This window comes from Megascapheus bottae, chromosome 6 (assembly GCF_031878675.1).
Source record: "Megascapheus bottae isolate mThoBot1 chromosome 6, mThoBot2.hap1, whole genome shotgun sequence".
In the NCBI taxonomy this organism is placed as follows: domain Eukaryota; kingdom Metazoa; phylum Chordata; class Mammalia; order Rodentia; family Geomyidae; genus Megascapheus; species Megascapheus bottae.
The window spans coordinates 78,870,169-78,940,792 of record NC_143514.1 but is presented as its reverse complement, the minus strand read 5'-3'; the positions used below and the strand labels follow the sequence as shown (position 1 = coordinate 78,940,792).

General features: G+C 47.0%; 2 protein-coding genes across 3 annotated transcripts in view; both read left to right on the top strand.

Moving 5' to 3' along the window:
* The first annotated feature begins 18,301 nt into the window (after positions 1-18,301).
* Slc25a33 (solute carrier family 25 member 33) lies at positions 18,302-52,366 on the top strand. Of its 2 annotated transcripts, none has more exons than XM_090335885.1 (7): positions 18,302-18,559; positions 31,419-31,598; positions 41,904-41,981; positions 42,774-42,874; positions 46,019-46,085; positions 51,133-51,413; positions 51,894-52,366. In XM_090335885.1, the coding sequence occupies exons 1-7, from the start codon at positions 18,504-18,506 to the stop codon at positions 52,094-52,096; spliced, it is 966 nt and encodes a 321-aa protein (XP_090192011.1). In that variant the 5' UTR covers positions 18,302-18,503; the 3' UTR covers positions 52,097-52,366. The 2 variants fall into 2 exon arrangements, with proteins under 2 accessions (XP_090192011.1, XP_090192012.1); XM_090335886.1 differs by lacking the exon at positions 18,302-18,559 and adding an exon at positions 30,824-30,861.
* Positions 52,367-58,472: 6,106 nt separating this feature from the next.
* Positions 58,473-70,624, top strand: part of Tmem201 (transmembrane protein 201) — a 24,188-nt gene continuing 12,036 nt past the window's right edge. Inside the window, exons 1-5 of the mRNA XM_090335884.1 lie at positions 58,473-58,667; positions 66,184-66,304; positions 66,934-67,128; positions 68,179-68,355; positions 70,135-70,487. Of these exons, the coding sequence (XP_090192010.1) occupies positions 58,555-58,667; positions 66,184-66,304; positions 66,934-67,128; positions 68,179-68,355; positions 70,135-70,487 (959 nt within the window). The 5' untranslated portion in view covers positions 58,473-58,554. The remainder of the gene's footprint in view (positions 58,668-66,183; positions 66,305-66,933; positions 67,129-68,178; positions 68,356-70,134; positions 70,488-70,624) is intronic.

Below are 70,624 nucleotides of genomic sequence, written 5' to 3'. Positions count from 1 at the left end.
CCTTCCAGAACTTTCCAGTGACTTGCTATTGCCCTTGAGGTAAAGTGCCAATCCTCAGCCTTTCTGGTCCAACCAGGCCCTCCTCTCTCCCCTTCCTCCTTTCACACACTACAGCCCTAAAGGCCGTGGTTCCTGCCAGCCTTTCTTTCCTGGCTCCAGGCCTGGACTCCTCCACTCCTCCTCCCTTAACCATTCCCCTCACCATTTGTTCATTCGTTCTTTCTTTCCTTCCTTCTTTCTTTTTCGTTTTTGCAAAAGTTTATTAAAAAAAAAAGTTAACTATAAAAATGTACATGACCAAATTTTATACAGTAAAGTAGTCCCTTTGGAAAGGTGATGCAGATTTCTGATGAGCTCTCAGTATTAAACTCGTTCCAAGGCATCTAACATGATACCATTTCCTCATGTAACCACCCCCCCATGTTGTTCTCTTGCCCCCCCATGTTGTTCTCTTGCCCACAGTAGCCGTCTCCACACATTTATCTACTACTAGATTCATAAATGGATCAAATCCACGCAACATTCCTTGGGCATGTCTGCCACCATTTAGTTTCAATGATAGCTTCTTGTCCATATTTCTTATTTTTTAACTCAGGAGGATAAGTTTTGCTCGTGGTTTCTACTCAGCAGGCTTAGAGATACTTTGGAACAGAACTTGCTGGCTCCTTTATGCACCTGAAGAAGAAAGAACCCTCCTTTGTTTTTCTTTTTTTTTTTTTGCCAGACCTGGGGCTTGAACTCAAGGCCTGAACACTGTTCTTGGGCTTCCTTCAAGGCTAGCGCTCTACCACTGGAGCCACAGCACCATTTCCAGCTTTTCTATACATGTGGATACCAAGTAATCAAACCCAGGTCTTCATTCATGCTAGGCAAGAACTCTACCACTAGGCCAAACTCCTGCCCCCCTTCCCACCACCTTTTTTTTTTGCCAGTCCTGGGCTTGAGCTCAGGGACTGAGCACTGTCCTTGGACTTTCTCAAGGCTAGAGCTCTACCACTTGAGCCTCAGCACTACTTCCGGCTTTTTCTATATATGTGGTACCAAGGAATCAAACCCGGGTCTTCGTGCATGCTAGGCAAGCACTTTAACCACTAGGCCAAATTCCCGGCCCATCCCACCACCTTTTTTTAGCTTGGTTTATTCCTAGTTGATCTTCAGGCTCTGCCTCCCCTAGACAGGTGCAGGGGCTCTCTGGCTCCCCAGCCTGTGAGGGATTTTGTATTTTCTTCTTCACAAAAGACTCCTGGTATGGGGCTGGGAGTTTGGCCTAGTGGTAGAGTGCTCGCCTAGCATGCACAAAGACCTGGGTTCAATTCCTTGGTACCACATATATAGAAAAAGCCAGAAATGGTGCCGTGCCTCAAGTGGTAGAGCTCTAGACTTGGGAAAGCCCAAGGACAGAGCTCAGGCCCTGAGTTCAAGCTCCAGGACTGGGAAGAAAAAAAAACAACCTTAGTATGGGAACTCCATGCCCAGTCAAACTGACAACAGAGGTCAGGGGCAAAAGAGAGCATTTGCTGCAGGAACAGATGGATGGATGGATGGGTGGATGGATGGATGAGTAAATGAAGGAATGAATGAAGAGTGCGATCTGTTCTGTTTCTCTCTCCTAGTGGTGCAAAGTTTCCATGTAGCCAGATATCTCTGTGTCATGCTTGTCATCCCAGCTACTTAAGGAGGCTGAGATCTGAGGATTGTAGTTCAAAGCCGGCCCAGGCAGGAAAGACTATGAGATATATGTAAGTGGCTGCTTTCTCTGGATCCCATATAAGTAGTTTATATACTCCTCCTCTTCACCCTGGAAGGCACATGGTGTTATCCACCTCACCCCTGCACAGCTGGGGCCAGAGAGCCCGAGAGCTTCCATGGCTGGCCTGGGTTCCCAGTTCTCCAGTGGGTCGCATACCCTCCCACCCTAGCACTCACATTCTGCAGGCAAGGAGAGCTGGGTTCAAATCGTGACACTGAGCATATAACTTAACCTCTTGGGAGCTCAGTTTGCTCATCTGTGAAATGGGAACACTCCATGGCAGTTTAGGAGGCTCACAGGAGTCAATCTCCTGGAAGTGCTCGTGTACTGTCCAGACTGGAGGAGCTCTGGCTGGTATATTATAACCACTGATGTCATTCAGGGACAGGCCAGGCCTGACAAGATCTACTTCCAGGATGGTGGGAAGGATGGAGGGAAATCCACAACCTTTCCTCTACAACTGAATTTGAAGTCCTGGAAACTGAAGGTCAATGCTGCTGGCAACAGGACCTGACCTGATTTGACCTTGTTTGCTGGCAAACCTTGACCTTACCTGACCTTACCAGACCGTGAAGCTGTGTACAGTCCTCTGCATGGTACTCAGTGCTGGAGTGACGCTCAGACCCGGAAAGTCCTCTCCAGACTTGTAAAAACGTATCCAGGGTTTTGAATAAGAGATTGTGCATTGCTCAATGGCTGGTAGACAGCAGGTACTTGTTGTAGTATTGCATGTGACTGCTATACAGCACATGCTTGATAATGAGTGGTCTCTTCTTTATTATTTTTTTGGTTGGTTATGGGGCTTGACATCGGTGCTTGAGCTCTTTCACTCAAGACTAGTGTCAAGAGAGGGGGAGAAAGGGAGAGATGGAGATGGAGATGGGAGGGAAGGAGAGAGAGAGAGAGAGAGAGAGAGAGAGAGAGAGAGAGAGAGAGAGAGAGAGAGAGAGAGAGAGAAAGCGTGCGCTCAGGGAAATGTTCTGAATCCAAGCTCTACAAACAACAATAAAAGATACATAATCTTCATTTTGTGTTCTCTAACCCAGCCCACTCTTCTGTGTTAGAAGCGTTGTTATGCCTTTCATTGGATGTAAGTAGATGCTGGTTAAAATCCTGGCATAAATACTGTGCGTTCAGAACTTGCCACAGGAAGGACTCAAAACCCTTGATCTGATGATCTACATTACCTACTACGTGAGACACTAGCCAGAGAATCAACCGTGTGTACCCCATAGAAGCTGTCCCTACAAATCCAAGCTCCCCCATTTACTAGCTGCTTCTGCTGTCTGACTTGCCATAGTAAATGGGGCCCAATCATAGCTCTAACTTAAACTATCCACAGAAGCTGAGCATGGTGGTACATGCCTGGTACCCCACTACTTGGGAGACAGAGACAAGTGGACCAAAAGTTTGAGGCCAATCTCAACCATATGGCAAGACCTTTTCTAAAAAGAGAACAACATTCTGTGTATGTGGTACCAAAGAATCAGAGCCGGGTCTTTGTGCATGGTAAGCAAACACTTTACTATTAGGCAACACTCCTGGCCTGAGTCCTGAGATTCTTGTCCCCAATTAACCAACAAAGAACCAGAAGCAGAGCTGAGGTTCAAGTGGTGGAGAGCCAACCTCGAGATGAAAAACTCAGGGATAGCACCCAGGCCTTGAGTTCAAGCTCCAATATTGGCACGCACACACACATACACGGCTCAGCGACAGAGCCCAGGCCCTGAATTCAACCCCAGGACTGGTACACACATGCACATATACGTGCGCACACACACAAAGCTGGGTGCGTAGGCTCATGCCTGTAATCCTATCTACTCCGGAGGCTGAGGTCTGAGGATCCCAGCTTGAAGCCAGCCCTGGCAGGAAAATCCATGAGACTTTTGAACTCAAGACCTGAGCACTGTCTTTGGGCTTTCTCAAGGCTAGAGCTCTTCCACTTGAGCCACAGTACCAGTTCCAGCTTTTTCTGTGTATGTGGTACCAAGGAATCGATCCCAGGTCTTTGTGCATGCTAGACAAGCACTCTACCACTATGCCAAAATCCCCGCCCGCCATGAGACTTTCATCTCCAATCAACTACTCAGAAAAAGGCAAAAGTGGTGCTGTGGCTCAAGTGAAAGAGTGTTAATTTGAGCATGAAGAAGGTCAGAGATTGTTGGGGACCGACTGTGGGATCAATGACCTTGGACCTGACCTTGGACCTACACAACGGTATACACAAGGAAGTAACTCTTATCAGGATGACTTTAAGCAATGTCAATCAGTTCTTATCATGATGACTTTAAGCAATGTCAATCTGTTCTTATCATGATGACTTTAAGCAATGTTAATCCTTTCTCAATTATCCTATATGTGATTTGTTTACTATTTTGTATGAATGTAGCCTCTGGCAGTTCCCTAGTTTTAAGAAGAGTATTTAAGGTCGGAACTTAAAATAAACGACACAGTCTTAGGCAGCAGTCTGGAGCTCACAGACTTCTTGGACTGCTGACTTGGGCTGTAGTCCTCCCGAACTCCATCTGTTTGTCTCTCTTCTATTTTTTCCTAGTCCTTGCCCCTATTTCAGGAATCCCAATCCACGAACCCTGGTTTGCTGCCGGCTGGCTCCGGCAACTGGCGCCCGAACAGGGACACTGAAAATCTGGGACGAAGGCGGAGGACCCCGCTGTGGTGAGTAACACATCGTAGGACTTTTAAGAGAGTGAGAGAGCGGGAGGCTGTATTATCCAGAGTAAAAATTATGGCTCAAGTTAATAGCTATACGTCATATTTACCGATCTTAACAGGCCTACTTGAAGCCCACGGAACGTGGGTGGAAGAAGGGATGCTTCAGAGCTTCCTACAGTTTCTCGAGGAGGCATGCCCGAGGTCTATAGAGGAGGAATTCCAAAAAACCTGGCAGCGGATAGGAAAAAGAATTCAAGATTATTATAATGTATATGGCCCCGAAAAGACCCCAGAAGAGGTTATTGATGTATGGAATTTAGTAAGTGAATGCATAGATCCTCAACATGAGAATGCTGAACTTAATCTTGAATTAAGGGAACTTTATGAATTAAAGGACCCTTCTAAAAAACCTGAGGCTGAGCCATATGCCGCAGCCCAAGAGAGTCTAAGTGAGATCTTGAAAATGGAACAACAACCAGTAGATATTGAGTATCAGAATTCAAATTTGAATATGAGGGAGGAAAGTTATGATGAGCCGATGGAGGACCGGATAGCTACGATAGAAAAGAGGTTAGAAGAAATCCTACATCTACTATCTAAAATGGGGAAAGAGCAGAGAGCCCCCCCAGAAGTAGGAAGGAGATATGACCCTCAGGCCACTATGGTTTCTGATTCTAAATCCTACCTCTCACACCCACCGCCTCAGGCTGCAGCCTTACGGCCCCAATCGCTTTTTCAACCTTTCAAGCCTAAAAGCCCTAGCAACAAATCCCTTTTAACAGGCACTACAACCAGGCACAGTGCATCACAATTAAACCTGGCTCAGGCTGCTAGAGAGAGGGAAGATATTTCAGAGCCTCGATGCTTCCCTAGTTTAGTTGATCAGGATGAACAAGTATACCATCAACCTGTTACTGTTAAACTATTGCAGGATTTAAAGAGTGCCTGCTCCCAATATGGGCCAACTGCCCCTTTTACTCAAGTAATATTAGAGGCCGCGGCTTGCCAGAGCATGCCTTAGTGCGGGAGAGTACTTATTATGGGAGACAGAGTTCACTGCACAGTGTCGGGCTAAAATTGAAACAAATAGGTCTAAGAACCTGCCTTACACTTTTGATCAGTTGTTAGGAGAGGGAATCTATAAAAACATCGAAGATCAATTGGGTTATGCAAAGGAAGCCTATTTACAAATAAATGCTGCGGCGAAAGAGGCTTGGAAAAGGTTACGTAATTCCAATCGTACAAAAAATTTAGTAGAAGTTAAACAGGGACCGAATGAACCTTATCTAGAATTTTTGTCTCGATTAATGGAGACTGCAGACCACCTAGTACAAGATGAGAATGCAAGGAAGATTATAGTTAGACACATAGCCTATGAAAATGCCAACGCCGCCTGTCAGGCGGCTATCAGACCCCATAGGAATAAGGGAGGAATCACGGACTTTATTTCACTATGTGCTGATATTGGACCCTCCCATGTACAAGGCCTTACTTTAGCCGCCGCTCCTCAAGGAAAGACTGCTACTGAATTTCTAAAATATAGAGGCCAGAGGCCAGAGGCCCGGGCTGCTAGACCCCCAGGGCGTTGCTTCTCTTGTGGACAAATAGGACATTGGATGACGCAATGCCCACGCCAGGCCAGGTTAAAGAGAGAAAAATTACCTGGCACATGTCCACGCTGTGGTAAAGGGAAGCACTGGGCTAAAGATTGCAGGTTAAGAACAGATCGCAATGGCCGCCCGTTTTCGGGAAACTGGAGAAGGGGCCAGCCCTTGGCCCCGCAAAACCATGGGGCAGTCCCTCCCTCTTCTCGGCCACAAGTAAATCTTCTAACAACCCCCCAAAATCAGTCTCCAGCCTCTTCCGTGCCACCCCAGGCAGCGCAGGATTGGACCTCTGTTCCTCCACCTGCTCAGTATTGACCCCAGAGATGGGGACACAAGCTCTCCCCACAGGGGTCTTCGGTCCCCTTCCCCCGGGAGTGGCTGGATTGCTGTTAGGGCGAAGTAGCTCAGCCCTTAAAGGGATACAGATTACACCTGGCAAAATTGACCAGGATTTCACTGGAGAAATCAAAGTTATGGCCTCTGCCCCGAAACACGTAGTATCAATCCCAGCCGGTCAAAATTTAGCACAACTAATACTTGTCCCTTTATCTCATGGGGAGACTGCTAATTCTTCTGCCCCATGCAGACAGAGAGGATTTGGATCCTCTGATATCTATTGGGTACAAAGCATAAAACAAGAGAGGCCTGAGATGACTATATTTATACAAGAAAAACCCTTTAAAGGAATATTAGACACAGGAGCGGATGTGTCTGTAATATCTAAAAAGCATTGGCCAGCCCAATGGCCCCTGACAACCTCTATGACTTCCCTACAGGGGATTGGGCAAGCAACTGACCCACAGCAGAGCAGTGCGATCCTTGTTTGGAGAGATGAGGAAGGGCACTCTGGTCATTTTCAGCCATTTGTCTTGGATCATCTGCCAATTAATTTATGGGGTCGTGATATCATGGAAAAAATGGGAGTGTATATGTTTAGTCCTAGTGCTGCGGTCACTAAGCAGTTACTTGATCAAGGCCTCCTCCCCTTTAGGGGACTAGGCCGAGCAGCACAGGGGGAGCTAGAGCCACTCCAACCCCAGTCTCACCCCCCGAGGCAAGGATTAGGGTATTCTTTAACGGGGGCTGTTGTTTGTCCTGCCCCTCATGCTGATCCCATAAATTGGCTCTCGGAAGAACCAGTATGGGTCGAACAGTGGCCTCTTTCTCTAGAAAAGATCATTGCAGTTCAGCAGCTGGTACAGGAACAACTAGACTTGGGACATGTGGCCCCTTCTAACTCTCCATGGAATTCTCCAATTTTTGTTATAAAGAAAAAGTCAGGTAAATGGAGGCTGTTACAGGATCTGAGAAAGGTAAATGCAACTATGGAACTTATGGGAGCCTTACAGCCCGGCTTGCCTTCACCCATGGCAATCCCAAAGGATACTTACAAGATTATTATAGATTTGAAGGATTGTTTCTATACTATACCCCTGGCACCTCAGGACTGTAAGCGCTTTGCCTTCAGCGTCCCCTCTGTTAATTTTAAAGAACCCATGAAGCGATATCACTGGCTTGTGCTCCCACAGGGCATGGCAAATAGCCCAACTTTATGTCAAAGTTTTGTAGCCGGAGCCATTTCTTCCACCCGTGAAAAATTTTCTTCTGTTTATATTGTTCATTATATGGACGACATCTTGTTGGCTTGTTCTGACCCTATCGTCGTACGACAAGCCTTTGGACAACTAAAGCAAGATCTGAGCCTCTTTGGCCTTATAATAGCAGCTGAAAAGGTTCAGGAACACCCCCCTTTTACGTATTTAGGCCATATATTAGGCCCACACTATTTTAAAAGCCAAAAAATACAATTAAAAACTTCACACTTAAGAACCCTTCATGATTTTCAGCAATTCTTAGGAGATATAAATTGGCTTCGGCCTTATCTAAAGCTGTCCACAGGAGAGTTAAAACCCCTCTTTGATCTCTTAAAAGGAGATACCAACCCTACATCCTTGCGCAATTTAAATCCTGACGCCAGGAGGGCCATCCAAATCGTAGAAAAGGCAATTTCACAGCAACAAGTGACCTATTGTGACTACTCTAAACCATGGGGAGTTTACATTTTAGCTACTTCTCACTCCCCAACTGCTGTATTGTGGCAGGATGGCCCACTTTTATGGCTTTATCTACCATCAACACCCGGCAAAGTGCTGACCCCCTACTACGAATTGGTAGCTAATCTGCTACATATGTGCCGAGTGGATTCCCGTAAATATTTAGGTCAGGAACCTCATTTTATCTGTGTCCCATATAATTTACAACAACAAGATTGGCTATTCGCCCATTGCGATTCTTGGGCCATTGCTTGGGCCAATTATACGGGAAAAATTTTGCATCACTACCCGTCTAACAAACTCCTCCAATTTGCTGCATGTCATACGTTCCTATTTCCTTCCATAGTACAGGCCTCGCCTTTATCTTCTGCCGCTTTAGTATTTACAGATGGATCCTCTAATGGAACGGCTGCTTTGACCATTAATGGGAAAACTCAATCTTGGGTTACGGGTTTTTCCTCCGCCCAAGAGGTAGAGTTAGAGGCTGTTTTACAAGCACTCGTCCTGTTACAAGACGAGCCCTTTAACTTATACTCAGACAGCCAATATGTAATTCGTGCTCTTCAAGTCATAGAAACTGTTCCCTTTATTGGAACTACTAACTCCAATATCCAGACCCAATTTCGCCAAGTACAAACTTTGCTTTGTTCTCGCAACCACCCCTGTTTTTTTGGCTTCATTCGAGCTCACACTAATCTTCCTGGCCCTTTAAGTGAGGGTAACGCAGTTACTGATTCTGCCACCAGAGTTTATTTAACTCAAGTCGAACTTGCTAAGCAGTCACATGCCATCCATCATCAAAACAGCCGAGCCTTGCGCCGACAGTTTAAATTATCTAGAGAAGCGGCACGTCAAATAGTTAAAACTTGCTCCAACTGTGTGCCCTTCTCACCAGCTCCTCATTTAGGTATAAATCCATGAGGACTGCTTTCTAATCACATTTGGCAGATGGATGTCACACATGTTCCATCATTTGGCTGATTAAAATATGTTCATGTTACTGTAGATACTTATTCTAATTTTATCCTAGCCACCCCCCTTGCTGGGGAAGCTACTAAACATTGTATTTCTCACTGCATTCGATGTTTTGCTGTGATGGGGATTCCCTCGCAAATAAAAACAGATAATGGCCCTGGCTATGCAGGCCAAGCATTTCAGTCCTTCTGCCATTCTTATAATATCACTCATATTACAGGCATTCCTTACAATCCTCAAGGTCAAGGCATCGTGGAGAGAGCTAATGGATGATTAAAACATCAAATTGCTAAAATACAGAAAGGAGAGTCGTATCCCGCTACCCCTGTGAATATACTTAATCATGCTTTATTTGTTTTAAATTTTTTGAATCTGGATTCAAATAATTTATCTGCTGCTCAGCGATTCTGGGAAAAAAGAGAGCAGCGTGCTTTTGCCTTAGTAAAATGGAAGGATCCCCTAACTGGTGCTTGGCACGGACCAGATCCTGTTCTAACCTGGGGTAGAGGGCATGTATGTGTTTTCTCACAGGAAGAAAATGATGCCCGCTGGCTGCCCGAACGCTATGTTCGGATTGTGGAGAGTGACAGTGGTCATCCAAGCAGCGACCCACTGGACCTTCACCCCCAACCCTCCAGTAATGCATCCAGTAATGCGGAAAAGACCTGAATTCATGTTTTTGTGTTAAGTGTAAAAGTCTCTGTTTCTTTGTCTTGTTCATGTTACATATTTTTTCTTGTCCAGTTTTGTCTTTGAAATTGGTACCAGTTTTAAATATGGATCCTTATGTTTTTTCTAAAGTTTTGTTTTGAACCTGGTTCTCACCTGCAAGAGTAAAATTGGCAAAGCTCTCTTGACACAAACTTCCGGAAAATGAATGGCCAATATTAATTTTGTGCACTTTAAAATCTTTGAGTATGAATGTGTGTGAATGAGTGAGTGAACATGTTCAAGGTTTAATCAAGAAAATCATTTAGGTTTGAATTATTGCATTGTTTTAAAGAGGGGGGAGAATGGAATGTTAGATCAAAAAAAAAATGAACTTGATGCTTGTATGACAGCTCTTAAGTCCCATTTAGAAGGTCGAATCAGTAGATTGGAGAGAGAACCCCGAGAGCATCAAGGGAGGCACTTAGAGCCGAAAAAAGAGCCTCAAGAACCTACTAGTAAGGTCCCAGAACAGCAGAGACAGATCACGTTGAAAACGACTGCAGCTTCTGAAGAATGAGGAATTGCCAGCACTTCAGATCCACCAACAGCCAATATCAAGCCAACTGCTGTTGTTTCTACTCCAAGTAAAGTGACAACTGAAGCTATGGTTGGGAACAAATCAACACCTATGGCCAGTAGCCGTCCAATGGTCACATCTGCAACAGTCACCAATCGAACAACTCCGCAGATCTAAGCCCCAGATGGATGAATTCCCCCCCGAGAGGAATCGCAGTCAAGGATGGGATAAGAGGGGATGCTCTCTGACCAACCTAAGACAGGGCCTTCAGCTTGATCTGAAGAAGTTCCCCATGACGGGTAAGGCAGAGTCAGCGATCCACCCAACCTAAGACAATCAAGTCCACATCTTTTAAAAGAAAGACGGGGGAGATGTTGGGGACCGACTGTGGGATCAATGACCTTGGACCTGACCTTGGACCTACACAACGGTATACACAAGGAAGTAACTCTTATCAGGATGACTTTAAGCAATGTCAATCAGTTCTTATCATGATGACTTTAAGCAATGTCAATCTGTTCTTATCATGATGACTTTAAGCAATGTTAATCCTTTCTCAATTATCCTATATGTGATTTGTTTACTATTTTGTATGAATGTAGCCTCTGGCAGTTCCCTAGTTTTAAGAAGAGTATTTAAGGTCAGAACTTAAAATAAATGACACAGTCTTAGGCAGCAGTCTGGAGCTCACAGACTTCTTGGACTGCTGACTTGGGCTGTAGTCCTCCCGAACTCCATCTGTTTGTCTCTCTTCTATTTTTTCCTAGTCCTTGCCCCTATTTCAGGAATCCCAATCCACGAACCCTGCCGTGGCTGCCCGGCTGGCTCCGGCAAGAGATAGCACCCAGGCCCTGAGTTCAAGTCCCAAACTGGCAAAAAAAAAAAAGAAGAAGAAAGAAAGAAGAACAAATAAAAGACCTTAAAAACAACTTGGAACAGTGTTTGGTACAAGTTGCTTCATATGTGACCTGACAGAAGCTGGGTCAAAGTAAATAGGAAGAGGCAGAAAGGACATTGTCCACTTAGCAGTCACTGCCCACCAGCCAGTCCACTGAGAGAGGTCACTGGTTCACTCTCAGTGCCTACCAAGTTCCTAGCATTACAAGTTCATAGTTGTTTGAGACTTGACTTGAATCCACAACTGGCATCCTTCTAAGAAGTGATGAGGGACACCTGTGGCAGGGACAAAGCACCTCAGAGTGTCTGGAGAAACAGGTTCCAGGCTGGCAGACCCAGACTGCCACATGATAGTTTTTCCTTGCAGCAGCCTGAACAACACCAGCCTTTCATGAACAAGGCTTGGCTTGCAAAATCAACACCGGTGGCTGGAAACTTGGCTCAGTCTGGACCAACTACAGGGAAAGGAAAAGAGGCAGCAGAGTGGCCTGCTGGGCATCTGTCCTCTTCCCTCTCCCCCCTCCGCGCCCTCCCACTTGATACCTGGACAGAATCAATTCCTACCTCTGCCTCTCATTCCATCCTAAAATCTACCCTACCCCAGCATTTGGTTCTTAGCAAAACTGAAATGTGCTAGGTGCTGGAGCTACTCAGGTCCTGGCTACTCAGGAGGCCGAGATCTGAGGATTGAGATTTGAAACCAGCCCAGGCAAGAAAGTCTGCTGAGCTCTTACCTCCAACTAACACAAAAAAACTGGAAGTGGAACTGTCCACTGGTATTCTTTTTTCTTTCTTTTTTTTTTTTTTTTTTTTTGTGGGTCATGGGGCTTGAACTCAGCCTGGGCGCTGCCCCTGAGCTCTTCAGCTCAAGGCTAACACCCTACCCTCGAGCCAAGCCCCACTTTGCATTTTCTTTTTTTTTTTTTTTTTGCCAGTCCTGGGCTTGGGCTCAGGGTTTGAGCACTGTCCTTGGACTTTCTCAAGGCTAGCATTCTACCACTTGAGCCTCAGCACCACTTCCAGCTTTTTGTTATGTATGTGGGGTACGGAGGAATTGAACCTGGGTCTTCGTGCATGCTAGGCAAGCACGCTACCACTAGGCCAAACTCTCGGCCCCTCCACTTTGCATTTTCTAGAGGTTAATTGGAGATTAAAGTATCAGATCCTTTTGTACCAGAGCTGGCTTTGAACCTTGATCCTCATATCTTAGCTTTCTGAGTAGCTAGGATCACAGATGTGAGCCACCGCACCCGTTTTTTTTGTTTGTTTGTTTGTTTTTGTTTTTGTTTGCCAGTCCTGGGGCTTAAACTCAAGGCTTGAGCACTGTCCTTGAGCTTTCTCATGGCTCAAGATCTACCACTTGAACCACAGCACCATTTCTGACTTTTTCTACGTATGTGCTATAAGTACTCAGACCTAGGTTTTAGTGCATTTAGGCGAGCACTCTACCACTAGGCCAAACTCTCAGTCTCTAGAGTGGTATTCTTATTTATTTTTGTCAGTCATGGGGCTTGTACTCAGAGCTTGGGCTCTGTCCTGGGCTCTTTCACTCAAGTCTATAGCTCTACTACTTCAGCCATGGCTCCACTTGTGGTTTTCTGGTGGTCAATTGGAAGTAAGAGTCTCATAGACTCTCTTGCCTGGTCTGGCTTTGAACCATGATTCTCAGATCTCAGCCTCCTGAACAGCTAGAATTACAAGCTTGAGCCACTAGTGCCCACTGATCAAAAATGCTAAAGGACAGTATTCAGGCCCTCTTCAAGCCCCAGTACTCATTCTTCTCTCTGCCTCTAACACACACACACACACACACACACACACACACACACACACACACAAATAATACAATAAAAACTGAAATCATGCAGAGCAAAGAAACCTCAAATCCTGAAAGCCAGAGGGATATTTCTGCCACAGTCAGCAACTCTTGCAGGAAAACAAAGATTAAAGAAGCAATTAGAGGGTTGAGAGCCCACAGAGTGACGAGAGATTAAGAATGAACCAGCAACAGGTCAGCAAGAAGTCACAGGCCTTCAGAACTAGAGGAGACAGGCTGAGGTGCAGAGCAGTGATACAGCACTTGTCCCGTGTGTGCCAGGCCCTGCTTTCACCCTCATACCCAGACAAGATTCTTCTCCACCCAACAAAGATGGGGACCCAGGGATAGCTAACTGGATTCCCTATTTCCTCACCCCTGAACTATACTATATATAGATATCATATATACGTTAAAAATTTTTGTTTTGGTTTAGTAGTGGTGGCTCATGCTTGTAATCCTGGCTACTCAGAAGGCTGACTTCTGAAAATCACTGTTCAAAGCCAGCCTAGGAGGAAAGTCCACAAGATTCTTATTTCAATTAACTAGTAAAAAAGCCGGAAGTGGAGCTGTTGCTCAAATGGTAGAGCAACAGTCTTGCACAGAAAAAGTGAAGCGCTCAAGCTCTGAATTCAAGCCTCAGTACTCACTGTGGACCCCGCCCCTCCCACACATGATTGGTGTTTCTCGGCATTCAACAAAATGCACATAAACTAAACTGTTAATGAGTTTTATACTTCAAGTACCCACTCATTTGCATTTTTCTGGAATACCATAGAAATGAAATTGAGTACTGTACTCTGTTTCCTTTCTTTTTCTTTTTGAATATTATCATATAGTAGGATTTACAGTATTTTCATATTAAGATTATTTTCATTAGTCAAAAAAATTTTTGTCGAGAACCACGTGTGGTGGCTCATGCCTGAAATCCTGCCTCCCCAGAAGCTGAGATTGGGAGGCTCACAAATCAAGGCCAGCCTAGGCAAAAAAACATGGCAACTTCATATTAACCAACCCCTGTCATTCCAGTTCTATAGCATCATAAATAGAAAGACTGTAGTCCAGTCTCACAAGTCAATCAGACAAGAAGTTTTGAGACTTTATTTTAAACACACACACACACACACACACACACACACGAGTTGGGATATTGCTCAAGTAGCAGAGTGCCTGTTTTACAAGTGCAAGACCTTGAGTTCAAATTCCATATTATTAAAAAAATTGGTATGCTGAGTTTATTTCTTGGGGTATTGCTAAACCCAGGTTAGGAATTGCTTGCATTTCCCAAAAGCTTACTTAAGTCAAACAATCTGGTGTTTTGATGATAATCAGAGGTGATAATCAACTAAACAAAGCCTGACTTCATCTTGAGCTGTAGAAAGCAGATTGAAAGCAAGAGCCTAGGAGATGAGAAAGAAAACAGGAAGGGAGCAAGATAGAGACACCTTAGACAACAGCCTTTACAACTTCTTTTTTCTTGTTTTATTACATGGACTAGCAACTCTAATGCCTAATGAACAGGTTGTAATAGCAAACAACTCTGTTGGTTACCTATCAACTAGAATTTACCATTAAATACAATGTTAACTCTAGGCAGTGGTAGGTAGAATTCCCTCCTGTTCCCAATTTGCAGAGCTCTTTCTTCATGACTGGTGCACAGACTTGTTAAATGCGTTTCTGCCTCTATGAATGGAATCATCATTGGTTTTTCCAATCAATATAATGTGTGACATCATATTCTTCCTGGGTTCTAACTCATTTGCTCATGATTTTTTGTTGTTGTTCGATTTTTGCTGGTACTAGAGTTTGAACCCAGGGTCTGGATCCTGTCCCCTAGCCTTTTATACGCAAGGCGGGTGTTCTGCTCCTTCAACTACAGCTTCACATCTAGATTTTTTTGCTGAAGATAAGACACAAGCTTAGACCACAAGCTAGGCCCTAGTGGATCATACCTGTAGTCCTAGCTACTCAGAAGGCTGAGATCTGAGGATCATTGTTGAAAGCCAGCCTCAGCAAGAAAGTCTGACTTTTTTTGGGGGGGGGTGAGTCATGGAGCTTGAACTCAGCCTGGGTGCTGTCCCTGAGCTCTTCAGCTCAAGGCTAACACCCTAGCCTTGACCCAAGCCCCACTTCCCATTTTCTAGGGGTTAATTGGAGATTAAAGTTTCAGGTCCTTTTGTGCCGGGGCTGGCTTTGAACCTGGATCCTCAGATCTCAACCTTCTGAGTAGCTAGGATAACAGGTGTGAGTCACTGCGCTGCTAGTCTAAGAGACTCTTATCTTTAGTTAACTACCCAAAAGCCAGGAGTAAGCTGTGGCTCAAGTGAGATTCTTGTGCACAAAAGGTTAGGGTCAGCATCCTGGCCCTGAGTTTAAGCCCTAGGACAACAACAAAAAGAATCTTGTGAACTTTTCTGTCAGGGTTCACTTGAACTACAAGCCTCAGATCTTGAGTAGCTAAGATTATGGGTCTGAAACATCAGAGCCCAGGTGATATTTTTTCTCTGTTGCTAGGTTTGATTGTATGTTTTGTAAAGAACTTTATCCATAAACAAGAATATATATTGAATGAATGAATGAATCTAATGGCTTCTTTGATGTGGGATTGCTGGGCCCATGTGAATGGATTTGCCTGTTTTCCTAGACAGTTCCAGACCTTCACTGTGAAAATGTTGTTCCAGTCTTCATTCCCACCAATGTACCCTCCAGGGAACACATGCTTGTACTGTTCATTCATTGCTGCCCAGGGCAGGGACGAGGTACAGTAGCCACAACCACAAAGCTTGCACTCAGCATTGGGGGAACCAGAGGCAGAGAAAAGCATTCCATTTTCCCAGGCAAGCACAGAGAGGATTTAGAGAAGTTAATCCTGTGCTGGCTTGCTACAATTATAGCACAAAGCAGTCAGAAGAGGTCTGTAAGGTCCACTATGAATCTGGCCAGCAGAGGATATGGGGCATCGGAGTGAACAAAAACCACATGTTCAAAGGCCCAGAGACTTGACATGTTCTTCTACCAGTTAACTGTGTGACCTTGGGAAGAATCTGTTCTGCTTAACCACAGAAGGATAACAGGAAGAAGGGAAGCTCATTTAGGTGTGTGGCGCAGCATTTGACTGACAATCCTTTGGAAAAGAAGGAAATCAGAGATGTCATGGAGTTAAGAGCCTCAGCCCCAGCCTCAAACAGCAGCAAAGAAAAAGGCCCTGCTCAGAATCCTAATTAGACAGCATGGCAATATCCTTGCTTAAGCTTCCCTGTGTCTTATCAGTCATCTTCAGCTAAGCTAAATATCAACTTGCCAACTAAACCACGGGATCTAGTAGAACCTAAAGCATGTAGAGACTCACCCTTTTCTTTCCTTCCTTTTTTTTCCCCCCATTTGTCTGGAGCAATACTATCACCAAGCCATATGTTCAGACCTGGAGCAAGTCTGTGCATTCTCTTTCTACACTTGGTTTTACTGTAGAGCAATGGCTGTATTTGTGTTTTGGATGACTGCATCCAGGAGTTGTTTCCAAAGAGTCCTCACAATCAAATACAGATCAGCTGGCTAGCACCCGTGTTTGCTCACACTTCCCCTCCTACTCTAGCCCTCTGTGTTTACACACAGGACATCTAGCAGGTTGGCCTGTCAAGGTGCAGCTTGTAGCAGGTCTGGGAGTCAGGAGACAGATGAGTTCTTGTGTTCTGACCTGGCTCCTCCACAGTGGGACAGAAGTGGCCACGGAGCAGACTAAGGGGCAAAGGGGTGACCTGTGGAAACAGGAAGAAGATTCTTGCTACAATATAGGCCAGACACACAATCTCTAGCAGCAGTGAAGGGAGCACAGGAAAAAGGGGTGGGCGGGCTGGAGAATTTCAAAGGGACTGGCAGGGGGGATGAGAGGAGAGAGCTGGTGTCAGTGGCTGATGCTTGCCATCCTAGCTACTCAGAAAAGGAGGCTGAGATCTGAGGATCCACGTTTGAAGATAGCCAGGAAAGGAACATCTGTGAAACTCCAGTTATTCTCCAAGAAGCAGGGAGGTAGAGGCATGGTTCAAATGATAGAGCCTGGAGAGGAACAAGCTAAGGGAGGGCTCTAGGCTCAGGAATCAAGCTCCAGAATGAGTACCAAAAAAAGAAAGAGAAAATGAAGGAAGAAGGAGAGAGAAAAAAGAGGAGGAAAGAAAGAAAAATGAGAGAAGAGAGAGTCTCAGGAAGTAAGTTTGTGGGCTTGGTGTCTGTACATATACTGTCAGAACCAGGACGGAGTATAGGAGAGGCTGAGGTTTGGGGGAGGGGAAGTTTAATTCCAGACATTCATTCATCCGTTTTTGATCAATACTAGTGGACAGGAACCGTGTCAAGAACAACCTGTGAGGAACAGCCAGGAACCCAACACATTCCAGAGGAGGAAGGACAATTGAAACCAACGAAGTAGCCTCAGAGGCCCAAGCGAGAAACTTCCCCGGTGCCATGGGGTAGAGTTTCCTGCCGACCTCCCTCCACCCCAAAGCCGGGCCTGGAGGTAAGATGCTGACTTGGGGTAAGAAGAGGCTGATTTCCAGGCTGTGTTTGTCGGTGACTCAGGACGTACAAGTGGAGGAGATTGGATCACTCAATCCCGGCTAGAAATCATCAGGAAAGACACCGCGCAAAGAACATGACACAATATACAGTGAACCTAATACCCCTTATCAAAAGATTTAACACATACATAAAGTGACACGGGGGCTGGGAGCGTGGTAGAGTGGTGGTAGAGTGCTAGCCTAGCGTGCACGAAGACCCGGGTTCGAGTCCTCCGTACCGCGCGCACACGCACACGCATGCGCGCGCGCACACACACACACACACACACACACACACACACACACACACACACACGAAAAGCCGGAAGTGGCGCTATGGCTCAAGTGGCGGTTGTTAGCCTTGAGAAAGCTCAAGGACAGTGCTCGGTCCCTGAGTTCAAGCCCCAAAACTGGCAAAAAAAAAAAAAAAAGATACTGGAGCTTAGGCTGTTTATTAGATTAGGAAGCTTGTTTAGTTTTAAGCTGGCGGTGAGGCCACAGGTGGGGGATATAACATGTAATTTGCAGGCTTCTGTCAGTTTCGACTCCATCCACTCGCCGGTCTAGACCGGCTCCACCCAACCAACCGCCCCGGACGGACCCCGCCCCTGCTCTAGCTGTCGCCACGCCCACATCCGCCTGCTGCCCAATAGGCGCACGGGATCTGAGCCCACACCCCTGCCGAGTCCCGCCTCCAGCCGGCGCCGGCGCGTGACGTCACGGCCCGGCCCCCGCCACGTGACTCCGGCGCGCTGGGCTTCGGCTGGCTACGCCGAGCTGGGGCCGCGGAGGTCTGAGAGCGGCGGGCGGCTACGCCGAGCCCGGCGCGGGCGTCTCTGCCCTTGAGCGTGCATGGAGGCATCGCCGGCCGCCTGAGGGCTGCTGGGCGAGCCGACCCGACCTCGTGCATCCCTCGAGCAGAGGCGGCGGCGGGCCGCGGAGTCGGCGCGGCCATGGCGACCGACACTCAGCAGAACAAGAACACCCTGCTTCACCTCTTCGCCGGCGGGTGAGTCTCCGGGCCCGGCCGCGCACCGCCCCGCACCGCCCCGCGTCCCCCCGCGTCCCCGCCAGATCCTCTCCCGGCGAGGCGCCGGTTACCCGCGGGCTCGGCTGCGAGGGGGAGGCGGGCTGGCGGTGGCCCGGGGGTCGAGGCCTCCTCCCGCGCCCAGCCCCCGCCGCGGCCTCCGGGGCCTCGTCTCCCTCTGGGGTGACTGTCCCCAGGACCGGCCTGCCTGGCCTCTGTGGCTCGAGCCGCTCGCTCCCTCCCCGGCCACACCGTCCACCCGGACTCCCCGTGGTTCCGTCCCCGAGACCTACGTCCCCGGGCCCGGGGCCCCCTGGCTGATGGGCCGGGCTGCGTCCACCAGGAATGGCCAGTGGCGATGCGGACGCCTGAGGGAGGCACGAGGTGGCCGCCAGCGAGGCCCCGGACAGAGCTGGGGAACCGCGCTGCCGGCCGCCTGGCCCGCGGCACGTGCGAGGCGCAAATGCGGGGCCTTGGGGGCTGGAGGGCTGGGTGCCGCGGCGGAGGCGCTCGGCGGAGGGGAAGTTGAGTGACGGGAGCGGAAGCCCCTCCCCCAAATGCAAATTAAAATCATCTTCTTGACGCGTCGGTACCGGGGCTTGAAACCAAGGCCTTAGCTTTTTCGCTCACGGCTAGTGCTCTACCATTTGAGCCACGGTTCCACTTCCCCCGTGTTGGTGGCTAATTGTAGATTTGTTGTTTTGTTTTGTTTTTTTCTGCTTGGGCTATTTTTGAACCACGATCCTCAAATCTCAGCCCCCCCCTGGGTAGCTAGAATTACAATGAGTCACCAATGCCCGGTTTGATTTCTTAAATATTAATATTTTCTTTTGTCCCAGTCGGTGGCATCAGATCCTTTTGGCCTTCCAGCTGTTTGGAGAGTTATTTACTGGGGGTGGGGATTGTTGGGCTCCTTTGAGAAGATTGCTTTAATTTGAAGATCTCATGTGCCTGGCATTGCAGTTTTCAAAGGTCAGATGTTTACAGAAAATAGAATTTATTCTGGATTATTATCTTGAGTATTTCAGTTGCAGGTGTACTTTTGAACTGGTGGCTCTAGTTAACTAGTTAGACTTCATTTTCTAATTGTATCCTTTCCTAAGTGTCTATTGGTATTTTTTTTTTCTTTTGCCAGTCCTGAGGCTTGACCTCAGGGCCTGAGCACTGTCCTTGGGCTTTCCTGAAGGCTAGAGCTCTACCACGTGAGCCACAGCACCACTTCTGGCTTTTCTACCTATGTGATATGGAGAAATAGAACCCTGGTCTTCAATGCATGCTAATCAAGCACTGCCACTAGGCCAAACTTCCAGCCCCAAGTGTAGCACTCTTAAGACTGTAGGTTTGTCATTCTTAGGAATTTTAAGCAATCTGCACATATTTTTAATGTCTCACCTCTCTAGTACTAAGAGAGGGTTTTTTTTTTTTTTAATAAATTTGTGTTCGGTGATTTTTTTTTTTTTTTTTTTTTTGCCAGTCCTGACCTTTGACTTCAGGGTCTGGGCACTGTCCTTGGACACTTTTTGCTCAAGGCCAGCGCTCTGCCACTTGGGCCACAGAACCACTTCTGGCTTTTTCTGTTTATGTGGTTATGGGGAAGCGAACCTAGGGTTTTGTGTACGCTAGGCAAGCACTCTACCACACTCTACCACTAGGCTACGCTCCCAGTCCCTGTTCGGTGATTTTTGACTTAAAACAATTCTAAGAAAAGTAGGTTTTTGCTATTCTAAGAAAAGTAGGTTTTTACATTCTCCCCAATATTCTACTCACCTGCTGCTCTGCAGCATCCTGTGTTGCGGCTAGCTTTAATTAATGACCCTGTCTTGAGAAGTCTCCCCTTGAGCCTTGCACAGCGCCCTCTGGCACTTGGGTTCAGGCCTTTCATCTTGTGATGGAGGACAACTGATGTGGGCACCTCTCTTGGAGCCAGACTGCCTGGACTGATTAAGACTGATTAGGGCAGTGCCTGATTAAGTCTTAGGTAGTTCATTAGGGCAAGGCCTGAAGCCCTGGTGTTTAGCAAGCTTTTTCCTGCCTTCATTAGTAGCAGTTGGAATAACTGTTTCATTTGCTATTTTCAGAAAGGATGTTTTCTGATTGGATGTTTAATAATTGGATTATGACCCTTTCATAGCCTGACATTTTGTTTCTCCTGGGGTGGAGCATGAAAAAATAGACAGAATGTACTTAGTAAACAGCAAACCAGTGTCTTATGTAGGGCAGTGGAAGATGTGTTTCTTCTTTGCTCTCAATTTGTGTGTGTGTGTGTGTGTGTGTGTGTCAGTGTCAGTGCTGGAGCTTGAATTCAATGCCTGAGCACTGTCCATTAGCTCTTTTCACTCAAGGCTGGCATTTTATATCACTTGAGCCACAGCTCCAAATTCTGGCTTTTTTATGGTGGTTTAATTGGAGTAAAGAGTCTCATGGATTTTCCTACCAAGGCAGACTTCAGGCTTCCATCCTGGGATCTCAGCCCCCCTGAGTGCTGGCTTAAGGAACATGAGCCACCAACACTTGGCTACTGGCTTAAGTAACCAGTTCTCATGGCTGTTAAATGGATATTGGTCCAGGGTGCTAAATTCAATTCTTTTGAGAATCCTTTTTAAAAAGAAGTTAACTTCCTGTTTTTAAAGTCTGTCACTGTCACAATTCTTTTGTTTATTCAATATCCATGGGAAGATACTATATCAAAATTAACTTTATTTAGGGCCTAGAAAATTAAAACTAAATCAAAATAATTTATAGTACATGTTAGTCAAGCATTGTACCACTGAGCTACATCCTTCCCTTTTTAGTTTGTGTGTGTGTGTGTGTGTGTGTGTGTGTGTGTGTGTGTGTGTTGGTAATGGGGCTTGAGCTCAGGGCCGTGAGCTTTTGTGCTTAAGGCTGGCACTCTACCACTTGAGGCCCAACTCCACTGCTGGCTTTTATAGTGTTTAAAGAGTTTCACGGACTTCCTGGGCTGCCTTCAAATTTCAGTCCTCAGACCTCAGCCCGAGTAGTTAAGATGATAGGTGTGAGTCACTGGAACCCAGCTGTTGTTGCCTTTTAAGCAAAGGACAGGAAAGCTGGCAATGGTGGCTCAAGTCTATAATCCTAGGTTCTTGGGAGGCAGAAATGGTATTCACAGTTCCAGACTAGCCAAGGCATAAAAGTTGGAGAGATCCAGGCGCCCATGGCTCATGCCTGCAATCCAAGCTACTCAAGAGGCTGAGATCTGAGGACTGAGGTTCAAAGCCAATCCAGGCACTAAAGTCACTGAGAATCTTACTTCTAATTAACTACCAGAAAACCAAAAGTGGCTCTGTGGCTCAAGTGGTAGAGCACTAGAGCCTTGAGTTGAAGAGCTCAGGAACAGCACCCAGGCCTAGAGTTCAAGCCTCAAGATCCACCAAAAAAAAAAGTTTAAGAGACTCCCAACTCAACAGGCCTGTCATCCCAGTAACAAAATGAATGGAAAGGCCAGGAGTTTGGCTTAGTGGTAAGAGTGCTTACTTAGCATGCACGAAGACCCGGTTGATTCCTCGGTACCACATACACAGAAAGAACCGGAAGTGGTGTTGTGGCTCAAGTAGTATATCACTAGCCTTGAGTTCAAGCCCCAGGACTGGCAAAAAAAGAAAAAGAAAAAAACAAGAATGGGAAGATGGATGTCCAGGTTTACAGAGGCATAAAGTATGAAATGAGATCCTCATTTCATAAATAAAATATCTACCATAGAAAGAGACTGGAGTAGAGTAAGTATAAAGCCCTCCGTTCAAACTGCAGTAGCTGCCATGAAGAAAAATCAACAGCTAAAAATAAGCACTTTAGAAAAGATTTTGTTCAGGCCTGGGAGCATAGCCTAGTGGTAGAGGGCTGGCTTAGCAGGCATGAAGCCCTAGGTTCGATTCCTCTGTACCACATACTCAGAAAAGGCTGGAAGAGGTAAAGATTTTTGTGCTTGGTTGTATATGTATACCAAATGTAATTTCGTATTCATTTAAAAATTAGACTTGGAGATGGGGGGGAGGGAAATGGGTACCAAGACATGTGAAAGGGTATCAATGTATGTGAATTAATGCACCTTCCGTCTAGCAAATATGTAACCCTTTTACTAATTACAATAAAAAAATAAAAAAACAAATAAAAAAATTAGACTTGTTCTTTCAATTGCTTTTTTCCTAAGTTTATATTAACTTTTAGTATTATGGAGGCAAGTTATTTCTTTTTTTTTTTTTTTTTTGCCAGTCCTGGGCTTGAGCTCAGGGCCTGAGCACTAACCTTGGACTTTCTCAAGGCTAGAGCTCTACCACTTGAGCCTCAGCACCACTTCCGGCTTTTTTCTATGTATGTGGTACCGAGGAATCAAACCCGGGTCTTCATGCATGCTAGGCAAGCACTTTAACCACTAGGCCAAACTCTTGGCCAAGGCAAGTTAATCTACTTTTTAGTGCCAGAGAGAGCAATAAGGCAGGCGAATTAAGTTTCTAAGCCCAGTGGTTGGAGTTTGTTCTAGTAATTAATTCATTAATTAGTTTTTGTCGGTCATGGATGGGTCTTGAACTCAGGGCCTGGTATTGTTCCTGAGCTCTGTTTGATCAAGGCCACTTTCCAGAGGTAAGAGTCTTACTTTTCTGCCCATGCTGGCTTTGAACTGTGATCCTCAGATCTCAGCCTTCTCAGTAGCTTCTGTCATTGCTACTTTTTGCCATCATAAATAATTGGATACCCTTATATATACCCATGCTTATGGGTTTGTTTTAGGTGTTGTGCTGGTGCTGTGGCTTAAACTCAAGGCATGGATGCTATCCCTAGGTTTTTTGATGAAGGCTGGCCCCTCTAACTTTTGAGCCACAGCTCCACTTCTAGCTTTTTTTCTTTTTTTATTGGCCAGTTCTGGGCTTGGGCTCGGCCTGAGCACTGTCCTTGGACTTTGTCAAAGCCAGAGCTCTACCACTTGAGCCACAGCACCACTTTTGGCTCTTTCCTATGTATGTGGTTCTGAGGAATCAAACCCGGGTCTTCGTGCTTGCTAGGCAAGCACTAGGCTAAACTCCCAGCCCCCACTTCTAGCTTTTTACTGGTTATTGAAACTAAGTCTCCAGTAGGATTACAGGTGACTGTTGCCATCTTTGTATTTATTGATTTGTTTGCATACGTCAGCAGATCTGCCTTTGTTAATTCAAAACATTAAATTTTTTTTTGTCAGTCCTGGGGCTTGAACTCGGGGCCTGGGCACTGCCCTTGGGCTTTCTCAAGGCTAGTGCACTGCCACTTGAACCACAGCACCACTTTTGGCTTTTTCTGTGTATGTGGTTCTGAGGAATGGAACCCAGAGCTTCATGCGTGCTAGGCAAGCACTCTACCACTACACTATGCTCCCAGCCCCAATTCAAAACATTTTCAAGGCTTTTCACCTGGCCCATCTTTCTTCCATAGCTGTGAAATAATAGTCTTGCCCAAACAAGAATCACGCCCATGTATTATTTTTGCCTAATTGATCAAGCCAACTGGATTGTTTTTGCATAACTAATCAAACCAACCATTCCTTTTCTGCCGTTCGATTGATCTAGGTGGCCCTTGTTCGTGTGGGTCCAGTTTGCTTTCACAGGCCCTGAGATGGGAGCCTGCTTCCGAGATTGACAAGCAATACTAGATGCTTTGGGTCTTATTTTTTTTTTTTTTTTTTTGCCAGTCCTGGGCTTGAGCTCAGGGCCTGAGCACTGTCCTTGGACTTTCTCAAGGCTAGAGCTCTACCACTTGAGCCTTAGCAACACTTCTGGCTTTTTTCTATACATGTGGTACCAAGGAATCGAACCCGGGTCTTCGTGCATGCTAGGCAAGCACTCTACCACTAGGCCAAACTCCCAGCCCCTGGGTCTTATTTTTGTGCCCTGTTTTTGTCCTACTTACACTTAGTTTTTAATTTTTTTAATTTTTATTGTTGCTGGTCCTGGGACTTAAACTCACGGCTGAGCACTGTCCCTAAACCCTTTTTGTTTTGTTCAAAACTAGCACCATACCAATTGAGCCATAGTTCCACCACCATACATTTTCTTGTTGCTTAAGTATGTGTATGTGAATGCGCATAGATTCTGGGGCTTGAACTCAGAACTTTCTGCTGCTCTCCCTTAGCTTTTTCTACCTAAAGGTAATATCCTATCACTTCAACCATAGCTCCATTTGTGGCATTTTGCTGGTTAATTGGAGAGAATAATCTCATGGATTTTTCCTGCCTAGGCTGGCTTTGAACCCAGTCTTCAGATCTTAGCCTTCTTCATAGTTAGGATTATAAGCATGAGCCACTGGCACCCATCTGTAAATTGACTTTAATGTATTCATATATATGACAAGTAGTTTTAATTTTTTCGTGGTATTTAGATGGAAAATTCCCAGTAGGGTGGATGTTTCAGCAGGTTGCAGCCAGTGGTGGCTTTCCCCAGATCATCTCAAGCCACACAGGCTCAGTATTTGAGTGAATCTTACATAAGGGTGTGGATTGCTGTGACCTATGTTGTCCCTAATAAAGAGAAGCAGTTACAAATTTGGTTCCATGTTGAGATGTGCTGAAACTATAGTGGAATGAGGTAATGTTTGAGTTTGCCTATTTGTAAAAGATATGATTCTCTTCCAGTTCAGACAGTGCTAGAATTTTTATTCATTTGGGGTGTTATTTAAAATTTTCTTTTCAAGTATATATACAGTGAAAGAGTAGAAACCAGTCTACTTCCAGCTGGGTAGAGATTCTTAAAATAAATAACATATTGGTTTTGGTGGCTAGTGTGATAACTATATGCACAGAAAACAGGTTCCTGTTGAAAACAAAATTAAAACTTTTTTCTTGGTTATTTGAAATTCAGACATGAAATGTACAAATCTTATATGCATAACTAAAAATTTTGTGTAGCTTTGTGATCATATAAAAATGGTAGGAAAATCTAGGCTCTATTTAGTAGTGTTACAAAACTGGAGGAGAGGTGCTTAAGTCGGGGGAAGGGTATGGGGGGGAGGGTGTGTGCGGGGGAGGGCGGAATGGAGGAAGTGCCATGTGAATCTAAAATGATAAAAGATTACCAGTGCCTTGTGTAATCACCACAAGACTCCAGTTCTGGAAAGGAAGAATGAGAAAGGGGAGGGGTATATTTTTATGCATCAGGGAACTAGTAACAAAGGCAAACATTGAAGAATCTCCATTATAGATTATTTAGAAAATTAGGTAAAGAGACCAAAGCAAAACTGTCCCCTGCCACTGCTCCTAGCCGTATAATTTATCTGTTCTCATGGCCATTCTATTACTGTTGTCAAGTCTTTCTGATGTTCACTCTAAACAGAATGTCCCTAGACAAATTTCCCTGGGCTTTGGCATCCATTATTAGAGCAGTGTTGTCCTGGGAATGAAAGGAAATTAATATCCATAAGTTTCTTCATAGCTACTAGAAATAGAAAACTGCAAATTGTGTGGGAAAATATGATAAAACTCACTAAACACTTTCTTAGGATTTAGGTATATATTTTTTCCTTTTTTGACAGTCCTGAGGCTTGAACTCAGGGCCTGGGCATTGTCCCAAACTTCTTTTGCTCAAGGCTAGTACTTTACCACTTGAGCCGCAGAACAGATCCCCTTCCAGCATGGACCCAAGCTTTTTTTTTTTTTTTTTTTTTTGTGAGTCACGGGGCTTGAACTCCATGAGCGCTGTCCCTGAGCTCTTCAGCTCAAGGCTAGCCCTTGAGTCACAGCCCCATTTCTGGTTTTCTAGTGGTTAACTGGAGATAAGTCAGGGACTTTTTGTTTTATTTTATTATTACCTTTTGCCAGTCCTGGGCTTGAGCTCAGGGCCTGAGCACTGTCCTTGGACTTTCTCAAGGCTAGAGCTCTACATTTGGTACTGAGGAATTGAACCCAGGTCTTTGTGCATGCTAGGCAAGCACTCTACCATTAGGCCAAATTCTCGGCCCAAGAGTCAGGGACCTGGGCTGGCTTTGAACTTCGATCCTCAGATCTGAGCCTCCTAAGTATGTAGGTTTACAGAGTCACCGCACCCGGCTTCCTTGAGCCTTTTTGTGCTCAAGGCTTTACCTCCACCATTTTGCCACAGCTCCACTTGTAGCTTTCCAGTAGTTAACTGGAAATAAGCGTCTCAGAAACTTTCTTGCCCAGGCTGCTTTTGAACTGTGATCCTCAGATTTCAGCCTCCTGAGTAGCTAGGATTACAAGCTCCAGGACAGAGCTATTGGAACAGCTGTGTAGTGTCTCTGTGGATTCCATCTGCAAATACTCTACCTCCCAGTACTGGTCCCTCCTTGACTTGGGATGGTTTCCAGCAGTCATCTTGTGTCAACCCTCCCCACCCCCTCACCTTCACACTCACACACACACACACGCACGCACACTGAATACACCTAGAGTCACCATCACTGATGAATCTGGACACGCACTAATCTCCAGTCATTGCTTCCAAGGGAAGTATGCTGAGTGTTGTCAGATCACAATGCCCTAGAATTATGTTGGCTAGAATTACGTTGATGGGGTTAAGTGACTGAGTTAAAATAAAGAATGGCTTGCTCCGTTCATGCTGTGTGGACTAAGGAGGGAGAAGAGATGCATGCTGGGAGGTGGCCAGCTGTGCCGCCTCTTTGATGCTTCCAGATATTTTGTTCATTGGATTGGTCTGGAGAAGCAGCTTAATTGTGTCCAGGCCTCTCCCCTCCCTGTCCCAGGCCCAGAGAATCCCAAAGGGAAGGGTAGAAAAAAAGACAGAACAGACCAAGTTCCCTCAAGCCACATATTTGGCTGGGAATAGTAGAGGAGAATTTTGAAGCAGATTTGAGTTTGAAGTTTTCAGTGGGTCTGCCCTTGATGTATTAACAGGAAGGAAGGATTCAAAAGGGCAAAACTAGAAGACAGTGATGGGTGGGATGCTGACAACATAACCAGTGTATTACCTTTTTGAACTGAGACATGAAAAGAGGTAGACACAGCACAGTCCTGTGGTTGAACCACTTTATCTTGGCAAACTAACCAAGGTTAGGAAGTAGGTGGCGGTCATATTAGAATATTAGGGGGTGTCCAGAACAGTTTCATTCCTGTAGAGAATGTAATGTACAATTTTCAGTGCTCTGGAACTAAATATATTCAGAAAAACTTTAATATATATATATATATTTTTTTTTTTTTTTTTGCCAGTCCAAGAGCTTGGACTCTTGACCTGGTTGCTGTCCTTTTTGTTCACAGCTAGCTCCCTACCACTTGAGCCACAGAGCCACTTCTGGCTTTTCCTGTTTATGTGGTACTAGACAAACATTCTACTAAGTCACATTCCCAGCCCCGAATTTTTTTTTTTGTCAGTCATGAGGCTTGAACTCTAGGCCTAGGTGCTGTCCTTGAGCTCTTTTCAGCTCAAGGCTAGCACTCTACCACTGGAGCCACAGAGCCACTTTTTTTCTGTTCGTTAGTTGGAAATGAGAGTCTCACAGACTTTTGTACCTAGGCTGGTTTTGAACAGTGATCCTCAGATCTCTCCTGAGTAGCTAGGATTACCCAGCTCTGGTTAATTTTTTTATGCAGGGGTCAAATTCCTGATGTCAAGCGTGCTTAAGCATGTGCCACATTACCACCTTTTTTTTTTTCCCAGTCCTGGGCTTGAGCTCAGGGCCTTAGCACTGTCCTTGGACTTTCTCAAGGCTAGAGTTCTACCACTTGAGCCTCAGCACCACTTCCAGCTTTTTTCTATGTATGTGGTACCAAGGAATTGAACCCAGCTCTTCATGCATGCTAGGCAAGCACTCTACCACTAGGCTAAACTCCCGACCCACATTACCACCTTTTATGATGAAATATGTTTAGAGGCCAATCTAGACAAGTCAATATTTTATATTTGCAGTTCCTTCTCAACTAATGGCATCCTTGTCCAGTTTGGTTGGTTCATAAAGAAGGAAAATGGAGTTCAGCTGAAAGATACTTTGGAAGTTTTATAGTGCACCTTGTTTTCTTTTGATGACCGTGGTAGATTTGTGTCTTATGCAGCTTAAGACCAGAACATCCTTTGAATAGTTCTCTTTGGGGAAGGGGCTTGCCTAATGATTAGTCATGTAGTCTTAATAATAGCAGCCTGTAGTATTGTGAGGTCTGCTGTGACACACTGATGTGGCACTCTCTTTACCTTGTGTGAAGAACACCCCAGTCTGGGATTGCCCAGCTCATGCACTAGGAAGGGTTTGGAAGTGCAGACCTTGAGTGCCCTCCCTTCCCTTCTGCCGGAAGTCACAGTGCAGAGCCTGGAAAGGAAAACATGAGGGAGGGAGGCAGAGAAGGACGCCACCGCCCACAGTTCTCAAAGAGCTCTCTGCTGGGAGGGCAGCTTTGGTTGGACTGGTGCTCCTTCCCTAACTGCCTTCACATGCCGCCAAAGTAATGAGTACACTTGACAGGGACAAATCCAAGGTGGTTGACCTGTGTCCTCTCTGGACTTGGTGCTTTCTGATGAAATAATTTACCCTGGATTTGTTTTGATGATTTGGAGTTATTTTATTGACCATCAAAAGATTTCAAATAATTTTTTCTTTGCAGCAGATAGTGTTTTCAATTTTATTTGTTGTTATTATTATTATTATTATTATTATTAGGTAAATTCTGGGCTTTAGCTCAGGGCCTGAGCACTGTCCTTGGACTTTCTCAAGGCTAGAGCTCTACCACTTGAGTCTTAGCATCACTTCTGGCTTTTTTTCTATGTACGTGGTACCGAGGAATTGAACCCTGGTCTTCATGCATGCGAGGCAAGCACTCTACCACTAGGCCAAACCTCCGGCCCTTGTTTCCAATATTTTTGAATGTTACAGTTTTTCAGAATGTGGTTACTAACTGTAATGTGTACAAAGAAGCAGGATAAAATTCTATTTTGCATCTTTTTTTTTTTTTTTTTACCAGTCCTAGGGCTTGAACTCAGGGCGTGACCATTGTTCTTGGGCTTTTCCTCAAGGCTAGTGCTCTACCACTTGAGCCACAGCATCATTTCTGGATTTTCTGTGTATGTGGTACTGAGAAATCCAAACCCCGGGTCTTCGTGCATGCTAGGCAAGCACTCTACCACTAGACCAAACTCCTGGCCCTCTTTTTTGTGTGTGTGTGATGCATTCTCGCTATATACTGTTCTTTATACATTCTGGTGCTTAAATGACACTTTTTTTCATGATGAAAAATACATTAAGCCCAAAAGCTATAAGAAGACACAGGTTTTAGAGACAGAGGGCTCTCCATATGTATTTTGGCTTAAATACTAGTCACTGAGATCTGGGTCTCGGTGTAGTCTCAGGACCATCAGTTTCCACTGTATAAAACATGGGTTCTTTGCTGCCGTCCCTTCTTTCAGTCTGTATCAGAATCCAGTAAACCATTTTTGTGATTGATGTAATGAGTAATAACTTCATTTTAATAACAAAAAAAATCCCTGCTACTCAGGAGGTTGGAAGCAGAAAAGATCATGAATTTGAGGCCTGCCCTCCCAAGGTTAATGAGATCTTATTTCAAAACACAAAATTAAAAGGGCTAGCATCATACATATGTCAAGGGTGTCTAGTAGGCACCTAGCCTGAAGTTCAGTCCCTAGTCCCTGATACCTCAAAAAGAAATATTTAAGAGGTCAAGTAAAGAGTATTTCATAATTCAGATAATTTCTCCGTGAATATGTTGTGAAAGTACTGGAGTGAATTTGTGAAAGACAGAGTAATGGAATATAGCATTTGATCATTTGGTCAGTTGTAAATGAGGGAACCACAAAGACTTCATCCTAGAGAGGAAAAGTTGGGACTAGGAGTTTGGCCTAGTGCTAGAGTGCCTGCCTAGCCTGCACAAAGACCTGGGTTGACTCCTTAGCACCACATGTTCAGAAAAAGCCAAAAGTGGTGCTGTGGCTCAAGTGGTAGCTCACTAGCCTTGAGACAGTGCTCAGGCCCTGAGTGCAAGCCCCAAGATAGGCCAAAAGGATAAAAAAGAGTTGGTTTTCTTTTTCTGGTGGGCAGATGTGATAGTGGGATTTTTTACATTGGTTATTTTCAGGATTGGGTCTTGCTTTATACCCAGGCCAGTCTGGACTTTGATCCTCCTGTTTGTGCTCTTTCCCCATAGCTCAGGATGCCACATGAAAGTCATGTGTCATTGACACATAGCTCAGCCATTGATTTGGCGTTGAATCTTTATCCCTCCCCACGTCATCTCCATCTCTCAGATACACAAGATTCTAGGCTTCAGCCACATCCCCATCTGTACGCTCTAATTTTCAGAGGGATCCAAATTAGCTTTTCATATAAGGGTCTGTATCTGATAAATATGGATGTTCAAAATAGCGATATTACTTGAATACTTGTCTTGGGTGTGCAAAGATGCATTTTCTAGAACATTCAGAACAGTGTAGCTCAGATTAGAAATGACAGGTGTCCAATGCTGCTATAGCAGGATGGTACAGTGAAGTAGCTGTCTATGCTGACTGTCTATGCTGACAGAATTTCAACTGATTTTTTTTTGGGGGGGGTCAATTCTAGGGCTTGAACTCAGGGCCTGAGCACTGTACCTGGGCTTTCCTTAAAGCTAGCACTCTACCACTTGAGCCGCAGCATCACGTCCAGCTTTTTCGGTATATGTGGTACCGAGGAATCAAACCCAGGGCTTCGAGCATGATAGGCAAACACTGTATCACTAGGCCATGCTCCTGGCCCTCAACTGCTTTTTAACCTGGCTTGTATTACAATTCTTCACTGAATGGGCACATACTCTTTTTTTTGGAGAGAGAAACAATCTTGGATTCATCTTGTACTGGCGTGGAGGGAGGGTCCAGTCACCTTCTGATCACACTGTGATGTCTTCTTACAGGTGCGGGGGCACAGTTGGTGCTATTTTCACTTGTCCACTGGAAGTCATTAAGACTAGGTTGCAGTCTTCGAGACTAGCCCTCCGGACAGTCTATTATCCTCAGGTTCATCTGGGGACCATTAGTGGAGCTGGGATGGTGAGACCAACATCTGTGACCCCAGGACTCTTGCAAGTTCTGAAGTAAGTCAGCCCTCATTTACCCAGCCCCTTTCCTTCCTGCCACCACCTCCCCACTGCCAATCCAGAATGGCTCTCAAAGCCCAACAGGGAATGGGCACTATTTGCATAGTCTTGTTCTCAGTTTGAGAAAGGGTTCTTTGAATCCTGCCCTTGCCTCCTGGGGGAAGGGGGTCTGCTGTGTCATCAGGGCCAGTGACTAGACTGCAACTGCAAGGCCACTGAAACCTGTATTTAAACCTGCATTGAATCAAATTGTTGCTGATGCTCACATCTTTAAGGGTGAAAAAGAGGGTAGCAGAGAAAAATTGTACGTGTCAGATGTGGGTTGTATTTTAAAGATGAATATAGACATGAGGATTTTTTGTTGTTGTTTGTTTGTTTGTTTGGTGCCACTCCTGGGGCTTGAACTTAGGACCTGGGAGCTGTTCCTGAGCTTTTGTGCACAAGGCTAGCACTCTCACTTGAGCCACAGCTCTACTTCCGGCTTTTGTTTTTTTTTTTGCCAGTCCTGGGGCGTGAACTCAGAGCCTGAGTACTGTCCTTAGGCTTTCCCAAGGCTAGAGCTCTACCACTTGAGCCACAGCACTGCTTCTGACTGTTTCTATATATTTGGTACAAAGGGATCAAACCCGGTCTTCGGGTATGCTAGGCAAGCACTCTGCCACTAGGCCAAACTCCCAGCCTTTTATTTTTTTTTGGCTCTTAATTGAAGATAAGAATCTCATAGACTTTCCTGCCCTGGTTGTCTTTGAACCATAATCCTCAGATTTCAACCTCCAGAGTAGCTAGGATTATAGGTGTGAACCATTGGTGCCCAGCTGTTCGTTCTAACCTGAAAATAATAGAAAAGGCTTTGTTTTTCATCTAAGATACCTATTCGGTTTTTTTGTTTGTTTGGTTTTTGTTTTGTTTTTTGTTTTGTTTATAGTCATAGAACTTGAACTCTGGACCTGGGTGCTGTCCCTAAGTTCTTCACCTTAAGGCTAGTACTCTGCTACTTTAAGCCCTAGCACCACTTCCAGTTTTCTGGTGGTTAGTTGGAGATAAGAGTCTCATGTGCCTGGCTGGCTTTGAACTGTGATCTTCAAATCTCAGGCTCCTGAGTAACTAGGATTATAGGCATAGCCACTGACGCCTGGCCCTACTCATTTTTACTGCAGAAAAATCTGGTTTATCAGGCTCTAAGCTTAAGGAAAAATTAATTGAGAAGAACGTTTTTACCTGATGTTTAGCTTACAAACTGTGCTTATACTTGTCTTCTTTCTTCTTTTTTGCAGACAAGGCCTTACTATGTAGCCCAAGCTGGCCTCTTAACTGGATATTCTGCTTCTGTCTCCCAGGTGCTGGGATTATAGGCGGTACCAGGATTCCTAGCAGGGCATATACTTTTTGTTGTTGGTGGTGGTGGTGGTCATGGGGCTTGAACTCAGCCTGGGCACTGTCCCTGAGCTCTTCAGCTCTTCAGCTCGAGGCTGCCACCCACCCTTGAGCCAAGCCTCATTTCCGTTTTTTTTTCTAGAGTAGTTTGGAGATAGGAGTCTCAGGTCCTTTTGTGGGTGGGCTGACTTTAAGCCTTGATCCTCAGATCTCAGTCTCCTGAGTAGTTAGTATTACAGGCGTGAGCCACCAAGAGCCACCACACCCTGGCAGGGCATATGCTTTTTTAAAGAGATAATAAATGACAGTTACTCATTGTGATACTTGGGCCTCTGAAAGTGATCTTGGGCAAAAGATGGGTTTAAGAGAGACATCACCAGCCAGGAGCTGGTGGCCCATACATGTAATCCTAGCTACTCAGGAAGCTAAAATCTGAGGATCACGGTTCAAAGTCAGCCAGGTCAGAAAAGTTGGTGAGATTTTTTTTTTTTTTTTTTTGGTCGTGGGACATGAACTCTGGGCCTGGGCATTGTCCCTGATCTCTTCAGCTCAAGGCTACTGCCCTACCCCTTGAGCCATAGATAGCACCACTTTGCACCACTTCCGGTTTTCTAGTGGTTAATTGGAGATAGTCTCACAGACTTTAGTGCCCAGTCTGGCTTTGAACCATGATCCTCAGATCTCAGCCTCCTCAGTAGCTAGGATTACAGGCATGGTGGCCCATGCCTGGCTAAATCAGTGAGATTCTTATTTTCAATTAGCCAACAGAAAACTGGAAGTAGAACTTTGGCTCTAAGTGGTAGAGTGCTAGCCTTGAACAAAAATACTCAAGGATGGCACCCAGGCCCTGACTGACAAAAGACATCGCTGTTGATCTACATAGACATTTAGTTTGGAAATGTTAGAAAAAGAGAAAATAGTGGAGATGCTGAGCAACCGCACTCTCAGCACCTTGGGCAGAGCTCAGGCATTGCCACAAGCCACATGTCTCTGAGAAGGCATCTAGCTTTCTGAGCAGAACTGGATGCCACTACCAGCTGCTGAGACCAGGCTCCAAATGAGTCAGAAACTCACTAGGGAAAAGGAGGCTTTATCTCCAGAAGAGCCCAGGAGATTCCCTCTGAGACGGAAGTGGGTGGAACTAACTCCAAAGGGCCGTGGGAGACAGGCAGATGTTTGTTCATTCTGGTTGTGTGTGTGTGTGTCTCCACTGCCAATGAGGCTAACTTTATTACAGTGTAAACCACACGAGAGGGGGAAAAAACAGTCCATCTTTTAAAATGTGGGGAAAACTTCCACACCACACAAAATACTTCCATTGTCCACAATAGCATTCATTAGTTTGTCCAGCCAGATCTACAAAATAATGAGATTTACTTATACTTTTTAAATCCATTCACACGCATTCATATCAAAATATAAAGACAGAATTAGGTAAAATGTTGGTTATAATGATGCTATAGTAGAAAACTGTCTGTGACCAGGTGCTACACCTATGGCCCTAGCTACTCAGGAGGCTGAGATCTAAGGATGGAGGTTCTAAGGCTACACAAACAGGAAAGTTTATGAGATTCTTATTTTAATTTACCACCAAAAGGGGTTGGGGGGTGGAGTTTTGGCCCAGGTAGTAGAATAAAAAAGCTAAGGGACAAGCTGGGAGCATGGCTTAGTACTTGCTTTAGCATGCATGAAGCCCTGGTTCGGTTCTTCAGTACCACACAGAAAAGGCCAGAGTAGGGTTGTGGTTCAAGTAGTAGAGCGCTAGCCTTGAGCAAAAGAAGTTCAGGAATATCGCCCTGGCCCTGAGTTCAAACCCCAGGACTGGCAAATAACAAAGAAAAAAGCTTGGCCAGAGGCAGTGACTCATGCCTGTAATCCTAGCTACTCAGGAGGTTGAGATCTGAGGATCGTGGTTCAAGGTCAGCCTGGGCACTACAAAGCCTGTGAGACTCTTATTTCCAATTAATTACCAGAAAACTGGAAGTGGTGCTATGATTCCAGGGGTAGGGCCTTAGCCTTGAGCTGAAGAGCTCAGGGACAATGCTCAGGCCCAGAGTTCAAGCCCCATGACCAAACAAAAAAGGGGGGGGGGGGTAAGGGACAGCACTCGGGCCTAGGATTCAAGCCCTAGTGAGGTATCTGAAGTGACATTTTTCACCTGAGAGCTCTTTCTTCCCATAAGCTTTACTTCTTCAGCCTGGCTGACATAATTTGAGGGGTTCCCCAGCTCAGCTTCCATTTGGGGTTCTAAAAACAATTTGGAGCAGCTGAGAAAGTAACAACAACAACCCCGATGGAAGCCAAGTTCCTTCATCTTTCAGTCTCACCTGGAGATGTGAGGACAAGACCTTAGCTGCCTTCTTGTCCACTGTTCCTGCTTCCTTGGCTATGTCTGCTGGGGGAGGGTCCCAGGCTCACAGCCTGGCTCACTCTGGTGACATTCATTCCCTCTGTGGTCACATTTAGTGTTCTGGCTGCAAATAGCATCTGTGAGTAACAGGTTTAGGTTTCCCACAGTGCAGAACATCATGAACCCAACGCCACACCGCCTGGCCCCTGCTGCTCCCTGAGTTACCTGGGTCTTGCTAGGACGTAGCCTTATTTGTGTGGCTCCACAATCCTGGGCGTTATGAGTGTTGGCCCCACAGCAAATCCTCTCAACTCTGCCTTCAAAATATATAAAGGACTGGCCTGTTGATCACTTCCTGCAGGACTTGCCCTGCTAGAGGCCACCTTGTCACCCCTGTGCCTGTGCGTGAACGTCTTAACTGCCCTGGCCCCATACTCAGCCATCCATGATTCTCAGCTGAGCTGCTAGGGAATCTTGTGCGGACACCCCAAGGGGTCCCAGTGTCTTCCAAGCACTAGCCACGGCCCTCGGCCATCCCTGCAGCCATTGGCCGGCCAGGCTCTGTCCTTGCCAGTTTCCCCATGACTTTTTGAGTTCATTTCCTGTTGCCCTGGAAGCCTCCTTGTTTATCTAGAAGGCCAAGGACATTCTCTACCCCCAGGTCCTTGTGCTGGATGTTGTGGTTGAGCTTTGTCACCTTTGCAGATAGGCCTTGCAGTAACCTGTTGTTTAAAGCCCAACCCTCCCCCACCGCCATCCCCCCTTCCAGCTTCATCCCCAGCTCTGTCCCCATCCATCCAGCAGTGGAGTTTAACTTCTTTACATGATCTTTTATCTCCCACCCCTTGGCCTGTCCCTGGAGATAGGACATGTGTTGTTTTGCTTACTGAAGGGACTTCAAGTCCTAAAACAGTGCATGTGGCCAAAGCAAAATTCAGTGCCCACAATAAGCCACTTTGGGCAAGTCTGTAGCTATTGCGCAAAGGACTTAACACTCCTGCCATGCAAATAAATATTCATCACTATCATATATAGTATTTCCAGTCCTGGGGCATGAACTCAGGATCTGGGTTCTGTCCTTGAGCCACAGCACCACTTCCAGTTTTTTTTCCTGAACAATTTATTGGATATTAGATTCTTATGAACTTTGCTGTCTCAGCTGGCCTTGAACCACGATCCTCAGATCTCAACTTCCTGAGTACCTGGGATTACAGATGTGAGCCACTGGTACCCAGCTAGTACGTGGTTTTCTGTGCCCCCCCCCCCCCGCCTCCTCTGTGGGTCATGGGGCTTGAACTCAGCCTGGGTACTGCCCCTAAGCTCTTCAGCTCAACACTACCTACCCTACCTTTGAGCCAAGCCCCACTTCACATTTTCTGGAGATTAATTGGAGATAAGAGTCTCAGGTCCTTTTGTGCCCGGGCTGGTTTTGAACCTTGATCCTCAGATCTCAATCTCCTGAGTAGCTAGGATTACAGGTGTGAGCCACCACACTGCACCGACCTTTCTTTGCTTTTCAAATATAAGATTTCTAATTGCTTTATTGGTGGCCAAGGTAAAAATGGGAATATATATTGCCTCATTCTCCTTTGCAGAATGCATGCCAGACCCTCAGGGGCAGTATGTGCTCTCCCTCTGGGCTGTTACAGAGAATAGTCCATAGTCTACACGGGACAGCATGGTCACAGAGTTTGACAGTTTTCGCCCCCACCCTGCTAGAAACTGACCTCCTCTGTTCCCTAGACCTCTGTATTAATCATTCCCGGGCAGCACCGAGGGCCTAGGCCTTCTCTATCCTGCAAGACCCAACTCTTTGTTCAGTTTACTTCCTAGAAGATACCATGTTTCTCTTTCCCTTAGCATTCAGTTGTAGTTGCCTGCCTGTCTGTTCCTTCAGGAAGTACTGACTTCAGAGGCCAGTGTTGGTTACCAGAAGTTTATTTTCAAAATGCAAATGATTCATTGGCTTCTCCTGTTTACCTATTGGAGAGATATTTTGCATGGAAGAATAGATAGCTTTTTTTTTTTTTTTTTTTTTTGGTCAGTCCTGGGGCTTGAACTCAGGGCCTGAGCACTGTCCTTGGGCTTCTCAAGGCTAGAACACTACCACTTGAGTCACAGTACCACTTCCGGCTTATTCTATCTATGTGGTACCGAGGAATTGAACCTCCGGGGTCTTTGTGCATGCTAGGCAAGCACTTACCACTAGGCCAAATTCCCAGCCAATAGATAGTTTTTATCCTTTAAATATAGTTTTATGCAAATAAAAACACAAAAAGTTAATTCAGACTTGATCACAACTATTAAACTAATAGTGTTTATTTTAGATAAATACCATTGGTTTTCTAAAAAAAAAAATCTTCCAGCTCAAAACTCCTGTTCTTTAAATTTCTGAGTTACTTTCTATTTACTTGTTACTTTGAAAAGTAACATTCTTCCCAGGGAGCTAGAAGGTATCTTTTAAAGACTGCTCTGTTGGGGCCGGGAGTTTGGCCTAGTGGTTAAAGTGCTTGCCTAGCATGCATGAAGACCCGGGTTCGATTCCTCGGTATCCCACATACATAGCAAAAAGCCAGAAGTGGTGCTGAGGCTCAAGTGGTAGAGCTCTAGCCTTGAGAAAGTCCAAGGACAGTGCTCAGGCCCTGAGCTCAAGCCCAGGACTGGCAAAAAAAAAAAAAAATAGATAAAGACTGCTCTGTTGAAATGAGACATTTGTCTCCATTAGTCTGTGGTATGCATATTGTGATATAAAACAGGAAGAAGACATACATGTTCCCAGCGTGGCTCTGGTTTTCTGTTTGTTTCCCTTCCAAAAGCTGATGTGACTGGAAAAATGAGGGATTCTGCCAAGCCTTCTTTCAAAGCCTAGTGTGTCATTTATAGTAAGAATTTGATTGTTCCAGAAGAGAGCTGTAAATATCCAGATAGGCTATGAGTTCGGATTATATAACAGATCTGACTCTTTGCCAGTTGTTAATATGTGTAACTATGGAGACGATCTTTCTTGAGTTCCAAAGTGGCCCCAGTCATCTGAAGATACCTCCCCTCTGCATTATAGATGAGGGCTCCCAGCTTCCAGGAGCCAGGCCTTCCTGCACTGTGGCTATCAGATGGCTCCTGGTGTGGCACACAGGGGGCCATAGTTCTAACTAACTAGAACTCTGTTCTAGAAGGTGCAAGGTGCTTCAAAGTGGTGCTTGAGTGGAGTTCTTGTTCAGCAAGCCCAGCCTTTTAAAAACAATCCTGCCTTGAGAAGGAAGGAAAAGAGAGTTTCAACTTGACACCATGAAATTCTCAGGCTTCTGTTGAGAGCCAGCTGGCTTACTTGGACCATGGGAGCATTCACTGAAACTCCATGACTTTCATTGTGAAGTCTCCCAAGAATTGTGTTTCCTCTAACCCCTGTTTTCCATTAATTTTATGGGTTTTAGTCATAATCTCATTGTTTTTTGTTTTATGTTTGGGGTATGTGTGCCTGTGTCTGTGTCTGTCTATGTGTGTCTGTGTGTGTTTCATCTGTCATGGGGCTTGAACTCTGGGCCTGGGTACTGTCTCTAAGCTCTTCAGCTCAAGACTAGTACTCTACCACTTTGAACCACAGCACCAATTTCAATTTGCTGGTGGTTAATTGGTAAGAAGAATCTCATGGACTTGTGTGCCCAGGCTGGCTTTGAACCATGATCCTCAGATCTTAGCTTCCTGAGTAGCAAGGATTATAGGTGTGAGCCACCAGCGCTTAGCTTCTCAGAATTTTTTTTTATTTTTGCCAGTCCTGAGGCTTCAAATCAGGGCTTGAATGCTGTCCTTGGGCTTTTTCAAGGCTAGAGCTCTACCACTTTAGCCACAGTACCACTTCTGGCTTTTTCTATGTATGTAGTACTAAGGAATCGAACCCAGGTCATCTTGCATGTTAAGTAAGGGGTCTATCACTAGGCCACACTCCCGGCCCTCTCAGTATTTTTATAAAGATGTAATTCACATACCGTGCAATCTCCCCATTTAATAGTACACAGTTCAGCCAAGTACTGTCACACATTCCTGTAGTCCCAGGTATACAGGGGGATCACCTGAGTCCAGGGGTCCAGAACCAGCATGTGCAACCAAGGAAAACATTCCCTCATGTAGTTGCCCCCACAACGCCCAGTACTAGGGCCTTTGAAGAGACCCTGTGTAAAAGATGAAATACACTTAAGTGTTTATGCTGTATTTGCAGAATTTTATGCATTACCACAACTTTTAAATGTGCTCATGCCCACTAAAAGAGACCCTTTTACCTACTTATTTATTTTTGTGTCAGCACTGGAGCTTAAACTTAGGGCCTTGTGCTTGGTCATTCAGCTTTCATTCAGAGCTGGTGTTCTGCCACTTGATTTACAGCTCCACTTGTAGCTCTTAGGTGGCTAATCTGTCTACTGGGCTGGTTTTGAGCCTTGATTCTTAGATCTCAGCCTCCTGAGTAGGTAGGATTACAGAACTGAGCCACAGGCTCCCTGCTGGCCCCTTTACAGTTTATAATCACTCCCCATCTCAAAATCATTTCCAGATGAAGGCAGCCAACCTCTTCTGAACAGTGTGTCTCTGGACATATCTGAAGTATGACCTTTTGGGTCTGCTTCTTTCATCTGACCTAATATTTTAAAAGCCCATTTATTCCGTAGCATTACTTCCTTCCTATTGATAAATGAAAGCACATAGTCTGTAGGTCAGATAATTTAAAATCTCATTTCTTTGACCAACTTCCTCCCCCGCCCCTCCCCCCAACTTCCTCCCCCGCCCCACCACAGGACAAATGTATTCAACATGTTCCCCAGCTGTCTGGGTGTGGCAAAGCCAAGCAAGAGCCATTGCTACTCTGGGCCATAAAAAGTGACTTCAGAGCTGGGTGCGCTAGCTCACGCCTGTCATCCTATTTACTCAGGAGGCTGAGATCTGAGGATCAAGGTTCAAAGCCAGCCCAGACACAAAAGGACCTGAGACTCTTATCTCCAATTAATCTCTAGAAAATGGAAAGTGGGGCTTGGCTCAAGGGTTTGGGTGGTAGCCTTGAGCTGAAGAGCTCAGGGACAGGGCCCAGGCCAAGTTCAAACCCCATAACCCCCCCACACACACAAAAAAGTGACTTCATGCCTGTCAGACATCAAGCCCCACAACTGACCCCAAAAAGAAAGAGAGATAGTTATCTCTAACATTTTAAAGTAATTTGATTTTGTAAATAGAACTGAACAAACTCACTACTAATTAAAATAATTACATTCAGTTATATGACCACTATTTTAATTCCATTTCCATTACCCTGTATCTGGCAGCTGCTAACCTGTCTATGTCTCCATGAATAAGTATTTGGTACTTTCTGGTAATATTGTATACAGAGTTGAGTTTAAGTCAGTCATAGGACTTGAACTCTGGGCACTGTCCCCTGAGCTCTTCAGCTCAAGGTTGCTCTACCACTTTGAACCACTTTTCTGGTGGCTAACTGGAGATGAGTCTCACTGATTTTCATGCTCAGGCTGGCTTTGAACCAATATCCTCAGATCCCATTCTCCTGAGTAGCTAAGATTATAGGCCTGAGCCACTGTGCCCAGCTTAAAATTTTTTTTTTAATTGCATTTTCAGATTGGTCATGGCTACTGTGGAGAAATACACAGTGTGTAGGAAGGTGGTACTAGGGTTTGAACTCTCACAGCCTCAGCTTTTTTGTATGCTTTTGTGCATGTTAGTACTAGAGCTTGAATTTGGAGCCTCCCACTTATCAGGCAGGTACTCTACCACCTGAACCACATGTATCTCCACCATACCCCCAGTCATGGGACTTGAACGCTGGGCCTGGGTGCTGTCCCTGAGCTTTTCAGCTCAAGGCTGCCACCCTACCCCTTGAGCCATAGCACCACTTCCGGTTTTCTAGTGATTAATTGGAGGTAAGGGTCCCATGGACTTTTTAGTGCCCAGGCTGACTTTGAACCGCCATCCTCAGATCTCAGCCTCCTGAGTAGCTACCTGGCTGCCATCCCCTTTTAGAACTGGTAATTTCGTTTTCAAGGCAGGGTCTCATGTCATGTCCAGGCCAGCCAGACTGTGATCCTCCTACTTGTACTTCTCCATGTCATATGCTGTGATAGAGTCAGCTAGGAATCTGGGGTCTCCTAAACAACTTATTCCTGCAAGGAGCCAGTATGAAGGCTGGTCTTTATCATTTGGCCTTAGGCTTAGTGTAAGGTGTATAACTATAAATATAATAAATACATGTATAGGCCAGAAGTTTGGCCTAGTGGTAGAGTGCTTGCCTAGCATGCATGAAGACTCGGGTTCGATTCCTCAGTACCACATACATAGAAAAAAAAAAGCCAGAAGTGGTGCTGAGGCTCATGTGGTAAAACTCTAACCTTGGGAAAGTCCAAAGATAGTGCTCAGGCCCTGAGCTCAAGCCCAGGACTGGCAAAAAAAAAAAAAACAAACATGCATAGATAATAAATGATGGTATATGATAAATAAAATATAAAGATTATAAATACACAAAACAAAATTTAACAATATAAATAAAGGTGTACAAGTGTAAATGTGTATCTTTTCTTATTATGCAGGTCAATCTTGGAGAAAGAAGGACCAAAGTCACTTTTTAGAGGCTTGGGTCCAAATTTGGTTGGAGTTGCACCGTCAAGGTAAGCCTTGGTCTGCTGAGCTAGCTCCCTGGGTGGCACATACCCTGGAGTCCTTTCTTGCCAAAGGGGGAGCTGCCTGCTCAGTGCCAACTGTTTTTTCTTGTTGGATTTGTCCAAACAGATTGGATGTGGTACAGGGGTGCCTGTGGGTAGTTTGTTGCTTTGGGGCTTTTTTCCCCCTCACTTGTGGGGCTTGAACTCGGCCTGGGTGCTGTCTGGAGCTGAACAGCTCAAGGCTAGCGCTCTACCACTTGAGCCACAGCACCACTTCCAGCTTTCCTGTGGTTAATTGGAGATAAGAGTCTCACAGACCCAGGTGGTTTTGAACTGTATTTCTCAGATCTCAGCCGCCTGAGCAGCTAGGATTAGAGGCGTGGGCCACTGGCACCCAGCTTGTGGGTGGTTTTTAATGTGGTTACTGAAGACTGAAAGTTAGATCTACGCTTGCTGTGGTTCCTGTTTTCTGCTGCCAGTGTGACTGCTGCATGGTCAGCACCTGGGTGTTCCTGAGGGCTAGCAGCCCAGGCCACACCCAAGTCCACACTGTAGCGAGATCCCAGGTGACAGGGGCTCCCCAACATTGTGGTGTGAGGAATCGCATGGATTATTCTAGACCCTGTGGCATCGCTAAATCACTGCTGAGGAGACAAGGACTGTGTGGCAGGACCAGGTTTTCACATGTGAGGTTACACTTCTGGTTCCCAGCCGGCTTCTACATTTGTAAATATTGCAGATGGAGATTTTATAGTGCCATAATGGTTTCTTCATTGTGTTCTCTCTTTGTTCTAACAGGGCTGTGTACTTTGCATGTTACTCCAAAGCCAAAGAGCAATTTAATGACATTTTCGTGCCTAATAGCAATACTGTGCATATTTTCTCAGCTGGCTCTGCAGGTATGTGACCCTAGGGAGTGAGAAGGTTCTCAGCATGCATGTCATCCCCACCCCTGAATTAGAGATAGCTCATTGCTTCTCTTGCACCTCTCATTTTCCAAAAGCTTCATGAGAATCCATACGTCATGGATGTTTGGAGCAACTGACCCCGCCCCCCCCGCCCCCAGGCTTCTCAGTCCCCCTCCACATGTGCCGATCCCTTGCATGTTACTGGTTCATGTCATTTCTTTTGAAGGAATATTAATGCGATTTTCATATCCTCTTGCTTTCCCTGTTGAGCTGCTTTCTAAAGTCAGCTGCTTTCTCTGTGACTCTTTCAGGTGTCGGGTACAGCTGTCCTTAAAGACTGGATTCCACAGGAAGATTCTAGACTAGGGCCTGGGGGCGGGGTGCTTTGAATTAGGTGCACAGGCCAGAAATCATTGTGTTCACTGCAGAGGTGTGGAAGGGCCCCCTCCCTCAAGTACTGGCAGAAAGCCTGGTGGCAGATTGCAAAGTAAAGGCTCTGTCTTCTCATACATACTACACCCCTTTAACTCAAAAGTTATTTCAATAATTTTCTAAAAATGTCCAGCTTGCTGGGTGTCGGTGGCTCATACCTGTAATTCTAGCTAGATCTGAGGATCTCACTTCAAAACCAGCCCACCCAGAAAAGTCCCATGAGACTTTGATCTCCAGTTAACTGCCAAAAAGCCAGAAGTGGAGCTATGGTTTAAGTGGTAGAGTGCTACCCTTGAGTGAAAGATACTGAAGCACAGCACCTAGGCCAGGAATCACAGACATACACAGTCCATTTTCCAGCCTATGACTTGTTCGTACCAGCTTCCTTTGTTATTACTAGCAAATCTTCTGAACATTTTTAGGTTATGTTTCCAGACTATGAACGAAGAATAACACTAAGCAAAGCTGTGCCACACAGGAAAGGTGTTTGTACCTAACTTGGGGCTCTGTGGCATGCAGATAACATTTCATAGGTTGATGTCCACTTAATAGGCCAATAGTGAGTTAGCCAATGTGGAGATGTTATTTATCAATTGTACAAAATTAGCTTAGAAGAACCCTGGGTACATAATAAACAAAACAGACCTTGCAGGAGCTTCTTAAACAACTATCCTTGAGTATGAATTTAATCTGCTTACTGCCTTCAGCAACCCTATTAGAGTCGTTGGCTAATACCATGGTGTTACCTTTTTTGGCTTATCAGGGATGATTAGCAATGCTAAGATATAGAAGACTTACCAAAAATGACTCCTGAAAGCATATCTGGTTTTTATTTTTTATTTATTTATTTTTTTGCCAGTCCTGGGCTTGAGCTCAGGGCTTGAGCACTGTCCTTGGACTTTCTCAAGGCTAGAGCTCTACCATTTGAGCCACAGCACCACTTCCGGCTTTTTTCTATGTATGTGGTACCAAGGAATCGAACCCGGGTCTTCGTGCATGCTAGGCAGGCACTTTAACCACTAGGCCAAACTCCCGGCCCCAGATCTGGCTTTTAAAAGCCCAGTTTTCTGAAATAATTTGTCAGGTTTTAAAATTTCTAAGTTTGAACTCAGGTAAATGGAGATTTAATTTTTTATTCCATGTGAGATATAGAGTAACCTTTGGATTAAATCAGAAAGTTCCAATAATTTCTCTTTTTTTAATGTTTTTTTCTTTATTTTTATTGCAATTAATAGAAGGGTTGCATTATAATCTCCAGATAGAAGGTACATTACTTCACAAACATTGCTACCCCTTCTCATGTTTTGTCCCCATTCCCCTCCTTCCACCCTCTCCCCTCATCTTGTTTTCCCCCCTTCCCTATCCTATTTCAAGTAAACCAATAAACATATATACAATATATCAGATAGCAAGGTAAGGTACTGTAACAATATCAGATAACCAAGGGACAACAAAAGAGATGAGAAATAACAGCACATTAAGAACAACATTCACTTATACGGTTCTTGTTTCCATATCCTGGAGGTCCTTTCATTTAGCCTCATCCTATATGGCCTTATGTATCTAGGTTTTATACTGTTGTAATCTTCTGCTAGGAGAGTTCTAGATGTGTACTAATTATTACAAATGAGGGAAACCATTGAGCCTATGTTCCTTTGGGTCTGGCTTGCTTCACTTAATATGCTTTTTTTCAAATCTTTCCATTTCCTTACAAATGGGGTGATGCTGTTTTTTCTGATGGCAACATAGAATTCCACTGTGTATAAATACCACATCTTGTTGATCCACTCATCAACTGAGGGGCATCTGGGTTGGTTCCATATCTTCGCTATGGTAAATAGTGCTACAATGAACATCATTGTGCTAATGGATTTAGTATATCTTTTGTTTCTGGACGATTGGGTAAATGCCAAGTAGCAGAATTGTTGGGTCATAGGGGAGCTCTATGTTTAGTCTTTTTGAGGAACCGTCATACTGCTTTCCATAGAGGTTGGACGAGTTTACACTCCCACCAACAGTGTAGTAGTGATCCCTCCTGGCCACATCCCCTCCAGCATCTGTTATTAGATTTATTTCTCTTTTGGGGGGGGCGGGGACATCATAAGGCTTGAATTCCCCTGCCCTGCCCTACTGCCCTGCTGCCCTGCTGCCCTGTGCTGTCTTATGCTCTTTAGCATAAGGCTACCGCCCTGGGCATTGTCCCTGAGCACTTCAGTTCAAGGCTACGCTCTACCCTTGAGCCAAGCCTCGCTTCCCATTTTCTAGGGGTTAATTGGAGATAAGAACCTCAGGTTCTTTTGTGCCCGGGCTGGCTTTGAACCTTGATCATCAGATCTCAGTCTCCTGAGTAGCTAGGATTATGGGCCTGAGCTACCCGTGCTTAGATTTATTTCTTGATCTGAAATTTCTCAATTGGATTTTTAGGGTGTTTATACCCCAGGAATCCTATGAACAGGAACCCCAACAGCACCACCTAGTGTCTGGAAAGACCAACAGGCTGTAGGAAATTGAGATTTCCTTGAGCAGCAGTGACAACAAGCATTCCATTCTCAGAGGCTGTAGCTTCTGCAGGATGGAAACGTGACCCTTTCCTGCTGTCCGGCCTGTTAAGCCACTGACACCCAGATTTCCCAGTGTATTGCATGGGTGGATAGTTTTCATAACCAGTATTCAATGATACTATTTTCTGTGTTTTCATTCCAGCTTTTGTCACAAATTCCTTAATGAATCCTATATGGATGGTTAAAACCAGGATGCAGCTAGAACAGAAGTAAGTAATTATTCCTTCCTTAGTAGAACAGCTCTTGGGAATTCATCTTCTCTCCCTCCCCCCCTCCCCTCCAGTTATCGCTATGGAGTTAGAGGTGGTAGGATTGATTCCTTGGCTATCTATCTCCTGGTTTTTTTTCTCACTTTACCTGTGTGTTGACATCCCTGTGTTCTGAGACTTATTTATACTGTAAGCGTTGTTGGGAAGGGAGAGCTACAAAGATGATCCGCTTAGGCTAGGAGAGGTTGCCTCTGCAGTCCTGATTTCCTTCTGTGTCCCTGAAAGGGACTGGATCCACCACCGTAGAGTGCTGTGGACTCCCAGGCCTGGCTTCCGAGGACAGAGCAAAAGGAGCCTTCAGGCCTCAGCACATATGCTGGCCATGACCCTCAGATACACTAAGCTTCTGCCCTGAAACTAGCCAGGAGGTGATTATTTTTTTATGGGCTATAGATTCCTTTGGTATGCTGGTGAAGACCTGTAGGCTTTTTCCTGGGATAAAAATATGGGCTTGGCTTTTGCTTATGTGTTAATACTGGGGCTTAAACTCAGAGCCTGAGCACTGTCCCTTAGATTTTTGCTCAAGGTTGGAATTTTACTTGAGTCATACCTCCTTTTTGGGGTTTTATTTTTAGTCATTAATTGGAAATAAAAATCTACTGACAGCCAGGCACAGTGGCTCATGCCTGTAGTCCTAGCTACTCAGGAGGCTGAGATCTGAAGATCGCAGTTCAAAGCCAGCCCAGGCACTAAAGTCCGTGAGACTCTTATCTCCAATTAATCACCAGAAAACCAGAAGTAGCGCTGTGGCTCAAGGGGTAGAGTAGTAGCCTTGAGCTGAAGAGCCCAAGGACAATGCCCAGGTCCAGAGTTCAAGCCCACCACCCACCAAAAAAAAAAGTCTACTGACTTTCCTGCTTCTGGTGGCTTTGAACCATGATCCTCAAATCTCAGCCTCCTAAGAAACTGAGATTACAGGTATGAGCTTTATTTGTTTGTTTTGCTGGTCCTGGGGCTTGGACTCTGGACCAGGGCACTGTCCTTGAGCTTCTTTTGCTCAAGGCTAGTGCTCTACCACTGGGCACCAATTCCAGATTTATTATTAATATTTTTGTTATTATTATATAGTTGTGGATTATGTTATTATATAGAGTGGGATTATAGGCTTGAGCCACCATGCTTAGCCTTTATTTATTTATTTATTTATTTATTTATTTATTTATTTTTGTGGGTCACTGGGGTTGGGTGCTGTCCCTGAGCTCTTTAGCTCTAAGCTACCACCCTACCCTTGAGCCAAGCCCCACTTTCAGTTTTCCAGAGGTTAATTAAAGATAAGAATCTCAGGTCCTTTTGTGCCTTGGCTGACTTTGAACCTTGATCGTCAGATCTCAGCCTCCTGAGTAGCTAGGATTACAGGCGTGAGCCACCACACCCAGCTATTAATCTTTTTTTTTTTCTTTTTTTTTTTCTTTTTTTTTTTTTTCCGAGGTACCGAGGAATAAAAACTCAGGGCTTGAGGAATAAAAACCCAAGGCTTCAGGCATATGAAGCAAGTACTCTACCACTAAACCACATTCCCAACCCAGGTTGTTTTTTTGTCTGTTCGTTTTTTAAGACAAAAACTTGCTGCTCTCTTCCCCTGGTCTCCCAAGTATTAGACTTACAGGCATACACCACCATACCCAGCTAGAATAAAGGTTTTTTTTGTTGTTGTTTGTTTTTGAGAGAGAGAGAGAGAAAGAGAGAGAGAGTGTGTGTATATCATGAGGCTTGAACTCTGAGCCTGGGCAGTATGTGTGTGTGTGTGTGTGTGTATCTGTGTATCTGTATCATGAGGCTTGAACTCTGGGCCTGGGCACTGTCCCTGAATTCTTCAACTCAAGGCTACCAACCTACCCCTGGCCAGGGCGTTGTCCCCGAGCTCTTCAGCTTTAGGCTACTGCCCTAACCCTGGAGCCACAGCCCCACTTCCTGTTTTCTGGTAGTTAATTGGAAATAAAGAGTCTGAGGTCTTTATTGCAGGAGCTGGCTTTGAACTGCAATCTTCAGATCTCGGCCTCCTGAGTGGCTAGGATTACAGGCATGAGCCACCCCGCTGGCTTGTGTGTGGTTTTTGTTGTTGTTGTTTTTTTTTTAAAGAAATGGGAACCAATTATAAAATATAGTTACCAATGTTAAAACTACTTGGAGGGCCAAGAGTTTGGCCTACTGATAAAGTGCTTGCCTAGCACACACAAAGACCCAGGTTCAATTCCTGGATACCACATACATAGAAAAAGCTGGAATGGCACTGTGGCTCAAGTTGTAGAACTCTAGCCTTGAGAAAGCCCAAGGACAGTGCTCAGGCCCTGAGTTGAAGCCCCAGGATTGGCAGAACAACAACAACAACAAAAAAGAAAAACTATCTGAATCTGGGCGCCTGTGGCTCTGGCCTGTAATCCTAGTTGCTCAAGAGGCTGAGATCTGAGGATCGTGGTTCCAAGCCAGCTGGAGCCAGAAAGTCCATGAGACTCCTATCTCCAATTAGTCACCAAAAAAAGTGTGGCTCTGTGGTGCAAGTGACAGAGCAAAAGTCTTGAGCAAAAGGAATCCGTAGGTAGCACCCAAACCCAGAGTTCAATCCCCAGGACTGGCAAGGAAAAACAAAACAAAACAAGCAAATAAAAAAACCTACTACTACTACCTAGAATACAGTAGCAGTGCTTCTTTAATATGTGAAATAACAAGATCTAGTGGCTGTCTCAGGAGCTCTCTACCTTCAAAGACCTGATGATGTAAATAATGCTTTTGGTTTACACCAAATGGGCTAGGGCATATTTCTAGTTGTGTAAAAGCACAGGTTCTTATTGATAGTACTTCTGATTCTGTTATCTGTCTTCACAGTTGAGGAAATGTCAAGTTCCATTAGAAATTAGGACTGAAGATAGCAATTTCCTTCCAATCAAAAGCAAACAACTGCCTGGAATCTTAGGAGCCTATGAAATAGATACCTAGAAATGTTGTCCTGGAAACTTGTAGCTAGTCTCAGCAGGCTTTAGCTGCCTCTAGGGAAAGGAAGGGAGAGAGAGCAAAAGGTAGTCCTGAGCTCATGGCTGTCATCCTAGCTACTCATAGCCAGCCTGAGCAGGAAAGGACGGGAAACTGTCTCCAGTTGATGAACAAAAAGCCAGAGGGGAAGGGATGCTCGTGGAAGGATTGAGAGAAACATGCTTGTGTTTGTTGCACTCTAGTGACTCCAACAGCCTTGATGGCTCGGGGACCCCAGGTTCCCCCAGTCCGTTCTGCCTCCTGAAGTGGGACAGGCCTGACCCTTGAAACAGATCCCCTGTCCAGCATCTTTCCATGAGTATCAGGGACTCCCTTTCAGTGAACACCTTCAGACTGAGTAGGGGCTCCGAATGTGCTGCCCTGAGTTGAGAATCTTCCTTCCACTTCGTGGTTGTGTTGTGCCATCGTCTACTGGTCCTTCAGCTTCTGCCAGCTGCTTTTCCTTCCTGGCAACCCCTCTGCTGTGCTTTCCAGTGCCAAGTGTTCACATAGTGCCCTTAGTGTCACTTTTAGCAGCAGATAAATTCACCCAGTCAGCTGAGAGCTTTGTTATGCATTCTTTGTTGTTGTTGTTCTTGTGCAGGTCCTAGGACTTGAACTCAAGGCCTGGGTGCTATCCCTGAGTTGCTTTTGCTCAAGGCTTGTACTCTACCATTTGAGCCACAGCCACTTCCACCTTTGTTTTTGTGATTGATTAGAGATAAGAGTCTCACTGACTTTCTTGCCTGGGCTGGCTTCAACCTGCAGTCCTCAGATCTCAGCCTCCTGAGTAGCTAGGATTGCAGGTATGAGTCTCCAGCACCCAGCAGTAAGCATTCTTTTATTCTCCTCAGCAACATGCTCAGGACATTTCAAAACCTTGTCTGAATGAGCTTCATTAACACTGCTCCTTCCACACTGAACACTTCCTGCTGCAGGGGTTCCTGGAGAAACAGCACAGTGACACAGAACACAGTTTCTGCTTTCCAGTTTATGGTATAATAGTGAACAAAGGTTGGGCGCCAGTGAATCATACCCATAATCCTGTCTACTCAGGAGACTGAGATCTGAGGATTATAGTTTGAATCCAGCCTGGGAAGGAACATCTGTGAGACTTTTATCCCCGGTTAACTACCAGAAAGCCAGAAGTGGCTCTGTGGCTCAAAGTAATAGAGTGCCAGCCTTGAGCTGAAGAGCTCAGGGACAGTGCCCAGGCCCAGAGTTCAAGCCCCATCACACACATACACACACGCATGGTTAATCAAAGGATAGAATTGTAGCAGTGAAAAGCTCATGGTTATTTTTATTTTGCAATTTGAGAATTGGCAACCTTTTATTCCATCAAGTAGAGTAAATGTGCCAGTGACTCAACCAGAAGAGACAGGAAAGGACAGGGTATACAAGATACAGCAAACAGTAGACGGGTCCCAAGTCACTTTCTTGTGAGGGGACATGGCAACAGGAAAGTAGTAAAATATCTGGTCACCTTCAGCTTATTCCAGGGTACCTTTTGTGAAAGGAACCAAGCTTAGTTATACTAGGTTAAAAACACCCCATTTATGCATGAGGCTCTGGGTTCAGTCCCAGTGCATACACAGGTTCTACCATATGAAGATTAGAACAGTAAGAGAATGTCAACAAGTCAGAGTTTCCTAAAAAAATTCTGGGGTCGTGATTATTATTTAACTTGCTTTCTACTTGGAGCATCTTTTCCTACCATTCTGCTCTCATAACTTGAAGCTAGCATGTCTATCCGTTCCAGGTTTTACATACAGTACTTGGCTAGCTTTGAGTGTATTTCTAGAATCGCATCAAAGACGTCCCCATGCTTTTCTGGCTGCTAATGCAGTTTCAGACCAGCCTCTGGGCCACCTCATGTCTCAGCTAACTGAGCTGGCCTCGGGTGGGTCAGGGGTCAGCTGGCCACAGAACAGAAAGGACAGGTTTGTCCTGGGTCATCACCACTGTGCTGCGTGGTGGCGTTGTGTCACTCAACAGCCTGTCATTGGTTTCATTGCAGAGTGAGGGGCTGCAAGCAGATGAACACACTCCAGTGTGCTCAGCACGTCTACCAGACAGAGGGCATCCGTGGCTTCTACAGAGGGTTAACGGCCTCCTATGCTGGAATCTCAGAAACAATCATCTGTTTTGCTATTTATGAAAGCTTAAAGAAGTGTCTGAACGAAGTTCCATTAGCCTCTTCCACGAACGGAACGAAGAAAAATTCCACAAGTTTCTTTGGACTCATGGCAGCTGCTGCAGTTTCTAAAGGCTGTGCCTCCTGCATTGCTTATCCGCACGGTACGCTCGCCATTGCTAACCAGAATATTGCAGCATACTCTGAAATACATGTGGAGTATTCTCTATCCAAATGGTCACAGCTAGAGTGTCTCAGAATTTAGAGGCTCTTGGTTGGGCATACATGCATAGACTTTGGGGTTGCCTGGCTCAGCCAGCGAGTGTCTGTGCTGGTAGTTGTAGGTTTCAGATTTTTGGATTGGGGGTGCTCCCCCTGCACCCTTGAACCATCGGTGACACTGGCCTCCATTATGCTAAGTTCTACCATTGTGCTCTACCAGCTAAGTACTGTTCCTCTGAACCCCTGAAACCACAGCATAAGTTTCTTTTGCCAGGCAAAAACAGGCTTTGTGTTTCCAGAGGCCTCCTGCCCTGTCCTCAGGAACACACATGTGGTCACCTCCTATGTGGCGGGGACCCAGTCCCCGTGCCTGCTCAGCTCCTGTTCTGGAAAGCTTAAAGTGAGTGTTTCTCTCCCTGCAGAGGTGATCAGGACGCGGCTCCGGGAGGAGGGCACCAAGTACAAGTCCTTCGTGCAGACGGCGCGCCTGGTGCTCCGGGAGGAGGGCTACCTGGCCTTCTACCGCGGGCTCTTTGCCCAGCTCATCCGGCAGATCCCCAATACGGCCATCGTGTTGTCCACCTATGAGTTCATCGTGTACCTGCTGGGAGACCACGCTCCGTAGCGGGCCGGCTGGTGTGCGCTAGGAGAATAAAACGGAAAAACTCGAGACATTTTTTTTTCATTGATGTTTTTAGAGTGTTCGAAACGGAAACAGCAAAGGCCATAGAATATGTGGCTCGTGTTGCCTGTTGGACATTTCCTTTTGGATTCATGCTTTCTGGAAGGTTTAAATTCATTAACGTTCATAGTTAATTATAACTTTTTTTTTAACTTAAGAGAATTGAGGATTAAGCAGCACCTAAATTAAATCATGCTATTTAATTTAAGTATACATTTGCTTGTGTTCTTTTATATTCACTGTAATAAAGACTGTAGCTAAGGGCCCATAAGTGGCAATGAAATGTGCCCAGAAATGCAAAGGAAGGGTAAAGTCAAACTATCTGTCCTTTCCCAAACTGACTTTTACAACTACAGAAGTGGGAAGTGTCACATTTTGGTGGCACTGTGGGCAAAAATCCTTGCCATTTTCCCTTCTCTATATTTTCTGTTCATGCCAAGTGCAGAAATGAAAGGGGGAGGAAAAGATGTAACTTTTTTTTTTTTTTTTTTTTTTTTTTTTTTTTTGCCAGTCCTGGGGCTTGAACTCCACCTAAGCCTTATCCTTGTGCATTTTCATCAAGGCTAGCACTCTACCACTTGAGCCACAGCACCACTTCTGGCTTTTCTATGTATGTAGTACTGAGGAATTGAACCTGGGTCTTCGTGCATGCTGGGCAAGCACTCTACCACTAGGCCAAACTCCCGACCTCAAAAGTATTACTTTTTGACACTAATTTTTCATTTTCCAGAGACTGGTTTTTGCATTCTGCCCAGGCTGGCTTCAAACTCTGAATTCTGCTTCAGCTTCCCAAGTGCTGGGGTTACAGCTGTGTGCCACATGTTCAGCTAATACTAAATATTTGAAGCTGTGAAGTTATACTTTATGGACCGAAGGCAGAGAACTTTAAAGATGTTCTCCTGGACCTGACTCCAGAAGTGAAGCCTTGTTAAGCCCAGGCGAGGTCTCAGGATGTGGCACAGCCTTCAGACCAGCTGTGATAAGCAGTGGCACTTCCTCTGTGCTCTCCATCCTGGCTCTTGGAAAAACGAAATGCCACCCAACAGTGGTGCCATTCTGGGGATGTCACTTGTATTCTGACAGCTGGTGCTTAAGTTCATGCTTAAGTCACAGCTACTGAGGAGGCATAGTAGGAAGCTGACCAGGACAAAACATAGGAATTCCAACCTGAACAATTAACTTTAAAAGGCAAAGAAGAACTAGGAGCATGGCTCAGGTGACAGGATGCCTGGAAAAATAAACTGCAAAAATAAACAATCAATCTTAGTTTTTTAAAATTTATCAGAATTTTACTCTGTGTATGTGGGGGGGGGGTGCGTGTGTCAGTAATGGGGCCTGAACTTAGCATTGCTCCCATTTGGTTTTGTTTTCTCAAGGCTGGTACTCTACCATTTGAGCTACACCTCCACTTCTGGCTTTTGGCTGATTAATTGGCTTTGAGCCTAAGTAGCTAGGATTACAGACATGAGCCACCTATACCTAGCTTACTCCCTCATTTTTTAAAGGAAATTAAAGAGATTATACTAAGATGGAAGGCAAGTAAAACCAAAATAGCTTGTCTAGTCTTTTGCTGGAATTAGAGTATGTTTTGCACAAAGGAAATTTTTCAGTCTGTAGAAATGGAGCTACTTGGGGCCAGGAGTTTGGCCTAGTGGTTAAAGTGCTTGCCTAGCATGCATGAAGACCCGGGTTCGATTCCTCGGTATCCCACATACATAGCAAAAAGCCAGAAGTGGTGCTGAGGCTCAAGTGGTAGAGCTCTAGCCTTGAGAAAGTCCAAGGACAGGGCTCAGGCCCTGAGCTCAAGCCCAGGACTGGCAAAAAAAAAAAAAAAGAAATGGAGCTACTTGATTCTATGAGTGGAAGTGTTGTATTTCGGATGCAGTTGCAAATATTTTGGTAAGGATGAAAAGAGGGTGTCTTCAAATTGGCTTTAAATTGTGTTTGACTAGCCAGGCTCAGTGGCTCACGCCTGTAATCCTAGCTAACTCAGGAGGCTGAGATCTGAGGATCAAGGTTCAAAGCTAGCTGACCACAAAAGGACCTAAGACTCTCATCTCCACTTAACCACTAGAAAATGAGAAGTGGGCCTTGGCTCAAGGGTAGGGTGGTAGCCTTGAGCTGAAGAGCTCAGGGACAGAGCTCAGGCCGAGTTCAAGCCCTAAGACCCACAAAAAAAAAAAAATGCATTTGATCTTGTGCTCCTTTAAAGTCATAAGGAGGTCAAGTATTCTTGAGATCTCCAATATAATTTGTTGTAACCACTATTCAAGAAGTCAAACTGAGCCAGGCACAGTGGCTCACACCTGTAGTCCTAGTTTCTCAGGAAGCTGAGATCTGAGGATCTCAGTTCAAAGCCAGCCCAAGCACTAAAGGACCGTGAGACCATGAGACTCATTTCTAATTAACCACTAGAAAACGATAAGTGGCGCTGTGGCTCAAGGAGTAGGGTGGTAACCTTGAGCTGAAGAGTTCAGGGACAGTGCCCAGGTCCAGAGTTCAAGCCCCAAGACCCACCCAAAAAAAAAAAAAAAAGTCACACCTGGAATCCTAGCAACTCAAGAGGCTGAGATCTGAGAATTACAGTTCAAAGCCAGCCAGAGCAGAAGTCCAGGAGACTCATCTTCTAAAAGCCAGAAGTGGAGTTCCAAGGTGAACTTGAGTGGCAAAAGCTAGTTGACATTAGTGCAGGCACTGAGTTCAAGCCTCACTACTGGCACACAAAAACAGCTGGAATGACTTAGTCAAGTATCTGCTTCTGAAGTTCTCAACAAGAAAGTTGTCTCTATTCCAGAAGTTCCTGCTTGCTCTGTGGTGCTAACACTTAGTAACAGCCTTCTATTTCAACATTCATATTAAGACCTGAACTAGGGCTTGGTATGTGGCTCAGTTGGCAGAGTGCCAGCCAATGAGTAAAATGTCAGGTACCAAGTTCAAGTCCTGGTCTGCTAAAACAAAGTGAAAAACAAAAAACCCAACTTTTTATCATCAAAGTTAAAAATTATCACCCAATTTTGAGTGAATATATTTGATACTGAGCTAATACAGTTTAATTATCTACTTCTCCTGTGTGAAGACATTAAAATGAAAATCTTGAGCACCTGAAATGGAAAAGGAAGAGATGCAACCTGCCTTGTATACTTGGGGTATACCAGACACCATGGAAGGTATTCTTTTTTTAAAATTATTATTTTGCCAGGTCTGGGGCTTGAACTTAGGGACTGACCACTATACTTGGGATTTCTCAAGGCTAGCGCTCTACCACTTGAGGACAGCGCCACTCCCAGCTTTTTCTATGTATATGGTACTGTGGAATTGAACCCGGGTCTTCGTGCATGCTAAGCAAGCTCTCTACCCCTAAGCCAAACTCGCAGCCCACAGTATTTTCTTTCTTGTAAAAATTAATGGTAACAATGGGCTGGGAGCATAACCTAGTGGTAGAGTGCTCGCCTCACATGCACAAAGCCTTGGGTTTGATTCCTCCGTACCACATGTATTAAAAAAAAAAAAAAGCTGAAAGTGGTGTTGTGGCTCAAGTGGCAGAGTGCTAGCCTTGAGCAAAAAGTGTCCAAGGCTCACACCTGTAATCCTAGCTACTCTGGAGGCTGAGATCTGAGGATCAAGGTTCAAAGCCAGCCCTGCAATACAAAGCCATACAAAGCTGGGAGACTCTTTATCTCCAATTAATACTAGAAAACAAGAAGTGGGGCTGTGGCTCAAGGGTAAGGTGGTAACATGGAACTGAAGAGCTCAGGGACAGCCCCTAGGCTGTCCACAGCCCCAGGACCCCCACACACACAAAAAGTATCTGAGGACAGTTCCCAAGCCCTGAGTTTAAGCCCCACAACAGGAAACAAAGTTAATGGTAGCATGATGATGAGAGTAAGACAGATGGGAGGTGTGGAGTTTATCCACAGTGGCCTGTCCTGCTTGAATGAATGAATGAATGAATGAATGAACATGGTCCAACGTGCCTTAAGACTGAAATGTCCTGACCCCAATATATGTTAATCAGCTAATGCCTAAGATGATTGACTTCAAAAACAGGGAGGCTTATTTTGGCTCAGGTCCCCCTAGTCCAGAATTAGCTCCTTGTTTGGAGGCCCAAGGAAATTGGCACAACATGTCAGAAGCCAAGTGGCAGAGTAAAGCCCTTCACTTTCCTGGCCGAGAGACCATGCTCCTCAGTCCTACTGAAAGACATACCCCTCCAGAAGACCCCATGAGGCCTCGTGGCTTAAAAGCTTTCACCACCTTCCAGCAGCCCCGCAGACTGGAGACCAAGACTGACAGGCCTTGGAGGACATGATACCAGGTCCAAACTGTAGGAATCTTCTGGCTCTAAAGCCAAGGTCAGACAAACCATTTCAGGCCTTCTACACAAGGGATGCCAGTGATCAAGATGAGCCCAGACTGATGAGTGATGGCACTCCGTTAAGTGTACGTATTGGCCATATATTAGACTGTCCTTTGTTAGACACAGGCAGATGACACTAATCCTTCTGGTGGCATGAGTCTTAAAAGACACTACACTTCAGGACATTCAGGTGTCCATGTACGTGTGATCTTGGGGCTTGGACTCAGGGTCTAGGTGCTGTCCCTTAGCTTTTTTACTCAAAATGGCCGCTCTACCACTCCTTGAGTCACACCACCACTTCTTCTTTTTGGTGGTTGTTGATAAGAGTCTTACAGGCTTTCTTGCTGGGCTGGCTTTGAACTACAATCCTCACAGCCTCCTGAGCAGCTAGGATCACAGGTATGGGCCATTCACTCATCTTTATGCTTTGGGCTGGTGGAAGCTGCCAGAAATAGGAAAAATCCTTTGCTCTGACACCTAGGTCTAAGAGTTCCTACTGTTAGTTTCCATCACTTAACCATGGTTCTCCCTTCTTGCCTAGTGAATGCCCTGACTGGCACAGACCAACTGACAAGATGGCGACAACCATCTACTTAATACTGCTTAAAGAACTTAGTATTGGGCCGGGAGTTTGGCCTAGTGGTAGAGTGCTTGCCTAGCCTGCACGAAGACCCGGGTTCGATCCCTCACTACCACACACATAGAAAAAAGCTGGAAGTGGTGCTGAGGCTCAAGTGGTAGAGCTTTAACCTTGAGAAATCCCAAGGACAGTGCTCAGGCCCTGAGCTCAAGCCCAGGACTGGCAAAAAAAAAACAACAACAACAAAAACAAAACAAACAGTATTGATCTCAAACACGAGCAATGTTGTGGGGGGTCACATGAATGTTATATAGTTAAATATTTACTATTAGTTTCCGGTTTTATTTTATTTTTTTTGCCAGTCAGGGCCTGAGCACTGGCCCCTAAGCCTCTGCTCAAGGCTAGCACTCTACCATTTGAGCCAAAACGCCACGTCCAGCTTTTTCTCAGTAGTTTGTTGGAGGTGAGAGTCTCATGGACTTTTCTGCCCAGGCTGGCATTGAACCATGATCCTTAAATCTTAGTCTCCTGTGTTAGCTAGGATTATAGAAGTGAGTCATCAGTGCCTGGTTAGCTTTTTATTTCTTTAAAGAGTAATTTAATTGAAATTATACTAAAGCATCCATAAATGAATTTTCCCCCTAATCCCATCCTCACCTCTGGGTAATTAGCTTTCAGTTGCATTAACCACCTTTTATTTCCACAAACACCCACAGGCTCTACAACTACTCAAATCATCTGCGTGTGGCTATGTGTTACCCTCCAGGCCAATTTCTCCAACTCTGCTATATTTTTTAATATATTGTAATTAATAGAAGGGTTACATTATATTCGCCAGATAGAAGGTGCTTTATTTAACAGACATTGTTACCCCTTCTCATGTTTTTGTCCCCCTGCCATACTTTCAAAATGGCCACATCATGTTCCAAAACAGTATTGTCCTGTGATTTATTAACCTCATCCCCATTGTTGGGCAACTGTGTTATTGTACAACCTAATTTTCAACCTTTGTGGTTAGAGGAGCTTCCGCTCGTAGTAATAATAACACAGAACTCACAGGTTAGTTTGGCTAGGTGCTCAGAAGATGGTACAAATGTAGGCAAAAAACAATGGCAAGCAGGTGCACACATCCAGGTCGCTTTCCCTGGGAGCTTGCCCCAAGCAAGCTGTAGTCCAGGGCCCAGGCGGCACACGCATGCGCGGGCAACGATCACGGCGAGGCTTCTCACCTCCGGCCATCAGGGGGCGCTCCAGGGCCAGCGCCTTGCGTTCCCGCCGTCGCCCGCCCACCGGAGCTCGTCCTGCGCTGTGATTGGCTAACCGGCGGGAGCGCGCCGAGTCAAGGGGCGGGCCCGCGCTTGCTACAAAGCAGCGAAGGTCAAGGCGCGAGCTGGCGCGCGCCGCCGCTCGTGTCGTGAGGCCGGCCTCCTCGGCCCGCCGCCGTCGCCCACCCGCACGGGAGCCATGGAAGGAGTGAGCGCGCTGCTGGCGAGCTGCCCCACGGCAGGCCTGGCCGGTGGCCTGGGCGTCACGGCGTGCGCCGCGGCCGGCGTGCTGCTCTACTGGATCGCGCAGAGGTGAGTGCGCGGCCGGGCCCCACGCGGCCGCCGCCGCCCCGCCCCCGCGCCGGCCTGCGTCGGTCCCGCGCCGCCCGGCCCGGAGGCCCGGGGCGGGAACCGGGCCTGCGGGCGGACGCGCGAGACCCGCCCTGCGGCCCACCCCCCTCCACGGCGCACACACACACTGCTCGGTGGCGGACGCCGCTGCCCCCTGGCGGCCCTGCCTCGGGCCCCGCTCCCCGAGCCTTGGCAGCTTGTCGAGGGTGATGATAGCTGACACTTGCTGCTGTGCACGCCAAGCACTCCCTGCCGGGCGCGTTTCAGAAGTACCGCGTGTGCGCCCGTGCAGCCGGACAAATAATACATTGCTATTGGGAGACTCAAGGCTGAGCTACTGCACACCTCCCTCCCCCTCCCCTCCCCCAACTAGATGGCTTCCCGGAGGTAGGGAGAGCTGATGGGCTTCCAGGCGTCTCTCCTCCACTCTGCCAGGGCTCTGGAATGTCCTGCAGACCAGCTTTCAGGACTGGCCTTGCCCGTTAGTTTCCAGGGACAGGCACACCTCTTGTTGAGCAGAGTGTAGGAGAGACAACCTGAGCCTCCTCTCTGGAGTCAGAGAGAACCAGGAGTTTACAGGAGCATCCAAGAGACAACAAGGGAGGAGTGAAGGCCAGATCTCTCCGGTAAAGCAGCAGAGGCATTTGCTCACAGTCCCTTGGCAATAGCGATGGTGCTGCTGAAGCTGAGCAATGTGCTGACCCATCTTTCTAAACCTGCCTCCTCTAGAGAGGCTCGCAAAAGGAATGGGGGTGGTTGAGTCACCCTAGCCTCCCCAGGAAGAAAATAGTAGGGATGTCAGCTACATCTGGAGGAGGGGGCTACCTCCTCCATGAAAAGTGAAGAGTCCTTGGTTCAGATGAGCTGGAAACCCAAATCTTAGCATATCCCATTCCCACCCAGTTTATGAAGGCTCGTGAGTCCTGCAAGACCAGCTGACAAAGTATTTGGTATACATGAACTGTGGCAATGTGCTCAGATCCCCAGAACAGTGAAGAGCAGAGCTCGTCCAGAGCCCTGGTTCCTCCTGGATTGGCAGTGTCTCCCAGCCAGTCCTTGATGGGTGTGTGGTGGAGCAGTGCCTGGCCAACACTTGTGTTCATATCTGATTGCAGAGACCTGTTCCCTTTGCCTTCCTCGCTTGTATCTTGTGCTATAACTCTTCCCAGGTGTCTGGTTTCTTCCCTCCCCTCTCTTCCCCTTTCATCTTCTTCCTCTTCTCTTCCTGCCAGTGTTTGGGCTTGAATTCAGGACATGAGCTCTTTTCCTTAGCTTATTTTTTTTTTCTTTTAAACTCAAGGCTGGCACTTTACCCCTTGAGCTACAACTCCACGTCCAACTCTTTGATGGTTAACTGGAGATAAGAGCCTTATGGGCCAGGCGTGGTAACTCATGCTTGTAATCCTAGCTACTCAGGAAGCTGAGATCTGAGGATCATGGTTCAAAGCCAGCCCAGGCACTAAAGAACTTGAGACTCTTCAATTAATCACCAGAAAACAGGAAGTTGGGCTGTGGCTCCAGGGGTAGGGCATTAGCCTTGAGCTGAAGAGCTCAGGAACAGTGCCCAGGCCCAGAGTTCAAGTCCCATGACCCACCCAAAAAAAAAAAAAAAAATTCTGCCCGGGTTGGCTTTGAGCCTCAACCCTTAGATCTTAGCTTCCTGAGCATTTAAGATTACAGGTATAAACCACTGGCACCTGATGGTGTTTCTCACTTCTGCCAGCCAGAAGAATCTGGGACTTGGGTAACGTGCTTGATGAACTGTTGCAGGAAACCTACAAAGGTGCCCAAAAGACCTTTCATGGCCCTGAACATCTCAAGTAGGCTGCGGTGTGTGGTTGGGACTGCTGCTGTAGAGAAGGCCCAGTCCTTTCCAGGATGCTCATAGGATGGTCTCATGAGCCCTGGATTTCATCTGGAGATGGCGACAGCCAGTAAGAGGCACACTCTTCTCTCCTACTCCACTGAGGGCATGGAAGTCATAATGGAAAAGTCGGGTCTGGTCAGCTGTACTGGGCGTTTGAATGGCCCTGGGGTGGGTGTGCAAGGAGAGTTGGTTTGAGGAGATGACCTGAGGTTAACTTAGCACACAGAGCTTAGTACATAGAAAAGGCAGAGGGCAGGACGGGTGGCCTTGAGGAAAGGGGGAGAAGTGTCCCCTTGACACTCTCCAGACCAGGCCGTCTGTGATTAGGAAGCATTGCTTCCAGAGCTTCATTTGGGCCTAACCCTAGCTTTCCCATCCATGGAGTCCTTTTGCTATGGTTACTCTTTTTTTTTTTTTTTTTTTCCCCCTCCACAAGGCTAGGGTTCTGCCACTTGGGTCACATCTCTACTTCTGGCTTTTTGGTGGCTGATTAGAGATGAGAGCCTCATGGAACCTAGCACTGGTGGCTCACTCCTGTAATCCTAGCTACTCAGGAGGCCAATATCTGAGAATTGTGGTTCAAAGCCAGCCTGGACAGGAAAGTCCATAAGACTTATCTCCTATTAGCTACCAGAAAACTGATAGTGGCGCTATGGCTCAAAATGGAAGAGCCCAGTGTCAGTGTCCAGGCCCCAAGTTCAAATGCCTGGACATTCCTTCCCCAGGCTGGCTTTGAACCATGATCCTCAAATCCCAGCCTCCTCAGTAGTTAGGACTGAAGATGTGAACACCAGTATTCTGCTACTTTTTTTTTTTTTTTTAATACCAGTCCTGGGGCTTGAACTCGGGGAATGAGCACTGTTCTTGGGCTTTTTCAAGGTTAGCACGCTGCCACGTGAACAGGATCACTTCCAGCTTTTTTTTTTCTGTATATATAGTACCAAGGAATTGAACCCCGGTTTTCGTGCATGCTAGGCAAGCACTTACCGCTAGGCAAGCACTTACCACTAGGCCACATTCCCTGCCTCTGCTACTTTTAATGATGGATATAGCCCATCTTTCTTGTCCTGATGACAGGCCCAAAGTGCCTACTGTTGCCACCAATCAGTCCCCTACTTTATTAATTAATTTTGCCAGTCCTGCGGCCTTAACTTAGGGCCTGAACCCTGTCCTTGGACACTCTTTGCTCAAGGCTAGTACTCTGCCACTTGAGCCACAAAACCACTTCCAACTTTTTCTGAGTATGTGGTACTGATGAATCAAACCCAGGGCTTTGTGCATGCTAGGTGAGCACTCTACCACAAGGCTACACTCCGGGCCCTAGTCCCTTATTTTATTTTTGCTAGTCCTGGGGCTTGAACTCAGGGCCTAGGCACAGTCCTTGGGCTTTCTCAAGGCTAGCACTCTACCACTTGAGCCACAGTACCACTTCCAGCTTTTTCTGTGTATGGGGTACCGAGAAATCAAACTCAGAGCTCTGTGCCTACTACCACGAGGCCATGCTCCTGGCCCCAGTCCCCTATTTTAAAGCTTAGGCTAAGGAATCCAGGCAAGGTGACATGTCCAGCTGTAAGTGGCAGAGTCCTGCCTTACACTGTAGCTGTCAGCCCGGCCTCACACGAGGACTGCTTTGTACAGCCAGCATAGTCCTGGGCAGGGACTCCTCATTACACTTCCCCAGACTTGCTCATCCCCCGTGGTTATGGCAGCCATAGCTTCCTGTGCCTCCCTTTCCCTGCACTGTCCTGCTCAGGTATGTCTTCTGGTTTGCGATGTGCGCAGAGTTCATCTCCCAAGAATACATCCCTGCACCCCTCACTGTCCTACTTGGACAGGTGGTGGCATCCAGTGGTGTTTATAGGGATTCTCTCTTTCCAGGGATGAAGGGTGTGCAAGCAGCTTCTCAGATCGTATGTCAGATTTTGTGCTGTCAGAGCCCTCCTGTGTGTGACCCACCTTCCCACACGCTGTCCTGAGTGGGTGCTGCTCCCTCCGTGAACTTCTCGTGGGCTCTGCTTGCTCTGAACACACCCATCTTTAGTGCCCTGCATGTTGGCTGTTGTTTGGTGGCATCTGATACCAGCTGCTCTGTCAGTTGTCATTCTTCTTAATATCCAGGTCTGTTTTGCTTAACTGTTTGTCTGTGCTAGCCTTGTATGACACTCAGTGAATGGAGCTATGTGCCTGCTCCAGGCTGGTTCTGTGCCCAGAGGAGCAGATTTTTTGGTTTCTGTCTTAGTATTGATAGCACCGCTGTAGACCTCAGTGTGTTATGTTTTAAGACCAAGCAGGAAGCCTGGAGGTCCCTCAAATCCTGGCTTGGTGTCCCTGCCCTGGGTGTGGGGGCGGGGCCTCCTTGGCTTCTCCCCAGGGATGAGACTCCACGGTGAGGCTGAGCTCTCTTTGCCCCAGGAGCCAAGTCTGGTCTAATGTCTCTTATCTGCAGGTCCACAGACTTGAAGCTTCCCAGGGCAGTGACCACGTCCTGTTGGTATCTTGTCTGCATGGCATGGTGCTGGGCACAGTCCCTCAGCACTTCCTGGGCTGAGAAGCTCCAGTAGTTACCCACTCTAGAACATATCCCGGCCTGTGCCAATAACAGGCTGTTGTAGAATTCAATGTCTGGGTTTAGTTTAGAGCATTACCAGAGGCACAGGTTTGCGTTTGCCCTCTGCTCAGGACTCGTGGAGGGGTGGGCACAAGTGTGCAGCTGCCCATGGACCTCTGTCAGGGGCCATGTGCCATGGCTGCCTCGAGGGTGACAGGAGCTGGAAAAGTTGCTTCCATATCCATCTACAGGACCTCAGTCTACCTCCGGAGACGGCCTGATCTGGAGCATGGCTTGGGCCAGTGCTAGGCAAGAGAGCTGGGAGCTGGGTATTCGGTCTCACCATCTCAACCTTGTTCTCAGTGGGGCTCATCCCACAGCCAAGCGGGGCAGAGCTTTGGGCACTGTGAAACCAGCTGGGGAGTGGGGCTGTCTGTCTACTAGTCTGAGGCCCGGAAAGCAGCAGGCTGGTGTGGGAGATCTGAGATGCCAATGCCAGTCTGGTGCACATGGCTCTTTTTGAGCCATGCTGAAGGAAATGACTGCCATGATGGTGACCTCACCTGGCTGGAGTGGGCTGTGGGTGCTCTGGCCTGGAGAGACCTCCCCACCCCCACCTTCTGCTTCCAGGCTAGGCCCTTCTAGAGGCCAGGAGCCATTATTTCCCTAGCAACAGAGCTGGAGATAAGAATGGAAATGTCAGCTGCCTGGGACTGGAGGGGACTTCTGACAAGCGGCAGCCATAGTCCAGGCTCACCTGCCATCAGTCCCTCAGGGTTGACACGGGGTGGACCAGGGCTGGGGAGCCATCACCCCAAAGCAGGTGGGACCCAGGTGGGAGAGGTCCCACCGCCCGCTTTCAGCCATGAGGTTACTCCCCTCCCCTGTTGCACAGTTACAAAGAGGCCTGTAAAGGAGGCACAAATCAACTAGAATAACTGCTTAATTGCTGCAGGAATGCCAAGTGCAGGCCGCACAGCCCAGCAGTTTCCTAACCCGGAGCAGCCTGCCTAGCTGCCTCCATTGTTGGAGCAGTGGAGCTGCTGGTACTCCAGGTTCAGCATTCCCTGCACTCTCTTGTTGAGCCTCAGCAAGACGACACAGTAACAGGAACACTTGGGCCCCTGTCGGATAAGTGGAGGGATGAAATTTAAGTCCCAAAAGTGGGGCAACCCTCTCTGGAGGCCACATTCATGAGAACAGGGCCTCTCTGACCAGTGTATTGCCATCAGCCTTTGGCTGTTGACAAGACATAGTGGTCTCTTGTCAGTGAGAGGACTTTGGTCTGAGCTGGGGTGGGAGGAGGTATAGGACCAAAGATGCTGGGATTCTGGGGTCCTTCCCTTCAGGGCTGGTCACATTTTCTCCTCTGTCCCATATCACTCGTTGGCAGTGGTAACAGATAATCAGAAGTATCCAGCTCTCCTCCTAAGCAGGCCCCAGCGATGGAGCTGCTCTGGCTGACTCTGCCTGGAGTTCTGCTTCAGGTTAGAGTCCTGCTTCACTCTCCAGCCAGGGTAGTACAGAGCAGGCCCTTTCCAGCTCTGTACATCCTTGCATCCTGCACCCTACAGAACCAGTGGGTGCTGTGGTGTTCCCTTTGCAGACAGGCACTGAGGCAGGAGCCATGAGACCTGCAGGGGCATTTTCAGAAGTAGGCATGGTTGAGGACTCACTACCCCCCTCCCTTTTCAGGATGAAAATGCCAAAGGGTGGGACACTGATATCTCTTGCCTATAATCCCAGCTACTCAAGAGGCTGAGATCTGAGGACCTCAGTTCAAAGCCAGCCCAGTAGGCAGTCCTTGAGCCTGTTATCTCCAATTAACTACCAAGAAAACAGAAGTGGAACTGTTGGCTCAAGTGGCTGTGAGTTAAAAAATACTTCTGGGGGAGGGCGGGAGAGGAAGAGACATAGCCTGGCGCCGGTGGCTCACACCTGTAATCCTAGCTACTCAGGAGGCTGAGATCTTAGGATAAGGTTCAAAGCCAGCCCAGCCCACACACAAAAGGACCTGAGACTTATCTCCAATTAACCTCTAGAAAATGGGAAGTAGGGCTTGGCTCAAGGGTAGGATGGTAGCCTTGAGCTGAAGAGCTCAGGGACAGCGCCTAGGCCAAGTTCAAGCCCCATGACCCACAAATAAACAAAAAAACTGGGGACAGTGCCCAGGCCACCAACACACCCACACACCCCTAAGGGTGGGCATGCTGTCTGTGCAGTAGGCCCATCTGTGTGGGATGGTTGTGACTGTCCACGTTCAAGAGGACCCCACAGCCAGAGGGGCCTTTGAGGAAGAAGGGGACAAGAGTGGCAAGGTCAAGACCCCAGGGCTCAGCAGCTGCTGCTCTTCTGTCTGTATTGTTTCTAGTTTGTAGGGACTGGAAGGGTTTGCCAGGCAGTTGCTATGTGCCTCCCCCTCCCATACCCCACATCCAGTGGGGCAGATGGAGGAGACCCAGAACACAGATCTCCCAGTGTCTGGGTCAGGATTACCCAGAAGCCCCACCTGTCACCACACGTGTGGCTAGGAAGTCCCATGTGTGCGTGTCTTTATCCCTTTGTCAGGAAGGCTGATGCTGGCCACCCAGCTGTCACCAGTCCCTGCCACTTGGCCTCCCTGGCTTCCATACTCTGATCTTTTCTCTCTTGGAAATGCAGGAAGCTCCCTTCTGTCTAGAAACTCCCTGGGGAACGCCATTTCCACAGCCTGGAGGGGAGAGGGGATGTCCTGAGCTGGGGCCTTGTTCCCACTCCCATGTCTGGCCTGGGACCTGGAGGTCTGGAGGTCTCACATAGACACCCTGGGGCCTGCAGAGCTGCCGAGCCTTCAGCTGCCCCCTGGAAGGTGCTCTGTCAGCTGTGGCCTCCTGTGTGGTTCTGCTGGACAGACAGCAACGCCCAACCCAGCTTCCCCTCCTTGACCTGCCGCTTCCTTCCTCAGCAAATTGGATCCTGCTTCTGGCACCCTTCCCCTGGGGCCAGGGCTGGGCTGGGCTAGGATTTGGGAATCCTCAGGAGTTGAGTTCATCCCACCTGATTCCACCATCTTCCATCCACAGGGTGAAGCCCACACACATGGTGGTCAACTGCTGGTTTTGCAACCAGGACACACTGGTACCCTATGGCAACCGCAACTGCTGGGACTGTCCCCACTGTGAACAATACAATGGCTTCCAGGAGGTGCGAGTGAGCAGGGGTCTGGGCAGGCCGGAGCTCCTGATCTACCACCCTAGGGGCCATTCCTGAGCTGGGGAACCCCACATTCCCACTGTCCAGCCCTCAGCAAACCACTTTCACACACCCTATGGCTGGATTCCCACTTAGGCCAGTTTGAGGAGCGGTAGGGTGCAAGAGCTGTGGCACTTGTTCTGGGTCTCCTCCCCACATGTGGCAGATTGAGGGACAATCCCAGAGCTGCTCAGCTCTGCAGTCCGTGATAGTACACATCGGCTGTTACTAGGCAGTGTGGTCTGTCCAGCCACCCACCTGCACTGCCAGTAAAAACAGGTGCAGGTGAAGGCCTGTGGCCGCTTGCCAATAAAACTTTATGAGACTGGCAGCCTGCTCACAAGTTCTGGTTCAGACAGTTATGAGAGAGAGCCCTGGGGTTCTGAGGGAGGAAGCCAGGCCCTGCCCAGCCACACACTGAGGGGCTTCCTTCTCAGTGGGCACCAAGTGAGGCTGCATCAGAAAGGCTACTACTTTCCCATGTAAGGAAAGCCAGGGTGCTGGGTCTAGGAGGCCCCGGAAAGGCCCCTGCCTGGCCTCTGGGAAGGAGCTCCCTGCCATCCAGTCCCCTTTCCCCTTAGAACGGAGACTATAACAAGCCGATCCCGGCCCAGTACATGGAGCACCTGAACCACGTGGTAAGCAGTGTGCCCACCCCCCGCGACCCTGCACAGCCACAGCAGTGGGTCAGCAGCCAGGTTCTGCTCTGCCGAAGATGCAGCCACCACCAGACTACCAAAATCAAGCAGCTGGCCGCCTTCTCACCAAGGGAGGAGGTAAGTGGACAGGGTGGGCCAGCCAGCAGCCTGGCTACCCAGTGCCTGAGACCATTGTGCATCCCCTCCTCCCCCCCTCCACCCTCTAGCTGGCCCATGTTCCTAGATGTGAGGCTTCTTCCTTCTAGACTAGAGTTGAGGCTCTTGCTCTCCTTGAATCTTGGGTTCTGGTCTAGGAACACCATGGAAATGGCAGGTTCGTTGGGCCAGCAGGGTTTGTCCCTGGGTCAAGGTTTTGTTATGTACCTGTGGGGTCCATTCAGTCCTTACTGCACTGACCCAGTCCTGTCCTCTGGGAGCCAGAGCAGAGGATTCTGAGAGAGGCAGCCAGGTCTGCTGAGAGACAGGCCTGAGCTAGGAGCTGGGCTCAGGCGGAACAACGCCTGTCCTGCCCCCTCCAGGAGATCCAGCAACTCTGTTACCTGTACCTACCGTCTCCTGCTGCCTGCCTTACCCAGCTGAGGCCCTACGCTATTGTTTGCCAGCCTATTCCAAACTGGAAGGGAGAGGAGAGGTGGTGAACTAACAGCCGAGTGGAGAGGGAGGGAAGAAACCCACCAGGCAGCTTTTCTGACAGGTTGATCCCTGAGATCACATGGAAGCCATCACAGTCACTAGAGTCTGAAAACTGGAGGGGCAGTGCTGCCTCTGAGCTGCTGTGCAAGCCAAGGAACTCTGCAGCTCCCACTCAGGCCCAGGCCCAGCCAACAGCAGAGTTGTGCAGATCCTTAGACTCGGGGAAGGGCAGGCCCTGGCCCTGGGTTGTCTACCTTGGTCCAGACAGCATCAGCCAAGAGAACCTCGTACAGCTTGCCTGCCTATCAGGAGCCCTGAACTGGAGTGATGGCCTTAGAGCAATGGAACTTGGTCAGTGTCACTACCTGCGAGCTCCGGGCCTGTCCTGGCCGTCTACTCAGGACCTTCACTACCACTCATGGTGATGAGGGGCAGTAGCTCAGTGGGGGCCTTGTAAGTGGGGTGAATCCAGGTCCACTGTAAAACAAGGAGCTTGGGTTCCTGCTGACATGGAGCCTCTGTCCCCCACCACAGGGCAAGTATGATGAGGAGATCGAGGTGTACCGCCACCACCTGGAGCAGATGTACAAGCTGTGCCGGCCGTGCCAGGCCGCGGTGGAATACTACATCAAGCACCAGAACCGCCAGCTGCGTGCCCTGCTGCTCAGCCACCAGTTCAGGCGCCGGGAGGCTGATCAGGCCCACATGCAGGTCTGAGGCCAGTGTCCGTGTGTGCTAAGGCATATTGTGCCTGTGGAAACTTCCTGGAGGGCTAGGGCCTAGTGACTGGAGGGCAGCTATGGCGAGCTGAGACCCCTTTCTGAGGAAGCAGCCTGCCAAGGGGGCTGCCCACCACCCTCCCCGTATGCCGCCACCTGCAGTGGGTGTTGTAAGGAAAGTGGTCGGTTCACCAAGCATTTGTAGTGTATATGCCTGAATGTGGGCTTAGGGTTGCCCTGCTGCCCCCGAGCACTTTCTGGACACCACCACATTTGTCCTGTGACAGCTTCATGGATTTCTGGTACTGTGACTCTTGTTTATCTCAGAAAAACTCATGTGGGGCTACACTTGGGCCCCCTCTGTGCCAGGGTTTAGATCTAGAAATGTCAGGGCCCTGGGTCTTTTGTGCAAGACTAGTGCTCTCTACAGTGCCACTTCCAGTTTTCTGGTCGTGAATTGAAGATAAGAGTCTCATGGCCTTTCCTGCCCTGGCCAGCTTTGAACTGTGATCTTCAGATCTCAGCCTCCTGAGTAGCTAGGACTGCAGGCATGAGCCACCAGCACCCTGCTTTGTTTTTGTTTTTTAGTAAAAGGTCAGAGTCTGGCAGTGTAGCAGCTCAGAAGTAAACTGTGTGTCTAGCACATGCAAAGCTCTGGGATAAATCCCCAGCACCACACAAAGAAATAAAAGGCAGATATGATAACAAGTAGATTTAGGAGTAAACCTTCCTCCAATAAGGGACTCCTGATTCCTTATGTCCTAGGCTGTGCCATGAACCCCTCCACACAGCAGGCCTCTGGGGACCTTGTCCTCACACCCTTGCTTCTCATTCTAATCTCCTGATAGCTAGATTCCATAACTTGCTACTGTTTTAACTTTTGCCAGAGTCGTCCGCCTGTTTTTGTAGTATTAACACATAAAAAGGAACTTTTTGTGTGTGAAAACTTGACAAAAACAAAACTTTTGGAGGAATGATATACCACTAGAGTTTGGGAAAAAAAAATTTGTGTGTGTATATATGTGTATGCTGATATTGGTGCTAGAACTCAATAGCCTAGTTTTTTTCTGCTCAAGGCTGGTACTTTGCCGCTTGAATCACATCTGTTTCCAGCTTTTTATTGGTTAATTGGAGATAGGATGTCATAGGTCATAGACTTTTCTACCTGGGCTGGCTTTGATCCTTAGTCTTCAGGTCTCAGCCTCCTGAGTAGCTAGGCTAGGATTACAGGTATGAGCTGCCAGTGAGTGCCCTGCTGAAAAAGATTTCTTTTCTCCTTTTTTTTTTTTGGGGGGGGGGTGTCGACCGGTCATGGGGCTTGAACTCTGGGCCTGGGCACTGTATTGTTCTACCCCTTAAGCCCACAGTGTTACTTCCAGTTTTCTAGTGGTTAATTGAAGATAAGAGTCTCAGACTTTTGTGCTCAGGCTGGCTTGGAACTGTGATCCTCAGATCTCAGCCTCATGAGTAGTTAGGATTACAGGTGTGAGCCACCAGCTCCTGGCTGGAAAAGATTTCTTTAAAAGGAGGCGAGGTAGGGGTAGAGGAGTAGAAATCATCTCTACACAGAACTGTTACATGGGATACATGGCGGGGGGGGGCGGGGGGAGGTGTGGTCTGGGAGTGAGACCAGCTGGTGGGGTAGTGGTGAGCCTGAGGGCAGAGTCCAAGGGTGACACGGGGTGCACTGGAGGGTGGCAGAGAACCTCCGTGGGGGTGCTGGTGACTGTGGGTTCTGGCATCTCTGACTTGTGTTTTCCCATCCTCTCAGAGCTTCTCTTCCTCTGCGATGAAGGCCCCAGTCCAGGTCATCCTGCTCCGAGCCTTGGCCTTCCTGGCCTGCGCCTTCCTGTTGACCATCACACTGTATGGCTCCAGCAATCCCTTTACTCCAGGGGCTGCCCTGCCTCCGGCTCTGCCACCTGGTGGCAATGGCTCAGCTATGCCGGATAACAGCACTGCCACCGAGGCTGAGGGTTGGCGGCAGCTGCTGGGCCTGCTGCCAGAACACATGGCAGACAAGCTGCTCGAGGCCTGGGCCTTTGGGCAGAGCCACCAGATGAGCATCGTGGTGCTGGGTCTGCTCACCTGCCTGCTGGCTATGCTGCTGGCCGGCCGGATCAGGTGTGTGGGGGACTGCATGCTGGGTTGTGACTGAGGGTGGAAGCCAACAGGCCTTGCTGGTGTGGGGGCCTGGGCAAGACAAGCCCCTGTTCTCTGGGGGCCAGGAGTTTGCCTGAGAGAGGGGCATGGCACTTAGC

Excerpts from the sequence above, each read along its gene's own strand:
- Slc25a33 (XM_090335885.1), top strand. The coding sequence starts at position 18,504 with ATGGCGACCGACACTCAGCAGAACAAGAACACCCTGCTTCACCTCTTC. Across the intron at positions 18,560-31,418 it reads CTTCACCTCTTCGCCGGCGG|GTGCGGGGGCACAGTTGGTG; the intron begins GTGAGTCTCCGG and ends GTCTTCTTACAG. Across the intron at positions 31,599-41,903 it reads GGACTCTTGCAAGTTCTGAA|GTCAATCTTGGAGAAAGAAG; the intron begins GTAAGTCAGCCC and ends CTTATTATGCAG.